Source organism: Glycine max, chromosome 15, assembly GCF_000004515.6.
Source record: "Glycine max cultivar Williams 82 chromosome 15, Glycine_max_v4.0, whole genome shotgun sequence".
NCBI lineage: Eukaryota > Viridiplantae > Streptophyta > Magnoliopsida > Fabales > Fabaceae > Glycine > Glycine max.
Genome location: NC_038251.2, coordinates 11,013,549 through 11,079,090, shown reverse-complemented (window position 1 = coordinate 11,079,090; position 65,542 = coordinate 11,013,549). Strand labels below are relative to the sequence as shown.

At 34.7% G+C, this 65,542-nt stretch overlaps 2 protein-coding genes across 4 annotated transcripts; both read left to right on the top strand.

The window, feature by feature from the left end:
• Nucleotides 1-17,093: 17,093 nt before the first annotated feature.
• Nucleotides 17,094-52,841, top strand: LOC100787467 (E3 ubiquitin-protein ligase UPL6). Of its 2 annotated transcripts, none has more exons than XM_006597624.4 (26): nucleotides 17,094-17,622; nucleotides 27,974-28,071; nucleotides 28,225-28,352; nucleotides 29,031-29,142; nucleotides 29,737-29,917; nucleotides 35,154-35,336; nucleotides 36,037-36,219; nucleotides 36,590-36,656; nucleotides 42,093-42,211; nucleotides 42,312-42,613; nucleotides 42,964-43,060; nucleotides 43,419-43,559; nucleotides 44,037-44,120; nucleotides 44,197-44,283; nucleotides 44,444-44,584; nucleotides 44,684-44,809; nucleotides 45,610-45,708; nucleotides 46,236-46,303; nucleotides 47,727-47,793; nucleotides 49,269-49,439; nucleotides 49,767-49,856; nucleotides 50,301-50,381; nucleotides 51,348-51,421; nucleotides 51,502-51,573; nucleotides 51,687-51,776; nucleotides 52,536-52,841. In XM_006597624.4, the coding sequence occupies exons 1-26, from the start codon at nucleotides 17,464-17,466 to the stop codon at nucleotides 52,600-52,602; spliced, it is 3,087 nt and encodes a 1,028-aa protein (XP_006597687.1). In that variant the 5' UTR covers nucleotides 17,094-17,463; the 3' UTR covers nucleotides 52,603-52,841. The 2 variants fall into 2 exon arrangements, with proteins under 2 accessions (XP_006597687.1, XP_003546300.1); XM_003546252.5 differs by having other exon boundaries at nucleotides 36,590-36,665.
• Nucleotides 52,842-55,742: 2,901 nt separating this feature from the next.
• LOC100807437 (nuclear export mediator factor NEMF) lies at nucleotides 55,743-65,110 on the top strand. 2 transcript variants are annotated; one of them, XM_006597623.4, is made up of 13 exons: nucleotides 55,743-56,069; nucleotides 56,150-56,359; nucleotides 56,457-56,581; nucleotides 57,046-57,541; nucleotides 57,670-57,855; nucleotides 58,914-59,207; nucleotides 59,868-60,020; nucleotides 60,829-60,983; nucleotides 61,688-61,793; nucleotides 61,899-62,846; nucleotides 63,203-63,281; nucleotides 63,923-64,303; nucleotides 64,607-65,110. In XM_006597623.4, exons 1-13 carry the CDS (start codon nucleotides 55,965-55,967, stop codon nucleotides 64,798-64,800), a joined length of 3,432 nt encoding a protein of 1,143 aa, XP_006597686.1. In that variant the 5' UTR covers nucleotides 55,743-55,964; the 3' UTR covers nucleotides 64,801-65,110. The 2 variants fall into 2 exon arrangements, with proteins under 2 accessions (XP_006597686.1, XP_014623507.1); XM_014768021.3 differs by lacking the exon at nucleotides 55,743-56,069 and having other exon boundaries at nucleotides 56,208-56,349.
• Nucleotides 65,111-65,542: the final 432 nt, after the last annotated feature.

The following is a 65,542-nucleotide window of genomic DNA, read 5'->3' as shown; positions in this document are numbered from 1 at the left end:
GACCACCAATGTCCGGTCCCTTGGACGCACCGCGCACGCCTGAGCTTTGGAACTAAATTATAGGATTAAGAAAATCAATATTATAAGCTTAAGCGTGAATCTATGTTACCCATAGTCTTTGCCATTTTTATAAAAGCATACGTTAACTATGTTTGTCTCGAACTCTACATTTTTGCATCGAATCCTAAATAAAATAATTAGTGCTTCCTCTGTCATTTACAAACAGCCCCCCTCGTGTGGTCTACCACCACCTCGTGTTGTTTTGTTTCATTGCATTGCATCCACTACACTACACCCAATTAATTAAAAGTTCCACCACAATGATATATATAGTAATAATAAGCTTGGTCTTGGTCAATTTAGTATATTATATATGCATAATAATAATACGCCTATATCTCTACGTATTTATAATCTCTTTGATTTTTCAAACGCCTCAAAATTGGAGGGCTTACCATTATCCATTTACCTTTTTCAAGTTAGAGTTCACACTATATGGGGTGGTGGTGGTGGTGATTGGTGTGGCTATGGAAGAGGTTAATTGAATTGAAGTCGATGATGTGCCACATGTTGGGTGCTATATGTTCTATCCGATGACATGTGTCTATAGTGCATCTGGGGGCGATGTGGGGGACCATATTCAACTTTTTATGTTGGTAAACGTTTCATAGAGGAATTGAGTCATGGTGGTTATCATTAAAAATTTGGTTATGGAACTATATAGATAATTGGATATGGTTTTGCATAAAGTAAAAGTTGAAGATCCTTATGCTTAAAACCCTGGAACTGGCTAGAACAAACCTTGTTAGTGAGAGTAGGTACATTGTTTATTTTGTTGGATTCGTAGGTTGGATCAAAGATTGAGAACCTTCTTATTAATAAATTAGATATATATAAAACCGTCCATGGTTACGTTCTTGTGTGGATATTTGCCCACCAGCTGTAGCAGTAACTATCATATATTTGTCATTTTACTTGAATCCGATGCATGGCCAGGTCACCAAAGCCCACATTCTCCCTAGACGATAGATAGATGCTTAAAAGCCATAATTGAAGGATCTTATAATAAGATTAATGATTTAATTCCTTCCCGTGTTTGTGATGGGCATTTCTACGGATAAAATATAATATAGTTAGTAGGTATAGGAAATGGAAGAAAAAAAAATTGGAGTGTGTGCTTTTTCCTAATGGAACTAATATAGTATAATGAAAATGAATATATGTTCTATGTTGAATGACATGGGTCTAGTAGTGCGATGAGTGTACGTCTATAGTCGTGCATCACACGAAAATGCTCAAACATAAAGAGATCTAGAGAGATCGTTTACATTGGTAAACTTTTAAGAAGAGAAAGAAAAACTATTTATTATAGAAAGGGAACTTTTAAAAATGCTGATAAGAAAATGAGGTACATAAATTATGAAATAAGTTTCGGCCATTTCTGGGGAAAAAACATCTCATATCCATGTATAAAAGTTCGTGCCCTTTGTCTTTTTCATTTTAACATCATCCTAATTATATTTTCCTCTTATTTTTGTGCTACCCAATATATTTTTACAATGCAACGAATTTATGATAATTCAAAAGAAAAAAAGTCTACTCATTTTCCCCCTCCCTCCCTCCCTCCTTTTAATTGACACTCATGATTCTCATTTTTTTTATCATGAAATTTTTATTGTGTTATATTTCAATTAAGTAATACTATGTCATTTAAATTATCCTCTTATTAGTTATTTTAATATTTTATAAATAAAATATTAAATTAAAATCAAATATATTTAATATCTCAAAAATACAAAACAGAAATAGAGTCATGGTTATCAAATTATTTAACTCGTAAAATCGTTCGAGTTTATGATATCACATTGCCTCCACGAGTCAAATTGTGAGTAGAATCAAAATTGCATAGAATCGAGCGAGTTTGAGTAGACTTGATGAGTTTGTGTAGATTCACGTGTTTGCAAGTTTAACATAAATAGAAACCATGTTTGTGAGTTCGCGTCGTACTGCTTCCCTGACCTTGCTCGCTGACTCCACGTCTCCATTGATTGGCTAACTATGTTCACATCGTTCCTCCTCACTTTGCATGATGATTTCTCTATGACAACGAAGGCGAGGTGCGCAACAGGTGCGAGTGCGACCACGACGGCAGAGACGAAGGTGAAGTGTGCGGTGGCCGCAGGGAGTTTCTTCCATTTTTGTCTCTGTTCTCTTTTCATCCTCAGCGACGGTGAAGTGCGTGGTTGCGGCAAGGTGTAAAGTGAAAGTACAATGCTGTGAACTCGTGACTAGGTTTTCCTCTTCTGTGTCTTTTTTTTTTCATTTTTCTCTTTTGTTTTTTTTTCATCTTTTTGGAAATTCATAGCTGAGTATATATCGTGGTATTGGTAGTTCAATTTGCAATATGATACAACAATGATGTGCTGATGTACTTATTTGGGAATTTCTCCAATTTAAATTATCATTCTCTGCTCTTTGTTTTCTTTTTTTTTGCTCTTTACTCTCTGTTATTAGTTTGTTATTTTGATTTATTTTAGGATTGAAATATTTAGTTATAATTTTATATATAGGAATTTTAATATATTTTTTATATTGAATAAACTCTTACAAACTTACGAGCTGATTCTATGAGACGAATTTATGAACTTTCCACGAGTTTACTTAGAATTACAAGTTTGACAATAATGAATAGAGTAGACACTTAATTCAATTTGAAGAAAAATCATTTGATCTAACTTGGTCTCGAAAAAATAAAGTTACCATATAATTTATCAATAACTAGTATTTTAATCTATGCAACACACAAAATAAATATTTATTTATATTACTATAATTTTAAATAAATAAACAGTTTTTAATATATAAATAATATATGATAATTGAAATGCATAATAAATAAATATTTTAATATATAGATTATATTTTGGATTTATTATGATAAAAAAAATTATATTGTATTATATTATTTTAACTGTAGATAATGTTTTAAAAAAGTTACTGAAACATAATTTATAAATAAAATAATAATAATATATTAAAGGAGATAAGATGTTAAGAAATATCTCTAAAAACACTCTCAATTACTCATTTACTATCTATAGTTTTTAAACTTATCCATTTTAGTCTCTATAGTTAATAAATGATTTTTTTAGTCCTTATAATTTATCATTTAATTCCCAACAATTGTTTAACACCATCAAATTATTGTTGTCAGTCGTCCTTTCCCGAAGCTCCCTCTCTTCTAGGAGGCCCCCGCCTTCCGCAATAGCGAGGACGGCGGCTCCTCTCCCTCCGCCACCATTAACGTAACCATGACCCTCAACACCAACTACCTTCGCAACACCATGGCCGCGGTGCTCTCCATGCTTCAACATTCAACGTGCCTCGAGAACCTAGCCTTCCACTTCCTCTCCACCCATGACGACGCTCTCGAACTCTTCTCCAGCATCAAGTCCACCTTCCCTTACCTCAAGATGAAGATTTATCGGTTTGACTCCAACAGGGTTCACGGCAAGATATCCAAGTCCATTCGACAGGCCTTGGACCAACCCCTGAATTACGCTAGAATATACCTAGCCGATACCATACCAGAAGACGTGAAACACGTGATATATTTGGACTCTGACCTGGTGGTGGTTGACGACATAGCCTAGCATTATGGTGTTGATATGAAGAGCCAAGGTGCGATGCGAGGTGTGGAGCGAAAACACACCGGTCATCAGTGCGGTCCTGTCAACAATAATATGCTATGGTGAAGCATGGTGCCGCGGAGGTAGTTGATGTCGAGGGTTATGGCTACGTTAATGGTGACAGAGGGAGAAGAGCTGTAGTCCTCATCGTTGCGGAAGGCGAGGGCCTCCCGGAAGAGAGGGAGTTTCGGGAAAGGACAGCTAGCAACAATAATTTAATTATGTTAAACAATTTTAACGGTATGGACCTATTGAACATTAAATGGTAAATTACATGGACTAAAAAAGTCACTTATTAACTATATGGACTAAAATGGATAAGTTTAGAAACTATAAAGACTAAATGAGTAATTAAACCTTAAAAAAAACTTTAAAAATATTACCGTTGAAGGATAACTTTTAAAATCAGTCTTATTCAATATAGTTATAGTTATTCTAATTTATATACAAAGATAACTAATCCCAAAATAAATAGATTGTATACATATTTAATCTCTAATTAAATCATTAGTGACCTAAATTAGTCCCTAAAAATATTAACTTAAATAACTAAAGTCTCTCATTTTTTTAATTATGAATAATTATTTAATATTTTTCTTCATAGATTGAATTATATTGACTATTGAGTATTTTTTTTATGAATCGAATTACGTGTAAACTGATATAAAAAAATTCAACACTTAATTTCTCTATTTTTCAAGTTGGAAATAAATACATAAAAATGTAGGTAGATTTAGATATATTCATTTTATTTCTATCCTTTGTTTATCTATCTATATAATTAAGGAATAATCTTAATAAATAACAAGATATGGATACAAAATGTGAAAAAAAAAATGCGTGTGGTTCTGAATTATAGATAAGACTATATATATCAAGATGACGATAAAAAAAATGAAGATGATGACGAACAGGATATGTAACAAAACAGGTAGCGATATGAAATTTTTTTGAGAGAAAGTGATGTGTGAGACTTCAAATTTATGAAGAGAAATATGACTGAGATTTGAAGAAAGATAAGTCACTTAGTCTAGATACAAGGCACCAATGGAATAAAGTCTTCATTTAAAAACGACAGGTCTTTAATTAGAAACTTTTCCTATTTTTAGACCACGTTATTACGGGTTTATTCAATTCACTTTGCTTTCTTGTAATGTTAATATATTCCCGCATTATCCCATGATGAACCACCTTTTTGTTTTCTCTTATTTTCTTGGCTCCTGGAAGAAGTTCAATATATTTTTCTCATCAAATCAGGTCTTCTTTTATAGTAAACAAAAATCCGTACCCTTCACACACACAAAAATCCTTCAATATATTTGTCCTCTTGCATGATGTTACATTTCAGAGTGTCTCCTTTAAAAAAATAAAAATAATAGCGTGCATTTTCGATCAATTTGGATCAAATTGGTAAGTGGACTCTAATCTAGTTGTAACTAGTATTAAATCTTAATATGGAGGCTAACTAACCTATACACTTATTGTAATATTGTTTATATTCTTGTTGACGAAAATTTTTGGTGGCTACCAACTGCTTAATAATTAACAGCTAATTAGGAAAGAAAACAAGAAGAAAAGACACCATTATGTTAGGACTCCTTTGAGGTAATTCCAAAATCTTGATTTTTAATTTTCAAAACAAAAAAAAAACATTTCAAAATAATAGCTAAATAATTTTTTATAAGCACTTTCAAATCCTTTTTGTCCCCGTCATTATACAAACTTTGCATTTTAGTCCTTAAAATTTTGTAGTGATGGAACCAAAAGTGTATGTATATATAGGAACTAAAAAGAATGATTTTTAAGTTAAAAACTAAAAAATAAAGTTAGGTTTATACACAAATGAATAATTTTAGTTATTTATACTAATGAATATCTTGGGACATATTTTCACTGAATGAAACATTTAACCAAAATGATGATAAATTCCAACTAAAAAATTGATGTAAATTATTTAAGTTTTAATTATTGGCCCCAATTTTGTGAGTGAAATAGATTAAATTAAACAAGATTTTGCTAAAACAGATGTCCCATATTTTTAAAAAATTAATACCCTTATCAATATTTTAAAAAAAGTTTTGACTTGACTTTTTTTAAAGCTTTATTAACTTATCTAAAGATTTATTTTATATTAAATTTTTAGATAAGTTTGACATATCTCTAAATAAGTTAATAGACAAATAGGTCAATGAAAATAAATTTATATAAAGCAAATTACAAACTATGAAAATTAAAAAAAATTAAAACTACTAGTACTTAAGGCAAGGATAAAAATAGATAAGTTAGATTTTATAAGAGTCAAGTCTAACACTCTAAAGTCTAACACTCTAATTTATTTATATGATTCAAGTTTAATTTTGGCCTAATTAAGCTTTCTACTAAGTAGTTTGCAATCGTCTTTACGTAAGGTGTAAATTTATCCTTTAATACGGTTATAGGTTTGACTTTTTTTTATAGGTCAACATGCTTAATATTTTTAAAAATAATTTTTTTTAATATATTATAAAAAAATAGTATCATAAAAATACTAACAAAAAAATATTATTTATATTTCTTAAATAAGTCAACTTATTTGATATAAAAGGCTTTTTGAATTACTTGAGATTTATATTTTTAATCAACCAGATTTATACAAACGTTGTAACATATATTTCATAAAAATGTTTAGCTTAGTTTAAACCTGATGTAGCAGCCTAGCAGGTTAGATAATAAGTCTCAACCAAAGGGTCTAATGTATGCTCACTTCTATGTCCCTTTATGATAATTTATTATATTGTTTTTTTTAAATGTTGTCTTTATTAAGTATTTTATGTAATTTTTATACAATAACCGTACTAAAAATTTAAACATATGATCATATATATATATATATATATATATATATATATATATATATATATTATAGGAGAAAAAAATATATTATATGAGAATGAAATAATTAAATTTAAATTTATAACTAAACATGGATAGTTAAGATTTAACGTTATGTTACCATTTAAAAAACACTATTAGAATGAGTGTTTTTATGACAATCATTTTATGACAATTCTTTTAGAATCGTCTTAGAAAATGAACCGGTGGTATTTTTGTAATTATTTACTGAAAAAAGCCTTGTACGACACACATTCTAAGACGGTTATTAAAAATCATTTTAGAATGTGTGTTGGTCATAAAGATTACGACGGGTTTTATTAAAACACTGTTGTTATCTCACTCGTCTTATCCACTCTTAGTCATAAAGGTTGTGGTGTCCCTTGGCATTCAAAAGCGCTAAAAGAATGAAACCTAGCTAACAATGCCATAGCATTCTCTAACCCATCGTGTGAGGTCCTTCGCACCGCCGCCTCTATTCCTGCAATAGCGCTCGCCGCTTCTACTGTCGGCTTCGTCGCTCTTCAAGCAACGGTCGTGGTCGTCGTACACCTTTCGCAACGAGGCGTGGCTCCGCCACAAGGGGAACTGGAAGAACCGTTGCAGTAAAAGCGTCACCGATGAGGACGTGGACGAGCTCAAGGCCTGCAACTTGGTCGTCGTCTCCCTCGGGTCCCACCTCTACGTCCTCAATGGGTCCTTCTTTGACACGTGCTCCTTCCCCATCGATCGCCCCTCGCCGTCCTCCGCCATGTTCTGCTTCAGCTTCCACGACTTTTCGTTGGAACCACACGCCCAGATGTTGTCTCCGAGGGGGAGCTTCGCCTGCGCGATGGTGCCGGCCCGCGGGAGCATTTATGTGGCCGGTGGGGGCTCAAGGCATACGATGTTTGGGCCAGCGGGGTCGAGGATTCGGTCGGTGGAGCAGTACGAGGTAGGGAGGGACCGGTGGGTGCTGATGGAGAATCTCCCCGGGTGCGTGGGGTTTGTCGGAGAAGAAGGAAGGGAGTTGTGGGTGATAGGAGGGTATGGCGTGTTCGAGGACCATATCGGGGGTGTTTCCAGTGGATGAGTATTATAGGGATGCGATAGTGATGGGAGTGGAGAGTGGCACTTGGAGAGAGTTGGGGATATGTCGGGGAATAGGGAGAGGGTCGGGGTTGGGAAGATTGTGGTGGTTGAATATAATGGATGTCCCATGCTTTTCATGCTTGATAGAAATGAGATTTTGAGGTACTTTCTCTAATTTTGTTTCTTTCTTCAATTATACCAATTTCCTGCTTAATTAATTAGTTTCTATTAATAATTGGTAGCTCTCGAGTTTGTGCTTATGCTTGTGCATTACATTATTCTATATGTTATTGTTGAATTTTGATTTTATGAAAAAAAAGGAGGTTGGTTGACTTACTATTGGCAATTGGGAGATCATTCTTTTTGTTGTTTTGTGTTATGGTTTTGCTAGTTAGGATTGGAGCAAGTGTGTTAGTTATTTAGAATGTTCTTTTCAATGAAAAAAGGTTTGTAAGGGGAGTGGTATAATCATCTTGGCTTGTGATTTAAACTAGTTCTTAATGTGCGTTTCAAGTTTTATTCATGAATAGTGATTTTACTATGTAAGTGTGCTTTGTTGTGTTGTTTGTTGGACAAGTTTGTTCTTGGTATGGGTGCTTCTACCATTTTTTGTCAAGTTTGAGCTATTAATTATACGTTAGTTGTAGATTTTCTTCCAAGAAATTTGTTTTAGGCACTTGTTTGGTGCATGGTAGTTAAAGTCTTACTCCATGTCGTCAGATTCTGTGATCCTATGCACAGGTGAGAACACATTTTTTTGAAATTGGAGATGAATTATGTTCTTACCTGTAAAAGATCTTTGAATCTACATTTCTAGTTACTCTTAAATTTGCACCAAAGTCTTGTTAGTGGATTGGGCAGAACAAAATAATACCATTTCCAACTCACTGAAACTCACACCTTGACTTAAACCACCCAGTTTAGCATATTGAATTGAATTTCACCTTTTCCTTTCAAAATCATCTCTCTTTCAACAACTCTGAGACTGCAATTGTGTGTGTCTTTGTGTAGACTATGGTGCCATGTTACTTCAGCTCAACAATGGAGTGTAATTGGGAATTTGAGATGGCTGATGATGTAACTTTGATAAAGATTTTGGGATGTCAAACTTCTACTTAAACTTCATTCTCGTATATATGTGTTCGCCCCCCTTTATTTCAAGTCTAGTTCAGCCTCGTAATATGGCTAATCTATGCTCCTTTCATTTGCATCATCAATAGGCAATTGTAAGACGGTTGTTTGTTAAGAACCATCACAGAAAAGTTAGACTTTTCTATGACGGTTGTTTTATAATCATCGTTAAAAGTTTCAAGTTTTAATGACATTAGATATAAAGACGGTTTAAAACTGTTGTTGAATATCTCTATTAACCGTCGTTAAATGCCTTTTTTACAATAATAAAATCATTTGAGTTTTTTTTATATCGTGTGATTTTTGACATTAAATCTTAATCATTTATGTATAATTATATGGCTTAGGTTTAATTCTCTCACACTCATATAAAATATTTTTTCTCATGTGATATATATATATATACAGACACACACCTCAACTCTATAGCACTTTGTTGAACCTAGTGGATAATGATTTATAATATTGATAATTCTACAGTTAATTTAATTACTAAAAGGAGACTCTCAAATGATAATACTACGCACATAAAAAAACTACATATGCATAGAATAGACTAACATGTGTATGGAGAAATTATATATGTAGTGGCAAAATTATCTATTAATAACATGGCTTATTTTAGTTCCGCGGCTAAACAATAATTGATCTATATTTTATCTCATTAAAGCTCTTTAATTTTCATTGTTCTCGATCAGAATTTATTTGATATATATCCTGTTTAAATCAGACTTGTGGCTGAAGACATTTTTTCCTTCCGTTTTTTTTTTCATTCTACTTTTTTGTTTCATTCATTTTGAGAGGACTCTTTTAGTATATATACAACATGCTTGATTTCACGCTTAAGTCTATTTGACGTGCATCAAGTAGACGCTATAATTTGTCTAAATCCTTTAACCATATTTAAAATGATCTCAAGAAATAATGTGATAAGTGAAGGTAAAACAAACACTCGGATAGTATTTTTCGGAGTAGTTAGCACGATGTGAATCTTGATATAACATTTATGCATATTTTGTAGAAAGTAGAAACTCAAGAATTAATGAATTAATTTATGGATTTATGATATAGATATAAATTTCCTGATTGATTAAATTGAGTTCCGATCCAAACATAATGTAATTATTACTTTTGGAATTTCGTCCCCCACACATATAGCTGCAATCTATTGAGCTTATTTCTTCCTTTTCTTGGCACGTCAACTTTATCTTTCTTTTGAGCTTAATCAACTTTCCTCATCGATCATAATGAACACCATGTGTATGTTGTTGTAGACATCCTTTCATTCACCTTTTTAAGGAACATTATCACATATTCCATATGTACTACACTATAATGCATGGTGAAAATTTTGGCTTTTTGGTCTATATGCTCTGAAAAGACACGGCACATAACGCGTAACATGGACCAAAATGTTTGGGACAGTCTATAATTAATAGGCCGAACTATTGTGCACTATATATACATACATATATATATATATATATATATATGAACCCAAAGTGTTCACTTTAATTAATTACATATGTAGGAACATAGAACCTAGCTCAAGTCACAACCTAGCTTTGAAGTTCGAATCAGCAACATTTTCTCCCAAGTGGAAGGCAAAACCAAAAAGCACCTTGTTCACTATGTTAGGAGATTAATCATTTTATGAACGAAGAAACCTCCCTCACAACGTAAGGCCTTTGGAGTTTGAACTCCGCAGCAATGTTCCTTCAAAGTGAAAAGCAAAACCAAGTACTAGAAACTAGAAAGTATAAACTTACCTTTCTTGTGGAAAGCCTTAGGCATAGGGAACATGTGGTTTGGTTAAAGCCCAACATCATTATTCGTTTAGTCGAATCAAAATTGCATACGGCCATGGCTTCAATATTGTTATTTATTAATATTAATATTATAAACTTGAAACACCCATGCAGCAAGTTTTGAAAACGCACAATTCTTGTTTTTTTCTTTTTTGTTAATGAAAATCTTTAACTATTCAAGCCTTGTGGCACACGCACCGTGCTATGAAGCTCTAGAAGCCTTTAAAAACCATTTTTTTTTTTAAAAAAAGAAAAGAATAACTCTTTATTTGGCAACTACGATTCATGATTGCTTGTCTGTTTGTTTTAATTCTTTAATTAAAGCTTAAGACCCGAAGAGGACAAATACTTTATACTATAATATGAAGCCAATTAAATGTTATATGGCTTTCACACCAATGTAGCAAAGTCCATGAAGACAAAGCACACCGTTCGTGCGCTTGCTTAGTGCATGTCAACAAAAGGGAGCATAATCAATTATCTTAGTAAGATATCATTATTATACCCCAAAGAGGAAGATATCGGTCAAACTAAGAACGTGTATTTCATTGTGATGGTAACATAAATTAAAATTACACAAGCCAATTTACTAGTAAATAATTGCTTAGAAGACAAATTGGATTTATTTTGATCTTTTGGGCAGAGTTATATGCAATCATTTCATTTTATAGGTCTCCCTCTGGAAGGTATCTTAAACCTGCCACTTGATTCACATTCAACGTTGCCTCCCCTAACAAATCAGCAAGCTTAGCTAGTCAAAAACAATGTTAAATACCTACCCAAAAGGAAGGGGATAAAAAAATAAGGGTCTAAGAGTCGAAACTAATTAGGTCAACAATGAAAATATCTTCTTACATATTTATTTAAGGATACTCCTGATTTAAGTGGGTGAGTTAGTGAGTCAGCTAGGTAAGCATTGTGGCTAAAACTAAATTTTCTGTTAATGTTTTCTTGGTCATTGAATTAGAATGAAGCACTCAAGCCTTAATTGATTTGCAACTGATATTTTGCCGCAACACCTAATACCATTTGACATTATAAAAACAATAACTTTGTATTCAATTTTTGGGAGGGAGTCTGGTCAGGTCAACTGCTACCACTTCTTGTGCCGTATAGATATCATGTTCCAGTTAGAAAAACAAATTGTCATTGACTTTTCTTTTGGTCAACAAGTACAAAATTTTATGAATTGGAAATTTTCTAGGATTTCTTTGTTAGGTGTTTTCTTTTGGGTCTATTTTTGTCAATGGTGAAGTTGGTATCATGAAAGGCCAGCCTATTTATAATCAGAGTTGGGCCGGGCATTCATGAACTGGGCTGTTGTTCCTGCACCCTATTTTGGTTTCCGGAATTGTCAATCTAAAATGTAAAATTACATTTCAAAAAATACTCTGTTTTTTACTTCTGAATGACCAATTCAAATGGTAAAACAAAATTCTGAAAAGGATGCAGAAAGCAACTTAGAGGTGCAGGAACCAACAACCCAAGATGTTGAGTTGAAATTTTGTAGCCAGATCTTACTGGATCATATAGAAGAAGTGTAGGAGGTTGCTACTGGCATCCCCCACATTTGCTCCTGACATATCCCACCCCTAAGAAATTTATTTTATAGACACTAGTTTCTATAAAAAAATAAATTTTTTTATGAAAACTAGTTTCTATTAAAAAAATAAACAATACAAAAACTAATTTTTGTAGTGTAAATTTTTATATTACAAAAATTAATTTTCACAACATATAATAAAAATTGCATTATTAAATAATTCCTGTTGTGTAATTTTACCTTATAAAACTAGTTTTCGTGATATATGTGAAAGAAAAATAAAATAAAATATGTAAAAGGCTCAAAATGACTTTAAAGAAAGAGAAACAGAGATAAGAGGGACGCAAAAGGGGCAGGGGCCGGGTGAAGGTGAGAGAAAGAAGGGGAAGGGTACGGAAAGGAGGCTGAGATAGAATCATAGAAAGTGGGAGTAGTTGGTATATTTCTAAAAAACAATAGAGTGGAAGTAGTAAAAAGAGGGAGGTGCGCCCTTATTAAAATTTACAGGCCCAAAAATATAATTGGGCAACGTTATTCTTTTTTTTTTTTTTTCGTAATGAGAAAACATTATTTTAAACGCATAGATTTTTTTTAAGAAAAAAAAAATAAATACATGTTTATTTTTGTTGTTCTCAAACTTAAGATATTGCAAATTATAAATATTTTCATTAATTTTGATTTTTGATTATCTTACACTTTTTAAAATAATTTTATGCTTTTCTTGTTTCTTCAAATAAATAAGAAAACACATACTTATAATGTATGCATAGTAGCTCTATTTTTTTAGCGAGACTTTCTTTTTACACAGATGATAAATATTAATATTATATTTTTATTGTATTATTCTTAATAATCTCTTATTAAATAACAGTAGTCCACTTACTTGTATGTTGATGATTATGTCAAAAAATTGTTTGTCAATATCTTTTAAGGTTGTTGTTATTTTGTTTAACCTCTAATTATGTCAAAAAAATTGCTATTTATTTCTATAATATTGCTATTTATAAGAAAGTGGATGTTGCTCTTTTTCTTTGATCTTTTTCATTTTACATGTGATGTTTAAAATTTGGATATTAAATAAATCACTCGTTAACTTAAATAAATACTAGTTTCTATACGAAAAAAATTGTGAAACTATACTAAAAATAATATTAGTTTGAAATTCTACATTAAAACATTTTTATTCTTTTACTTAACACTATTTATCTATCATGAACATGTAAGAGTCATTTTTTAAACTCACGAGCCAAACAATTTACTTGTAACAGTGTTGATAACATACAACATGTTATTATTTACTTATTTTTTGGGTTAAATTAATTTATTCATCCTCTAATTTATTTTTAAAATTGATTCAATTTAGTTTAGTTTTTTTAAATTAATTTAATTTGATTTGTTGTCTAAAATAGACTAATGATATTAAAAAATCATACTTTGTGATTATTTAAACGGTCACAAAACACACATTTAAATTAGAGAACCATTCAAATTAATTTAGACAATTAGATCAAGTTAAACAAATTTTAAAAATTAAAGGATCAAATTGAATTAAAAAAATTAAAGAACTAAATCAAATAAATTTTTAAAATTAGAAAATTAAATTAAAAAAAATAAAAAACCAAATGGAACGAAAAAAATAAATTAGATCATCAATAAACTAATTTAACTTTAACATGTTTTTTTCCCACCAACTACACTCTAGCTGAGGTTTGGAAGCAAAATATTCCAAGAAAAATGGCGTTTCTGTTGTGGAGAGCATTGAGTGATCGACTTCCAACAAAAGAGAACTTATTGAAGAGGGGAATTATTGTGGAAGAAGTTGATCATTTATGGCCTCTGTGTAACCAACATCTTGAAACTTCATATCACATTTTCTTAAATTATGATTTTGTTCAAAAGGTGTGGTTGGAGTGTTATAGTTGGATTGCGCAGGATTTTGCTATAGTTCTCCCTGAATCTATTTAAAGTCATTTTTGGTTACACTCGGGGATTGGAAGGACCAAAGGTGATCGACAAATATGGAAGATTGTTTGGTGTGTTGTTGTGTATTGTGTTTGGAAGAAGAGGAACAATGTTATCTTCAATATGGATTCCATGGAAAGCTCCACTGTGGTTTAGGATATTAAATTTCAAGTATTCATTTCTGTAGTGGACTAGCAATATTTCTGCTTGTCTCTTGAGCCCTTAGCTGGGTTTTTGTTTGGCCTTGGGTGCGATATGTTCAATCTGGAATTCTCAGGAAGGATATATAGTTATATATGTTTGTGTTGATTGGTAAATAGTAAAGTCAAAGGTATAGAGGGATCTTATAGGTGGGATGGGATACTGAATTTAATATACTTTGATAGGAAATTATTTTCTGATTTCGAAGGGTTGTGTTGGATGGTAGCTGTGGGGTTAATGGGTTTAATACCTTTTAACCTTTTGCTTACATATTGAACTTTTTTCTCTTGTAATGCGGTTCCAATGGTGTCACGGGTACCTGTTGGAATGATATTTTTTTTCTGATTTTAGAAAAAAAAAACCGTAATACTTGTATCAAGGCTTATCAAATTCTAATTGTTTATGTAGGATAGATTCGTGAATTCTATAGACTTGATTCGTAGACTCGTAAGAGTCTACTTCATATAAAAATAATAATAAAATATATATAAATAACATACCAATTAAATATTTCAACAACATAATAAAGCAAAATAATAAATTATAAATTTCACAATACTTAAATAATCAAGTCTAATAATACATCATTATTAGATAATAATTTACAAATGTTATAGTCGTGGTAAAATATTCTCATCGACGGTTTGATGTTATTAGAGAATAAGAGTTTAATGTTATTAGAGATAAGAATTTTTTATTTGGGAACAACACATCAAATGAAAGTATGTTAACACTGAACAGACAGAAAATAATCCAAAATGATTTGCGTTTTGATCTAATTTTTTTAATTTGCTGACTTGATGACTCAGTGATAAACTCGAGAGTCTATAGAGTTTACTCAGAGTTTATCAAGCCTACCCAAAGTTTATTATAAAGAGAATTTACACACGAGTCAACTCACAAAATATAAATAGAATTGTAAGAGTTAGCGAATTAACTCGAGCTTGATAATCATGCTTGTAATAGTGTTGGTAACATACAATACGCTAATAAAGAGTTTTCTTTTCCGTCTCTTCTCATTCTAATCGTGTTAGTCTAAATTGATGAAAAAAACAATATTCATGTATTTTAAAAATTTTGAGAACCTAATTAAAGTTTTTAAAGATACGAGGATCCAATTGAACATCATTAGTATTCTGGGGTATTATCCTATCAGTAGGATAACTATCCTTCGGCCTTTGAGATGAACTTGGTAGATTTGAATCTACAGTTCTATATGAGTAATCATTATATGAGGACTAGGAGTAAGAGAACCTCTTTAAAAATGGTAGAACTCTCTGAAAAGCAACCTATTTTGTTAAAATCTACTCTTTCCCTACCCAGAAATATATCCAAAACCCTTTCAGAAAAAATAAAAAATCTTGTGGAATATTCATATATTCAAGAAGACGCCCAGATATCTCAGTCCCTAAATCCCTTTTTAAGTTCATACAATATTTTCAAAAGACATCGTTACTCGTTAAGATCTATCACCAGTTTGATCACTACTAGAAGACCTCATATGAAAGAATATGTCCAACCTTCAAGAATGGACCAGTGCTCGTTAACTCTACTCCTGAAGAACAATATGTCAATATTGAGATCCCTGAACAACTTATCAGAGGATGGCAACAACAGGGATGCACCCATCTTCATTATGGAGCAATAAGGTTAGTGTTATCCTTACATGGCAGAAGAGGACAATAGCAGACAGAGATTTAAACAAACTGACAGATAGGTGCATGTCAAATGCTAATGGATGAAGGTCGTGAGATCTTTCTTTTTTTTTTTTTTAAGAAACCAATGACATGTCATGAGATCTTGCAAGAGTTGTTGTGGGATTTTTTTTTTATAGAAAAATCCTTCCCTGAAATTGTTTGATAGGCCAAAGTAATTGGATTCTTAGCTACGAGATAAAGAAAGATATTTGTAGGAAAAATTGTCTCCAAGTTTAAACTTCTCACAAATTTCCCCATATATTACCACATTCAACTTGATGAATGAAAGTGTTGCAAGTTTGAAGGCACATTAGGGTATGAGATGAAAAAAGCTATGCTATCATTTGAGATCAAGTTGTTTTCTAAATTAGTGAATTCTTTAGTTTACTTAATGAAGGAGAAAGGTCCTAAGAAGAAAGGCTGAATAACTTCAGCCTTTTTTTTTTCTTAAGGGTAAAAGAAGCATATTTCAGTAGAAGTAGAAATCATGTAAAAGGCATGTTGATTTATTAATTCAAACTAATTTAATATTTTTTTTTTCTGATAAAGAAAAATTGAGATAAGTTAGATTCTAGGATTCGTCAATTTTCTCTTGGGATATGAATTCTTTTCTTATGGATTAGACTAATCTTTATACAATCATTTAATATTATTGCAACAAAAAATTAACTCGTAATAAATATAAAAAATTAACATCTTATAAATTAATCTTCTCAACACTAAAATACAATTCAATATTTATTGTAATTTAAGTGTGAGAAAATATTTCTTTATTCCTAACAACTTCTAATGGTAAAGAAGTTGTATTATATTAACTTTTAAAGATTTTTAAGCTTTTCACTAGTTAAAAATAATTTAAAATATTATTTTAAAATAATTATTGTAAAAGTTAATAATTTTATCATTTGTGATATTCCATAATGAAAGTATATAAAATTTTTGTACTGTCAATATATTTATATTATATTAAACTTAAAATATAATATAAATAGGTAATAAATTAAGAATTGTAATATTTTAATTTTATCAACCTAACATTATATTTATTAAAAATTAAAATTAAAATTATTATTATTATGCAATACAAAATGAAGTATCTCTGTCGCAACTTGCTAGTGCTCTTTTGCTACCATACTTTCGCACTTGCACCGGTTTTCTGCTTTTTTTCTTCCCATCAGAACCTTCCCCCCAAGTTAACATACTTCACCCAGAAAGTTAAGGAAGATTCCCGTTTTCCTTATTTTTCTTTTCATTCGTGGCATTTTCTGCTTACAAATACAGAATTGTTTATATCACATTATTTCCACTTCCCCATTATTGAAATCTGTAATTCACATTTCTCTTTCTACCTACTACCTCCTCTGTCGTCTCGATTTCTAGGGCTATTTCCTCGTCAAAACCCCTCTCATTGCAGATTAAACTCCGCTTCGCGTGCTGCGATCGTTCTCTCTGTGTTTTTGGTGCGCAGAAATCGAATAAGCAAATTGAACATGTTCTTCAGCGGCGATTCCTCCACTCGTAAGCGCGTTGATTTAGGTGGCCGCAGCTCGAAGGAACGGGACAGGAATAATCTCCTGGAGCAGACGCGGTTGGAGCGGAACCGGCGCATGTGGTTGCGCCAGCAGAACTCTGCTGCCCTCAGGATTCAGGTTTTGCTTTTCTTTGCTTCTGAATGCATTTGGATTCCATTGGTTTTGAATCACTGTGAAAATAACTCTAATTCAATAGTTTAGTGTGCTGTTAAGAGTAATAACCTCAAGTGGATCTGTTTTGCTTGTTCATTTTGCATCTGTGGTTGCATTTTAATGCCTCGATGTTTGATAGTGCGAAATTGATGTCATATCGAAATGTTGTGTTGAGGATGCTGTGGCAATTTGGATTGCTTTTTTGATTTTTGAAGTCTTAGGTTTATGTATGTATGCTGTTAAGTGTTCCAGAATATTGGGGGGTGATTTTAAGATGTGATGATTAGTGCTCTGGCTCTAAGCAGCCTAGGTATATAAACATCATAATCATTAGGAATCGAAGAAATAGGGGCTTGAGTTGTTGTGAGTGATCATACCAAGCCTACTGCTGATTAAATATCATTATTTTGATAAAAGAAGAAGAATATTAGGAAGATAGGAGATAAAATACATCAGAAGGGGAGGATAGGATAGGAAGTCTACCTAAAAAATAATAGAAAGCTAAAAGGGCTAAAAATTGTATCTAAGTTCTTCAAACTCCTTGCATATCAATGATAAATATTCCCTTGCCATAAACACAATCCCATTCCATAATGGATTTCATGGGAATGGGAGTGGACTACAATTTGGACATTCTTCTTTGTTAGAGAGTTTAACTTATAAAAGTATTCATGAATCATGAGCCTCCGCCTAACAACGTAACACACTCCAACCACGTTCACTATAGAGGTACAAAACATCACACTGCCATAAAATCATATCATTCTTATTCTTCCCAAAACTTTTGAAACCTATCGTAAAATGTTGGTCCCAATTCCCAATAGTTCTAAATTTTTTTTGCCTTACATTGCATAAACAAATGGGCAAATAGAGAAAAATATGATTTTATAACTATCTGTTTTCATATTTAATATTTTAGAAATGTTGTGGCAAATATACTTTGTAATATTTAATATATATGATTTTATTCATAAAATAAAAAATAAAACTAGTAAACATACTAAATTTTAAATAAAAAGAATTTAAATATCAATCAAAAGCATATTTTTTTATTGTCTCAATTCATTTAGTGGTTTGTAATAAATTAATTACATACCTATTTTTTATTATTTTATGTGGTATTTTTTTATTTTAAATTTATTGAATAAATTATATATATTGTTTTATTGCATGGTTTTAATATAAATTTATTTTATATTAATTAAAAATTAAGTAATAATAGATATAGTTAGTAATAAAGTCACTTTCTCGGTCTACATTTAAAATAGAATAGAAGTATTTTTTTCTTAATTTATACAAAACTTTATTGTTTGTTTTCTTTGTTAAATGAGTAAAAGTGTAAACAACTAAAATTTCAAATAAGTGTAATTTATTTTTAATAAGTTGCCAATGGTACATTTGATTGATAAAATTCACTTATAATACTTTTTCTAGTCAAGAATCATGGTGTTGGAGCTGGAAGCTACATGCTCCTGAGGAAGTTAAATATTTTGTGGTTAGTAGTGCATGATGCTATTGGGCACGAGGAGAGCATAATTCACTCTAAGATTGTGGTCATTCTAAGGAAGTTTGCATGATAACAACAACAACAACTAAGTCTTGTCCTACTAGGTGAGGTCGGTTACATGGATCACACCGTTTGGCAAGGTTGAAACCCAAAGTTTTAGGGATATTATTTACCATGAGATTTCTCTTGATGACTTTATATAGTGTCCTTTTTTATTTCATTCTCTTGTACGTAATCATTCTGTATCTTGTCCTATCTTGTGTGGCCACACATCTATTTTAACATTTTCTTGTTACTCCCACCTTTCTCTCATGTTGTTCCTTTAGGGGGCGTTTGGGAAATTTTTAGTTTCGCGGGAATCTTAAGTTGGGAATGTTAGTTTCCCATGTTTGGTTTGATTTTAAAAAAATAACATTCCCAGGAAACAATGTTTCTTGGGAATTCTTTTGGCCAAGTTTCCCATGGGGGGAGTTGGGAATCTAAGTTTCCCAAGTTAAAAAACAAGTTCAACTACGGTAATATTGATACAAAAGAGGAAACAGCTAGCAGAGGCAACAGAGTTCATCAAGCAAAGGTGCAGACACAGGACAAAGGGGTGCAGATAGCAGCAAAGGCAAAGAAGACCATCACAAGGCCCTCTTACCTTAGTGACTACGTATAGAGAAGCATTGAGAGGAAGCTGACCTGGTTTGGATGGTGGAATTGCTAGATAAGGAATTGTTGGTAGTGGGGGGACAGCATAACCGAATTTGATTACCAATGATTGCCTCAGGATATTCCTTGGCACAAAATGACAAAAGCTGTTAGTAGGAAACACTAGTATAAATAAAGCAATTGTAATCCAAGCAAAGATATGAAATATCAAAAGCTTCCTTTCCTTTCCTTTTCTTGCTTTCTGGAGGTGCTGGCCTCGAATCCAGTCTTCTTTCTCTAACAAATATACTATCTTACTTTTATAATTCCAGGAAACTTATATGATAATATTTCAGAGAAATTGAGAGAGAGAGAGAGAATTGGCTAACAATTAACTAACTACTTACAACTGACTAGCTTCTACTAGAAGTAACTAACCAGCTTCCACTAGAAGCTAGAGGAGAGTGCAGTTGAATAACTGCAGCTCCTTATAACACTCTAATACCCCCCTCAAACTCAATGAGGTTGAGACTTTGGAGGAGGCTCAAGGACATTGAGTTTGGATCTCAAGAAAAGAAATCTGGTGGGAGAGATAGAGCTTTGGTCAAGGCATCTGCCCACTGATCAATGGCAGGAATGTGGTAGACTAGCAGCTTCTTAGCTAGAACTTTCTCCCGAACAAAGAAAATATCGATTTCCATGTGCTTTGTCATGGAGTGAAGAACGGGGCTATGAGTGATGGCTACTGCACTTTGATTGTCTCAGAAGATTGCTGGAGCAGTGAAAGGAACAGATAGTTCAGTCAACAGAATTTGAATCCACACTACTTTAGCTGTGGCTTGTGCTAGGCTTCGATACTCAGCCTCAGTACTTGATCTTGCAACAATCTGTTGTTTCTTAGACCACCAAGATATAAGATTAGGGCTGAAATAAATTGCAGCTCCTGAAGTAGATCTGTGATCATCAGGGTCAGAAGCCTAGTCTGCATCACAAAGGGCCTTAATGGGAATGGGAATTCCAGGAGTAGCAGCTTTGAGATACCTGAGAATTCTATTCACTGCTGTCCAGTGAGATTCAAGAGGGTTGGCCATGAATTGACAAACTTTGTTTACAGCAAAACTTAGTTCAAGTCTGGTTATAGTAGAGTATTGAAGAGCTCCAACTACTGATCTTTAAAGAGTAGGATTTGAGAAGAGGTCTGCTCCTGTTTTAGTAAGCTTGCATCCTGAATAGAGCCATCAGTTAGGGTCTTGACTTCAATTCCCAAAAAATAATCCAGTTTCCCATGTTGTTTAAGGGAAAATTAGAGTGAACTTTGACAGTGAACTGCTGGACTAAATTGACAGAACTGCCTGTGATTATAATATCATCAACATACACCAAAAGATAGACAATATGAGAGGTATCTTTTACGACAAAAGAGATGGATCACACCTGCTTGCAGAAAAGCCAAGATGCAAGAGTGTAGATTTTAGTCTATCAAACTACTGTCTTGGTGCTTGTTTAAGCCCATATAGAGCCTTATTCAATTTACAAACAAGAGAAAGATCAGGATTTTCAAATCCTGGGGGCTGCTGCATATAGATAGTTTCCTCTAGAAAGCCATTTTAGAAGGCGTTGTTAACATCAAGTTGAAAAAGTTCCCACTTATTGGTTAGGGCCAACGTGAGAATCAACCTCACTGTAACAGGTTTGATAACAGGGGAAAAGGTTTCATTGAAATCAGAACCAGCCACTTGATGAAATCCTTTTGCTACCAGTCTAGCTTTGTATTTAGTAACAGTCCCATCTGCATTTTCTTTGACCCTGAACACCCATTTGCAACCCACTGCTTTCCTATTGGGTGGAAGAGAAACCAAATCCCAGGTCTTGTTATTCATCAGTGCCTCATATTCTTGTTTCATTGCATTAAACCATTTTGAATCAGCCAAAGCCTGCTTCACAGATTTGGGTTCACAGTGAGCAAGTAACAAGGTTGGATTAAATCTTGGTAAATGAATTCCAGACTTTGATCTGGTCTGCATAGGATGAGAATTAACTGTAGGAACAGTCTCCAATGCTGCACTGTGAGATACTTCAGAGGGAGACAAATTTGATGACTGAGGAGAATTGTCTTGCTCAGAAGTGGATCCAGCATCAATAGTAGGACTAGGAACCTCAGATGCAACAGTAGGACTAGACTCAGCATGGACAGGAGTAGGGATGGAATTTTAATCAGCTGTAGGATTAACAGAAGTAGGACTAGCAACAGAATTGCTAGAGGGGGAAAGAGAAGAAATAGGTTGAGGAACAATAGGGATGGAGGGAATAAAAGAGATGGGGTTATTAGGATGTGAATCAGACTTAGAGGAAGAAAAAAACAGATCTGAATAAGGAAATTTGACTTCATCAAAAACAACATCCTTAGAGACAAATAGTTTGCCAGTAGGAGAAAGACATTTGTAACCCTTATGAGATGTGGAATACCCAAGAAAAACATACTCTTGAGACCTAAATTCAAGCTTGTGACGATTGTAAGGTCTAAGGAAAGGGAAACAGGAGCAACCAAGGGCTTTAAGAAGTTATAATCTGGATTTTTGTTGAACAAGATGGTATAGGGGACATTAAAATGCAAAGAAGCAGTAGGCAATCTATTTATCAAGTATACTGCTCTAGTGAAGGTAAAAGAACTTGAGAGGCAGGGAGGCTTGTTTAAGAAGAGTGAGTCCTAATTCCACAATATGTCTGTGTTTCCTTTCCACTACACCATTTTGGTGATGAGTGTGAGGACTGATCCATCTATGAGTGATACCTTGGCTTGCTAAAAAATTAGTGAGAGGTCTGAACTCCCCTCCCCGGTCTGTTTGAACATTCTTAATTTTGGAGTCAAACTGAAATTCAGCCATTAGCTTGAACTGTTGAAAAATGGTGAAGGTTTCTGATTTATGTTTAAGCAAATAGATCCAGGTGAACCTAGAATAGGCATCAACAAAGGTTATGTAATAGTAAACCATTTTTGGAAGGAATGTGGGCAGGACCCCATAGATCACTGTATATTAGTTCCAAAGGTTATTATAAACTATTTCAGACAATGAGGCAGGTAATCTGTGAGATTTACCAACTCAGCAAGCAGTACAAAATTCAAAGACTTTTTTATTAGAGATTGGTATCTTACAATGCTTGAGAACAAGCCTCAAAACATTAGAATTAGGATGGCCCAGTCTAAGGTGCCAAAGATTTTGAGAGCCGGTGGTAGTACATGCACTATCAACAGAAGTGGTTTTTACAGTAGAGTTGAGAGTATTTACATCAAAACAAACATTGGTTACAGAATTTGAAACAAAGCAAGAGGCTGAACTGGCAGGAATTGAGCCTTGGAGATGAAGATTTGGGAAGACATATAAACCATCAGGTCCAAGTGAACCTTTAAGCAATATCTCATTGGCTCCCTGTGATTTGACAAGACAATAATTAAGATGAAATTCAAAATATGCACCATTGTCTAGAGCAAATTTACTAACCCTGATAAGATTTTTTGTTATAGTAGGCACAAGAAGCAGTTGGTTCAAGGACAGAGACACATTAGAATTAATAGGAGAAATGAAAGTGGAAGAACCTGTGGAATGAATGGGCAAAACCTTGTCCATTACCAATATAAATTTGGTCTGGACCTTCAAAGGGACTGAGTTGCTGTATGTTCTGTGATTCCCCTGTCACGTGAAATGAGGCACCTGAATCTGGTATTCAAGTTGTAGGAGTATTGGTCTGAAAATTAGAATTGGAGTTTGTAATCATTGCCCTTGGAGACTGTTGATTCTGATTGTTTTGCATTGATCTGTTCTGATTGGTACCTTGACCCCACGAATTTGATATCTGAATCCATTGTTCTGTCCATAGTTATTTTGACCAGAACCATTTCCTTGACCCGAATACTGATTTTGACTAAAATTGTTAGTCTGAATATTTCCTTGATTTCAAGGATCATGGAGAGTGAGTGAAGGATTAGGTTGATAGCCCTGATCAAACCTATAGTGACAAACAGATGCAGTATGACCATACTTGTAACTGGAAATTTGCAAAGTGCCCTCCCCCACGGCCACGACCGCCGCCACCACCACCACCACCACCACCACGATGGCCGCCACAATTAAAATTTCCATGACCAGACGAATCATACTGTTGTGAAGACTTGTTCAGCGCTGCAAAAGAGTCAGAACCAAATGATGAAGAGGAGTTAGGGTTCGCCTAAGTAAGGTTGATCGAAGGCAATTGAGCCTTGTGAGCTAGCAAATAGCAATAATGCTTCAACTTCTTCAATAGGTATCGATTGAAATTTACTCTCTATAACTGAGATTACTGAATGATAGTCTTGCGGAAGTCCTTCAAGAATAGCATCAATGTGTTCTTGAAGAGAAACTGGACTTCCAATAGACGCAAGTGCATTGGAAATGGCTTTGATCCTAAGCAGAAACTCGTGCATGGACTTATCTTAAAGAATCTATGCGTGCGACTCAGTTCGACGTTGCCTTGCTCTGGCTCGCGTCTTTTTGTGGAAATAATCATGGATCTGTTCCCAAACCTTGTAAGAATGAACACATCCAAGAATCCGAGATAAGATTGATGTGGACAGAGTTGATTGCAAACAGGCAAGAAGAACCTGGTCTTGTTCCCATGCCTCGTATGCAGGATTCTCAATTCCTGCATCACTATCTGCTTCTGTAAGGAATCGTAAGGGAATTTGTGGATTCGCGACAAACCTTTGAAGTTTGTGCGACTTGATGACAGGTTCAATTTACTGTTGCCAAAGAAGAAAATTTGAATCATCAAGCTTCTGTGAGATCGAGTTCAGAAAAGCGGAAGCCAAAGAAGAAGAGATAGAGTTTGTCGCCATTGATTATCGACTAAGCTCTAGATACTATCATAGAATTTCTAGACTGAGAATTGAGAGAGAGAGAGAGAAAATGAAGAAGTAAAATATCATTTATTGACTCAATGAACTTCAGGTTTACAAACAGTATATGTAGACAATTCTGTTAGTCTCTAACAGAATTGGCTAACAACTAACTAACTAACTACTTGCAACTGGCTAGCTTCTATTAGAAGTAACTAACAACTTCCACTAGAAGCTAGAGGAGACTGGAGTTGAATAACTGCAGCTCCTTATAGTACTCTAATAATATTTATGATCAACCAAACAAATTTAGTCATTCCTAGGAATCATGATTCCCAGTAATGGTGATTCCCAAGCACGAAAAAATTTCCCTTGTACCAAACGCCCCCTTAAAGTCTAACCTTCACCACTATATAACATAGCTACATGTAGAGCAGTACGATAAAACTTGCCTTTGAGTTTGGTAGGTATTTTGCAATCACAAACTATCCTTTCTCCATTTTAGCCATCTTACTTGTATCCTATTGTGACATCTTCATTAAATTCTCCTCCATGTTGTATAATTGATCTCAGATATTTAAACTTTGAAACCTTTGGTATGACATCTCCCATTTTTACTTCCTAGTCATATTCCTCTTGTCTCTTGCTAAAAATGCAATCCATATACTTTATCTTATTCCTACTAAAGCAGAAACACAAAGTTCAAGTTTAACTTTAATTGCTTCCCTTGATTCTTTCATCAAAACTATATCATCAACAAAAAAGCATGCAATTAGGGATAATCTTGTGTATGTTCTCGTTAAACATGTTCAAGACTAGATTAAACAAGTAGACTTAAGGCTGAACCTTGATTTGATCCTATCCAATAGGAAAGTCCTAGTCTTGCTTCTTGGAGTTCTTACACTAGTAGTCACTATTCCTTGCAGCAGTGTGGTGGCTTTGGAAATGGATAAATAGCTGGGCTTTCTTGGATAAGAAATGGAGAATGGATGTAGTGAAAAGAAAAATGAAGCATACACATTATTGGAAAGTGCCTTGATTGTGACTTATCTAAGTTAGTTGCTAGTGTCTCAAAAAGGACTTCCCACAAAGGGGTTGGCCAGAAAGGTTGAGTGAAGTGTCATAGTGTGTGACCACTGAGAATTATGGCCAATGTAGTCCTTATAAAGCTTGGACACTCCTCACCTTATCAGTTGGTTTTGTGGGGTTGTGTCAGGTTCAAAGATCAAATTCTTAGATGATACCAAAGCCTATCTTAGATCGATTGTTGGGTCACTTGTATTGGCATGCTTTGGGTGGACTGTACCCATAGCCCTGGGTGTGAGGGGTGTGTTGGAAAGCTGCCTTAATTGTCGTCGCATGTGTCTTGAAAAGGGCTACCTATAGAGGAGCTGAGCGGAAAGGCCGAGTGAAGCGTGGTAGTGTGCAACGGCTAGGATGTCATCTCTCAGCAGGTTGAGATCCCACATTGATGATATGGCTAATGTAGTCCTTATAAAGCTTGGACAATCCTCACCTTACAAGCCAATTTTGTAGAATTGAGTTAGATCCTAAGCCCAAATACTAAGATACACCATAACTAACAACTGTTCTTTGATGAAAAATATCATAATGTTCACACACATCTCTTAGATGGTCCATGCCTCATAATGATGTAGTCAAATTAAATGTAGATGACAGCTGCATTAATGGGGGAAAGCTTGGAAGAGATGTAATTAGATCAAGTAATGGTGATTGGTTTGATGACTTCACAGCTTTCTATGACCAAGGTGACATTCTTTTAGCAGAATTTCTTGCTACAAGAGACAGGCTCAATATTTGCTTGGATAATGGGTTGCAAGGTGTTGATATGCGAGTTGGATTCTTTGGATGCCGTCAAACTCAAATTTATGACTTTGGCAGTACAATAGACCTACATCAATAGGACCCACATCATTACGCTGAAGTTCTTTACGACATCAGCAGTATCATTCCTAATCGATGGAAAGTGTTCATCATGCAAATGTTCATCATGCATACCCCTTAGGAGATTAATAATTGTGCTCGACTACATGGCTAAACTTGGAGTCAAGGATGAAGTGGCAAACAAGTTTTGGATGAAACACCCTTTGTTGCACTCACAGATGGGCTGTTAGTTTTCTTTTCTAGATTTTGTCCAAAACAAATGCGGACAGTGGTAACTTCCGCATGATGGTTTGGAGGCTAGTAATCCCCATATTGTATGTATATATGTTGAGGGGGTGGTGGCGGTTAAGATTACGTGTAGAAGAGAGATAATGGAGGCAAGGGTTAAGGGTTAGCCTTTAAGATTAAAAATAGGATGTCTATTCTACCAACCAATCATACTCCCCAAATTGATATGATAATAGTTAGCCAAACCCAAAGAAATTGGTATTAAAGAAGCATATTCTTCTGTAATATACTTGTAGGGATTTGCATGGGTCATAGTGATCTTGGGGGTTACTATGCCCAACCTAAGGCAGTCTAAACTGCAACTTTAAGTTACTTGGCACCATCATGAAATGAAATAGTCTATAATGATAAATGCCATTGCTTACAACAATGTTTTTAAACAACTAATTCCCTCCACATGATTGATCACCTTTCTCCTTTGACCTACAGCTAATCAAATTTACGATTTGTATTATTTTCCATTCATGTCCAAAGATAGGAGCATGATTTCTTATTTATATGGCCTACAGAAAATATTATACTGATGATCCTGGCTTTATCATACCTATCCTCGCTTAAATTTCAAATATTGATTATTTCTTGTTCTCCCTTACCTTCCAAGTTCCAACAACCATTGGGGAAATGATGTAAAGTTGTTTTGCAGTTACAATATTATGGCATATAAACGGACTGAATCCATTAAAGATTTTCTGTCCAATAATTTACCAAGATATTTAACATTTTTCACCTCTACAATCAAAATTTATAATTAAATTGACTTTATGAATTGGGGTAAATGCCTGTTGATTGATGCCATCCCATGCATTTTGCCGTAAGAAAAAAAAAGGTATGCGCAATCCAAGATGCATTATTTATTTTAATATCTTTATTTTGGTCAGTGCCCATCCTTTTTATGGTTCCATGAAATTTGTGTTGCTAAATTATAAAATAACTTTTAAAGTTCATGTCTATGTGAAATCAACATTTGACATTTCCTAACTCTAAAGTTTAGCCACCTACATTATGGTTTGGTATGTGCTATACATGCCTATTACTGGGAAGATACATTTATGATGAGTGGTAATCTATCTTTCATGAGTGTCTTGCAAATTGTTGACTGGTTCTTGCTACAGAAATGCTTCAGAGGGAGAAAAGTTGTCAGAACAGAACAATCTAAACTACGAGAGAAATTCCTTAGTATCTATGGCAAAAACTGCCAGAATTTAGACAGGTGAAATTTGATTGTTATGCCTGCATTGTTGCATGAAAGTTATTTACTTCCTTTCACTCACTTTCTCTAAAAATTATTGATTTATGTTTAGTATGGTCTTACCTGAACATTGCACTGTTATAACTCAAGTTAATACATTTTATTTGCATTCAGGAATGCTTATGCTCCAGGTTCTGATTTCCTCCGTCAGTTCCTCTATTTCTTTAATGCAGAAAATATTGATGATTTTTTAATTCTTGTGCAAATTTGCCGAATGCTTCAACGGTTTGTTCAAGACAGTGGTAATTTTTAATCATTCCTTATGTCATGGTTTTTGTTGTTTATTTCATAATGTACATGAGTTGTTAGTTTTTTAGCAAGATTTTGCAAACTGGAACGTATATTTCTTTTACATTTAATCCTTCAACCCACCAAAAAAAGATTGGTTTAACTGAACAATGGAAACCAAGCTACATTTATTATTAGTCATGTAAGAATATTATTAGTACCATGAACTGTACCTTCTGTTCTTGAAAGTACTTGAATATAAGATTTTAAATATTGTCGAAATGACTTGTGCTAAAGATGTTAAAGGATGTATTTTTTCCTTGCTCTCATTGTCTGTCCTCTTTTTCCTAATAAAGTCTGGTTTTTATATGAAAATGTGGTATATTTGAGACAGCGTAGTGAGGAGAATACAATTGATGACTTAGTCCTGTTTTTTTTTGTTCTTAAATGTCTTGAGTAAGCCTTATCATGACTCATGATAGTTTGACCAAGTATGTAGACTTGTAGACAAAGAGACCCGAGTATGTAATTCGTTATTTTTTCACTGTGCTACTGATGCTAATATGCCCTGGTTCTTGTTACAACAAAAGTGGTTTGGAATTTTATAGATATCTGCCTGCATCCTTGCTGTTTCTGCAAGTTTTACTGTTGTGAATGGAACTTAATGTGTAGGATTAAAATACATGCAACAGGGGATGTTGTGAGACTTTTTGCTGGTGTGGATTACTCATCCACGTGTGCTTTGGTGAACTACCGAGTGAAGCAATTTGTATATACTTGTATTTGTGCTGTACATCAGAATAGGTTGGTTTCATTTGTTTTAAATTCATTACTTGTATTCGAGCTGTACATCTCATGTACTTGTATATACCTGTATTCATGCTGTACATCTCATATACTTGTTAATAGAGTTTGATAAACTCTGATTTCTCATTGATCAAGAATTAGAAAGACAAGTTAGAAAAGGATAGTGTCATCTCTATATATATAGAGAGACTAACTGTTAACTAACCCAATCTGTTACTAACTAACTATAGTTAGAACTGTAACTAATTGACAGCTCACTAACAGCTTACAAACAACAGATAATAGAATAAAAACTTCGTACCCCATTGCCCAGAGGCTCTACAGATAATAGAATACACAAAGTAAAAATACTAGATGGAGTAAGTATACTCTAATACTTGTTGACCATTTGGTCCAATTATATATGCATGGAAAGTTTCAGCTGAGTCTCAAGCTAAGTTTTATCATCTCACACTTCAACTTAATCTTTTTATTTCTACTCGTTCTTTTCTTTTTCTTGGATACATAATATCTTCATATTTATGATATAGATAGATAGGTTGGTAATTGAGTTTTTGTGTTATCTTGCTTATATAGTATTTTACTGGACAGGAATAAGTTGAAGGATCAGCTTTTATTGACTCCAAAGGATTTTAATGCATCAGCTATTCCTTTATTGGAAATCTTAGTATTGTTGATAGATCCCAAACTGCCATGGAGCTGTAAGACAGTAGTATCTCTATCTCAAAACAATGCATTTGGTCTACTTAGAGAGATTATTCTTACAGGAAAGGTAACATTGCATAGCATTTTTTTTTTTTAATTTCTTGGCACCCTACAAAAATAATCCCATCTAATGTATATTTATATTTTACATATGTTGAGAATCAAAATAGGATCTATTTCATATTTTATGTTTGTTATCATATCAGAATAATAGGAACAATATCTTCTATAATTAATTGTAATGAATCTATATAAAGGAGCATCCACTATGTACTCTACACACGGTTTCAGTCTATTATCCCTCTATATTTTTGTCTCATTTTACATGGTATCCAGAGTTGGGTTGAGTGAAAAAAGAAAAATCGTCCTACATTGGGACCCACTGTCCCCAATAAGCCCTTTTGCTCGTGGCCCTTATTCTCCAGTGATTTTTCCTGCTGCTGTCACTTTACTGATGACCCTTTTCTGCATTTCGGTGGAGCTCTCCGCTTGTCGCCCTTCTTCCGGTGTCCTTTTTCCGCATTCTAGTTGACCTTTCTGCTTGCTGTCCTCTTTTCTGCGATTTCCCCCTTTCTCCTGCAGTCACTACCGTTTTCTGTTGTCTGCCACCGGAGCTCCAACGACCTTTCCGGCAGGTGACCCCACCACCAGCATCATTGTCCGCCTATCTACATGATGGTGGTTACGACATCTCGATCGGGCTTGCGACGCTTCCTTAGATACCCATTGTAACATCCTTGATTTTCGACTTCTCAGTGGCTCTCATACTATGGCACTTCATGTGGTGACACTTCACTCAACATATTTGTTGGTTAGAATCCTCCATTGGTTAGAACCCTCCATAGGTAGTCCTTTCTGAGATCTCGAAAATCAGCTATGTTTGCTTCCAGTATCAATGATTGATCCCACAAACCAACACAAGACTTTTCAATGCGCTCTGTCCTCCCTCACACGTTTTTTGGGAAACTTCCCAAAAAGTCACTCGTTCCATAACTACTCCAAGCCAAACATGCTTAATTGTAGAATTTTATGTGATAGGCTACCGAAAAGTATATGCATCTTGTTGATATAGGTAATGCCAATTAATTCATTTAAGTCATCTTCAACTATACAATTCCACACCTGTACAATCTTTGGATCCCTCTCATTCTGGTGTGATTAGTCCGAGGTGTTACATGCCCACCAGCTTCCGCTTGGTTCGTCCTCGAATCACACCGTACTGAGAGAAAGGTTTGCTCTGATACCATTTGTAACATCCCTGATTGTCAATGTCTCAGCGGCTCTAATACTACGATACTTCACACGGTGACACTTCATTCAACTCCTCGTTGGTCAGAACCCTCCACCGGTCAAAACCCTCCGTAGGTAGTCTGTTTCGATACTTCGACAATCAACTTTTCTGCTTCCAGGATCAATGACTGATCCCACAAACCAACACTGGACTTTTAAGTGTGTTTTGTCTTCATTCTCACGCTTTCTGGGAAACGTCTTAGAAGGTCATTCATCCCATAACTACTCCAAGTCAAACATGCTTAACTATGGAATTCTTATGTGATAGGTTACCGAAAAGTAGATGCATTTTATTGATATATGTAATACCAATTAATTCATTTTAGTTATCTTCAACTGTATAGTCCCATATTTGCACAGTCTTTGGATTCTCATTCTGGTGTGATTCATCCGGGGTGTTACACCCACTCTTTTGCGCGTCAGACTTAGCCAAACAATGCACTTCTCTGGTGCATGCAGGCGTGTGGCGCATTGTCTTGGGCTGTGCTTCTACTGCCGAAGTCGCCCTTCTTGTGCGAGCATAACCTCAGAGTTTGCCTCAAATGAAGCATCTTTGAGGCAGAAGGCAGAAGGCGCAGTCAAGATGGATTAAAGAAGGAGATTGCAACTCACGTTTTTTCCACTTGATGATGAATTTGAATCGTAGAAATAATTCTTTGAAAGGAGTGATGATTGACGGATCCTGGGTTGATGAACCGGGAAGAGTGAAAGAGGCAGTTCGGTTGTTTTTCTTGCAAAGATTTGAAGAAATCGAGCGGGTCAGACCCAAGCTGGATGGGGTCAGATTTCAGTGCATTGGACAGCAACAAAATGATATGCTGTCGGGGCGCTTTCATGAGGATGAAATAAAGATGACTGTATGGGATTGCGGGGGCGAGAAAAGTCCTGGTCCAGATGGACTAAACTTTAAGTTCATTAAGGAGTTTTGGCAAGTCATTAATTCCGAGTTGTTCGGTTTTTGGAGGAATTCTATGTTAACGAAATTTTTCCAAAGGGATGCAGTGCCTCCTTTATTGCTCTAATCCCTAAGGTGGTTGACCCACAAAACCTTAACGAATACAAACCTATTTCGCTAATAGGCTGCATGTACAAGATTGTGGCTAAGATATTAGCAAAAAGATTGAAGAAGGTGCTGCCAGCCATTATAGACGAAAGACAGACTGTCTTCATAGGAGGTAGACATTTGCTGCATAGCATGCTTATAGCAAATGAAGCAGTCGAGGAAGCAAAGAGGTGCCAAAAGCCATGCATGGTGTTCAAAGTAGACTATGAAAAGGCATATGATTTAGTTTCGTGAGATTTTCTGATATACATGTTGCGGAGGTTGGGATTCTGCCCCAAGTGGATTAAATGGGTTGAGGGGTGCCTCAAATCTGCTTCTATCTCCGTATTGGTGAATGGAAGCCCCTCGGCTGAATTCATCCCGCAAAGAGGACTCAGACAGGGGGACCCATTAGCGCCCCTCTTGTTTAATATTGTTGCTAAAGGCTTAAATGGATTGATGAGAGAAGCAGTGGAGAAGAACCTATTCAGAGGATTCTTAGTTGGAAGAAACAATGTGGAAATCAGCAGCCGACAATATGTTGACGACACAATATTTTTCGGTGAGACATCAATGGAAAATGTCAAGGCAATCAAAGCCATCCTGAGGAGCTTTGAACTCGTATCAGGGCTTAAAATTAATTTCGCAAAGAGCAGTTTTGGGGCAATTGGAAAGTCGGAACAATGGAAGAAGGATGCTGCAAAATACCTGAACTGCAAATTGTTGTCCGTACCGTTCTCTTACTTGGGTATCCCAATTGGGGCAAACCTAAGGCGTTGCGAGTTGTGGGATCCTATCATCAACAAGTGTGAGAGAAAGCTAGCAAAATGGAAACAAAGACACATTTCATTTGGGGGCAGAGTAACTCTTATAAAGTCAGTCCTAACATCTATTCCTATTTATTTCTTCTCGTTTTTCAGGGTTCCGAACAGAGTAGTTGATAAGCTGGTGAGTATATAACGTCGATTTTTATGGGGAGGTGGACTCGAGCAAAAGAAGATTGCGTGGGTCAAGTGGGATACAATGTGTCTCCCAAAGGAAAAAGGGGGATTAGGAATTAGGGACATCAAGAGATTCAATCTAGCTCTGCTTGGAAAATGGAGATGAAATCTATTTCATCACCAAGGGGAACTCTGGGCCAGGATATTGGATTCAAAATATGGTGGTTGGAGGTGCATGGATGAAGAAAGAAGAGGCAGCAATGAATCTTTGTGGTGGCAGGACTTAAAGTCGGTGTTCCAACAATCGCAAGAGGGCAATTTCTTTCAAAATGGAATAATCTGGAGGGTGGGGTGCAGAGATAGGGTCAGGTTTTGGGAGGATAGATGGAATGATGATGATACTCCACTAATACTAAAATACCCTAGGCTATACCACATTTCCTGCCAGCAAAAACAACTCATTCAGCACATGGGAAGTCACACAGATGCAAGCTGGGAGTGGAATTTTATATAGAGGAGATCTTTGTTTGACAATGAAATTGACATGGCTGCTAGATTCTTGGGGGATATAGAAGGTAGTCTAATCCATTCACATCGGCTAGACAACTGGGTGTGGAAAGCAGATTCAAGTGGTCAATATTCAGCGCGGAGTGCGATAGTGGATAGCAGGATGACTGCTTTCTAATTTTTATTTATTTATATATGTGCTTAATAACAGCAAGAGTCAAGTAATATAAAATTAATAAAGAAAAAAGTAAGTAAGGAGGTTATCTATCTAAAGATGTGAACATAGAGAGACCAGAGGACAATGTTCCGGAGTTCCACATTGTACGGATTGGTCAGAAACTCCACTGGAGTGCCATGGTTTGGCAGGAAACACACCTGGGAGCTCTGGGTCTGATGGTTTGAGTCAAAGAGACAAGTGGCCAGCATCAAAAGGAGTAAGAGTGGGAAAATAAGGTCTGATAAAATAATTAAATAAAAGGGGGGCAAAATCTCAAGATTGCCCCCTCTTAAACAGAACCAGATGTCATCGTTCAAAGGGAGAAGAAAAAGGGGGAAATAAAGGGGGTTCAATGGCCGTGATTCACGCCACTCCAGCCCAACACTAAACTATGTTATGACGGGTTCAATGGAGTGATCCACAGCCGCAATGCCACTATAGTGGTGCTACAGAGCGTGATTGACTACTGTGGTCTAGTGGATCCATTTAAGGGGGAAAAGTTCTTTTGGTGCATATTCTTCCCTTCACATGACTCAAACCTAAAACCATGCATAAGGGGAACTGGGCTCCTTGCCACTTACACCAACAGGCATTGGTGAAATTTAATGTATTATTAAGGGGTGTAAGTGTGTACGGGTCGACATGATTGCATTTCTCCGGTTTGGATTGGATGATTGGTTCAGTTCAGTTTCAATTTGTCCAACCTGATTATGGTTGGTTTTCCAAACTGATAAACCTTAACCGAACCAAAGCATATCACTGATTTTCAAAAATGATTATATGCGAATGCGTGAAAATGTTTGAATTTATGATATATATTTTAATTTTAAACAAATTTCAGAATTCAGTTATTTGCTTTTTTTAATAATTTCTTAGATCGTCACATTTTTTTAGAAATATGGGAATGAGCAAGGGAAATAATAATGTAGTTTAAATTTGGCTTCGTTTCCTTTTTTTTGTTATAAAAAACCAGGGTCACGGGAGAATATGTCCTTCAAAGGACCCTGAAACTCATAACGCGCTTGTATTTAAATCAAATCTTATTTTATATTGATTAATGAAAGTTGTTAATGTGTTTGAAGAAACTTTTATTCAATATACATTTAAGTTATTCTTCAGTGTGTAAAATTAATTGAATTGATGAATTCTTAGGCAGTGGATCAAATATACAATTGAATCTTATATTCCATCCATGTCATAATGCTAATCAGATTGTTTATAGTTTTGTTATTTCATATGATATTCGTTTTATCTATCATATAATGCTTCACTTGAACACACAATCTACCTAAATGGTCTACTGCAGGATAATGCTGAAAATTGTATTTACAGTGAAAAGGGATCATCATTGGAGTGTGTGCTTACTGTTGTAATGTGTCACATCGGTCAGAAGCCATGTATCTGTTCACATACTGATCCACTATATAGCTTCTCATCACAGATTCTTACAATTCCTTTCTTGTGGCATGTTTTTCCAAACTTAAAGCAGGTATATATTGTACTACCTATTTGATATCCTTTTGTGTGATAGGTATTGGTTGAAGAGAGCTATTAATCATCAAAGATGTGTATCTGTTTTGTAAATATTAAGGGGGAACTAAAATCCAGAAAGATAGCATACAGTTCAAAGGATCTATGCATTTAACAGAGAAATATTGCATGATGAAATTCATTGGAAACCACTGAAAGAAAGCTTGCTGGCACCGTATCAACAATTTTACTCAGTGAATTTTAAACTCCTTTAAAATTCCTTCTATTTCTCCCTGTTGAAATACAGAAAATTAAATAATTTAGTGCATACGACCAGACATTATAAACTCTCTTTGCATTGATGGATCTTCAATGTGAAATCTACTGATATAGAATATAACCCAGTAAACCAAAGCTGAAGGAAAAGGTCAATTTGCCATGCATAACTAAAGCAACAGGACAATATGAAAAAAAAAAATCTTTATTGTGTGCTTAGGGACCTATGCATGTTAATTAGAATCTAGGGGATTAGGGGATAACTCGAACTGATTAAAAATGAAGTTATCTTTGCCTTTTTATTGCTTATGTCCATAATATTATTGTCTTTTCATATCGCCAGCCTTCATGCTGGATTTTCCTTTGTGTGCTTGTTAATGTTATAGAACTATTTCAACCTTAACAAGTCTTGTGAAAAAAATGGATTATTTTTTGGTACTCAGGTATTTGCAAAACAGGGCCTGAGCCAACATTACGTTCATCAGATGGCAACATGGGTGCCAAATCTGATTAGTTCTCTACCTAAGGATATATCAGATGAATTTCCTACCTATGCCTGTCTTCTTGGAAATATATTAGAAACTGGTGGATTTGCTTTGTCTCGACCTGACTGTTCCTTTGATATGGTAAGGAGATATTCACTACAATATGCCGTTTGTTATTGTTATTCTAAGTTTAACCTACATATATTTCACTTCATGACTTATCTAGGACTTGGTCAAAGATTGGTGTCTCAATGGATATATATGTTTTTCCCCTTTCATAAAGAATAAATACATCAATATTAAATATAAAATAAGATTGCAGAGAGATTGAAGGGTAAGAAATCCTCCTAAAAGTAGGAAATTCTAATTGAGGAGATAGAAAGCATTGATGAGGCAAAGCTACCCTGCCCCTAAACATGTCTGTGTTGGTGGTTGTTTTAATCTTTGATGTGATTGAAGTTTGAAAATTATGCTTAAAACCTAAGTTAATTTGTGTTTGTTTTTTATTCAGGCCATAGACCTTGCTGCTGTTATTACATTTTTGCTGGAATCACACCCATCTCTAACAAGATCTGATGGTAGAGAGAGTATGCTTTCTATTCACACACTTAAGTTTTCTTGTTAAAGATAATCCTTTTCTTTTTAACCTTATATTGAACAACATCATCTTTCATCTCTCTTATTTTCTTTCTATCTTTCGTTTTTTGGATAAAAGAAGGAAGAATGTATTGTTAGTGTAGTGAGCATATTTCTGAATTTTTTATTGACTATCATGGGGTATAATTATAACTATATATATACACCTAAGGAGACTAATGAGGAAATAATCCCTACAATCAAGGGATAGATAATCATTTCCTGATATAAACAATCCTAATCCTAAATATATACAGATATATGTTAACAGTTAGGAAGGAAGAAGGCAGTTACATTTCAGGCGACAATGGGTAATCCTTGAAGAAGGTAAAAGAGAAAATAAAGAGGCAACCCCAAGTGTCTAAAATTCTTCTAATCTGTTTGCATATTAGTTACAGAAACTAACTTAAATCAAGTAACAACCATAGGCAGAGAATTAATAGAAGCCAAGAATACAATTCTATCGCATAACAAAATTCATGGGGGCTGCACATTGCCATTTGTCATGAACCAACAAACCAAAAGGTTAAGTTATTATTAGTGAAGGAACATGAATGATTTTATATTACTTCTAGCACCATAACATCACAGCCTAGTTTTACCAGCAAACATTTTAATGTGTTTATCTCAAATTTAGAAGGAATAATATTTTATTTTCTCATATAGAATTATGAGGTCATTGGACCTATATGTACATGAGTCTGCTAGCTATTTTAGGAAATATGGACAACTAATTCTAGGGAGACAAATCCCTATAATTATTGGATTTATTCTAAATACATAATCCTAGTATTAATAGCAATATACATTTGTGATAAAGAATAAAAATACAATCAGGGATAAAATACAAACTTTCCTAAAATACACACTAAGTAACACGATTTTGACACTCCCCCTCAAGCTGGTGAATAAATGTTCTCCATTCCCAGCTTAGATATAATTCTTTCAAAGTTGATACAGTTCAGCCCCTTGATGAGTATATCTGCAAGTTGATTTTGGGTGGACACATATGGAGTGCAAATCAAGCCATTGTCTAGCTTTTCTTTGATAAAATGTCTATCCACCTCAATATGTTTGGTTCTATCATGTTGCACTGGATTGTGGGCTATACTAATTGCAGATTTATTGTCACAATATAACCTCATAGGTTCATCCCACCTTATCTTTAAGTCTTCCAATATAATCTTCAGCCATAGAAGTTCACATATTCCTTGGGCCATTGCTCGAAATTCTGCTTCAGATCTTGATCTAGCTACTACACTTTGTTTTTTGCTCTTCCAAGTCACCAAGTTTCCACGAAGGAAAGTGTAGTTTCCAGTAGTTGATCTCCTATCCACAGCTGACCCAGCATAATCTACATCCGTATATGCTTCAAGATTTACACTCTTGTTTCGTTTGAACAAAATCCCTTTTCCTGGAGTCCCTTTTAAATATTGAACAATTCTAAGGGCAGCTTGTAAATGTGCTTCCTTTGGTTGGTGCATAAATTGGCTGACTAAGCTTACAGCAAAAGCAATGTCTGGCCTAGTATGGGATAAGTAAATAAGTTTGCCCACAAGTCTCTGATACATTTCCTTGTCCACGGCAATATCCTCCTCTGCACTTCCTAACTTTATGTTTGGATCAACTAGAGTACTTGCTGGTCTGCAAGTTGTTTTACTTGTTTCTTTAAGCAAGTCAGTGATGTATTTTTGTTGCTCCTCTGCACTTCCTAACTTTATGTTTGGATCAACTGGAGTACTTGCTGATCTGCAAGCTGTTTTACCTGTTTCTTTAAGCAAGCCAGTGATGTATTTTTGTTGAGATATGAAGATTCCTTTCTTAGAATGGGTCACTTTAATTCCCAAAAAATATTTAAGTCTCTCTAATGTCTCTCAAATTCTGTGGCAAGGCATTGACTTAACTCTTACTGCTCCCTTTTGTCATCCCCAGTTACTATAATATCATCTACATACACCAGTAATATTGTTACTTCCCCTGAAACTGAATGTTTGATAAATAAAGTGTGATCACCTTGGCTCTGTTTATAGCCCAAACTTGTCATAACTTTGGTGAATCTTCCAAACCATGCTCTCGGGGATTGTTTCAGCCCATATAGAGCCTTTTTTAGCTTGCAAACAGTTCCAGTAGCAACTTGTCCATCATAACAGGGGGTAACTCCATGTATATTTCTTCTTCAAGATCTCCATGTAGAAATGCATTCTTCACATCAAACTGCTGCAGGTCCCAATCATGATTTGCTGCTAATGACAATATTACTCTGACCGTGTTCATCTTAGCAACTGGGGCAAATGTTTCCAAGTAATCCACTCCATATGTCTGAGTGAATCCTTTGGCCACTAACCTTGCCTTGTAACGTTCAATGGTCCCATCAGCTCGATACTTTATGGTGTATACCCATTTGCACCCAACTGGTTTTTTTCCAGTTGGCAAAGTGGCAAGATCCCAGGTCTTGTTCTTGTTTAATGTCTCCATTTCCTCTTCCATGGCTTGTTTCCATTTCCTGTCAGATAATGCTTTAGATACAGAGGAAGGTATGGGTGTAGTGTTTAGGTTTGTGAGAAAGGTTTTATGGATAGGAGAGAATTTTTTAAAGGATAGGAAACTTGATAGAGAGTAAAGTGGTTGTTGGGTGCATGTTCTAGTTCCTTTTCTAAGGGCAATGGGAAGGTCAAGGTTTTGGTTCACCTGTACTTCTGAAATTTCAGCAACAAACTCATTAGAATTATTTATAGGATTAGAAGATGTTACCTCATGTAATGATGGTGGATCGGATTCTTGGACATAGATAGAATCTGGAATGGCCTTTTGTCTCCTTGAATATACCAGATTTTTCCCAAATTTTTCATCATTAGTCTCAAGTTGAGGTGCAGGTCCTGCGGTTGAATCAGGGGATTGTTCTGCTGAATTTGGACTTCTTTCAGTTTCAGGTACAGCAGCACTAGTTGTCCCAATTTTAGGTCCAAATGTCATATTCGGAAGCATTAGAGGCTCATCTTCCTCTATTACATTCTCCCCCTGAAGATGAGGTTGCTAAAAGTAGCTTTCTTGTTCGTTGAAGGTGACATCCCTTGACACATAGAATCTTCTTGATGGAGGGTGAAAGCATTTGTATCCCTTTTGTGTGGTTGAGTACCCCAAGAATACACACTTGACAGCCCTACGATCCAGTTTTCCCCTTTCATTACTATGAACATGTACAAAGGATACACACCCAAATATTCTAGGTTGGAGTTTATTTGTAGGGTCCAAGTGTGGGTAGAATGAGAATAGGATTTGCATGGGATATTTTTATTCTATGATTTTTGAGGGTAACATATTGATTAGGTAGGTGGCAGTAAGGAGGGCTTCCCCCCAAAATTTTTTAGGGACATGATTTTGAAAAAGCAAGGCTTTGGTTTGGTTTAATAAGTGCCCATTTTTTCTTTCTGCAATCCCATTCTGTTGGGGTGTGTTAACACACGAAGACTCATGAATTATCCCTTCCTTTTGACAAAAAGAGTTGTGCACAAGATTAAAGTAGTCCCTGGCATTGTCTAACCTAATTCTCTTAATGTTGACTCCAAATTGGTTTTTAATCATTGAGACAAACTGAATAAAAACAGAGCTAATTTCAGATTTCTGTTTTAATAAGAAAACCCAAGTCACCCAAGTACAATCATCTATGAAGGTTAAAAACCATTTAGCACCCGAGATATTAGGGACATTAGCAGGACCCATACATCAGTATGAACAAGAGAAAAAGGGAAAGACTCATCTTATTACTAATGGGAAAAGATACATGCTTGTGTTTAGCAAGCTCACACACCTCACAATGCAGGCTCCCCACATTTAAATTCTTAAACAAGAAAGGAAATATCGCTTTTACAACTTGAAATGAAGGATGTCCTATTCGGCAATGGTATAGTTGAATTTTCTCTTTGTTGGTCATGGTGGATTCAGAGATGAGAGAGTGGCTCATGGTAGGCATATTAGGATCCTTTATGTAGTATAGGTCATTCCATTCTCTAGCATGTCCAATCATCCTCCCCGAGTTCTTGTCTTGTAATATACAAGAATTGCTATAAAAAACAACATTACATGAGAGATCTTTTGTGAGATTTTGTATAGAAATCAGATTGGTGGACAACTTAGGAACATGAAGGACATTTTTTAATGTTATGGATGGGCTTATTTGGACCTCTCCTTGTCCTGCTACAGTTATAAGGGTTCCATCTGCTGTAGAAATTTTCTTGTTGCTAGGACATGGAGAATATGTGGAGAAGTATTTGGGTAAAGGGCCCATGTGGTCTGTGGCTCCAGAATCTAATATCCAATAGTAGGTAAATGGGGTATCTGAAACATTAAGTCCAAAAGAAAATGGAAACTTACCAGAATATGTTAAGGAGCACGTACCTGTGGGCTTCTCCAGTTTACTAAGGAAGGGTCATGTTTCCTTTGCTGATTTAAGGAACATACAAGTATCACTGATTTCTGGGACCATTGAATTCCACAGCCATGCCATGATCATGGAGTCTTCTTCATCCCATGATTTGAACTTGGCATCCTTTTCATCAGGGGCATTATCAGTCAGGTGACTGCCCTTTCCTTTTCCCTTCAATATGGTACTAATGAGTTGAGACCATTTAAGATAATTTTTTCCAGTTAACCGATAAGCAGAATGAATATTCTGCAATTCTCCAGCAATCTGGAATTTGTCCCCTATTTCAGGAACATGATTCACAATTTCAGCCATGGGTGAGATCAAGGCTGCGATGAGTAATGAAGGCAGCAATGAAGGCTGCGATAAGTTTCAAGGTTGCGAGCAATGAGGGCTGTGACTTAGGGTTTCAGGCACGGTGATAGGCTCCTAAGGATTAGGAGCTCTGATACCATCTCAAATTTAGAAGGAATAATATTTTATTTTCTATATAGAATTATGAGGTCATTAGACCTATATGTACATGAGTCTGCTGGCTATTTTAGGAAATATGGACAACTAATTCTAGGGAGACAAATCCCTATAATTATGGGATTTTTCTAAATACATAATCCTAGTATTAATAGCAATATACAGCTGTGATAAAGAATAAAAATACAATAAGGGATAAAATATAAACTTTCCTAAAATACACACTAAGTAACACAATTTTGACAGTTTAATTAGAAACTGCTTGAAAGTGTAAGGGCATACTTCCTTGTAGAACCCCAAACACATTAATCTATAATAGAGAAGTCAACTTACAATGCAAAAATAAGTGTGGTTTTGTTTCTTTGTTAGACTTGAACATAGCCTGGTTACTGTACTTAATCATAATTATTAAATTTATAATTCTTTTGGTAAATGTGGTATGATTCTCTCTTTACCATTTTTTTTAAGCTGGGAAGACTAATTTCAGGTTCTTCTATTGCTGAGGATGAAATGACTGGCGAAGATGAAGTCATGGAAGTAGCTTTGGATAGGAAATTGAATCAACAAATTTGCAATGCCATAGATACTCGCTTCCTTTTGCAACTGGTATACCATCTTGCAAATGATTTTTGTATCAAGTGTCATTAAAATTTTCTTTACCATTTATTTTGAAAAATTAATGAATTGTTATTCTTGTCACATGCAGACAAATATATTATTTGGAGATTTTTCATCTGCCAATAGTTCAGATCATGAGCCAGATGACAAGGAGGTTGCAGCTGTTGGTGCAGTTTGTGGGTTTTTATATGTTATCTTCAATACTTTGCCACTCGAAAAGATTATGACTGTGCTTGCCTACCGAACTGAACTTGTTCCTATACTTTGGAATTTTATGAAACGGTGCCATGAGAATGAAAAATGGTCATCTTTGTCTGAACGGTTATCATACCTCTCAGGTGATGCACCTGGTTGGCTGTTGCCTCTTGCTGTATTCTGTCCTGTCTACAAGTAAGAATCTTTTATACTGTTGACTTGTTTAATAAATGCTTGTATTGATGCATGAACTATTCTCTCCGTGCACTAAGAATTTTTTTTTAATTCTAATCATAGTCTAGTAACTCTAGCGTGAGCTTGATGATTGAAGTTGTTGTAAATACCTGATATCATAGATATTTTAAGGGGTCCAAAATGTTTATCTTGATATTTATTTCCTTATTTTTCTTATTTCTGTATTTCCTTTTTAAGCATAGTTGTTTACCCTATAAAAGAAGATTAGAAAATGTATTATACACACAATTAATTATACAGTTCTTTTTCTTTCAACTGAAGTATATCATAACTTGTTTTTCTTTTATCAGGCACATGCTCATGATAGTTGATAATGAAGAATATTATGAGCAGGAGAAACCGCTATCACTGAAGGATATTAGAAGCCTTATCATTCTGTTAAGGCAGGTAATGTTTTGGAATGGAATGCCTATTTTAGTGAGACAAGTTGTTGAAAGTTGAGAGATTGAAATCCGTAGTCCTGAGGGGAAAAAAGTTTTTATTTTTTATCACAAATTGCTAAAATGAGAGAAAAAAATTTCCTTGCACTTTAAGAAAGATCTAAATAAACTGTATCAATTTTTTTCAAGGATGTATATTCATGTGTATATAAGAGTCCAAAGAATTGGACTAAAGTTACGTTTTGGAAAATTGGTGTCTTGACCAATAATAGCACAAGCCTCCCTAAGGTTTTAGTAAAATGCCCCTTATAAATGTATCCCACTTTGCAGTTGCAATTAGTTTTAGAAGTTTGCTGTTTCTGCAGGCTCTGTGGCAGCTAATGTGGGTGAATCATACCACGTCTGCTAATTCAGTAAAATCTGTTCCAGTTAGCCCAGCTATTAAAAAGCAGTCGGAAGCGATTCAACAGAGGGTTAGCATTGTAGTGTCAGAGCTTCTGTCCCAGGTAGAACAGTAGAAACAATCATAGTTGTATATCTAGTTTCATGTTTTCTCTCCTTTGAACTTGGAAGATGTCATGATATTATGATGTTTTGTGTATCTTCAAGGGCATCTCCTAATGCTTTACTTTGGGATGGGTTTATGTTTATTGCTTCTATAGTGCTATGCTATAACTATTTCAAGGGAGTTTCAGAGAGATTGGACAGCCTTACTGCACTTTTATTCTTTTTCCCTTATTGTTTAATTTTTCTTATTCCACTTTGAAGGATATCTTATCCTTTCGGTAGTGGTACTTTCACACTATTAATTAAAAAGGATATTGAGGTTATCCTTACTCTTCTAATATTTATGCAAATTACAAGTTCTTTGGTATTTCTTTTTTGAAAAGGCATCAGTATACATTTGCTACCAATAACCATATGCATCTGAATTTGTTTTCTTTTATCTTCTTCCTAATTTGCTTTTGAATTTCTTCCCCTAGCTGCAAGATTGGAACAACAGACGACAATTTACATCCCCTACTGACTTCCATGCTGATGGGGTGAATGACTTCTTTATCTCACAGGTATTTCCTATACAACTGATATTTAGGGTAATATGAACAGAAATTTAATTGTCAGTTGTGCAAATTATTTCTGCAGGCTGTTATGGAAAATACACAAGCAAATGAAATTTTGAAGCAGGCTGCTTTCTTGATACCATTTACTAGCAGGGTTAAAATTTTGACTGTAAGAATCTCAGTAAATTTTGATTTGATTCAGATATGGGTTATTTTTGTATTACAGATTTAAAGTGGATGGTAATGAGCAACTTTGGAGTTTCAGCATATCATATTATGCCACTGGTGTGTTTCATTAACTAACTATTGTCTATTTATTGTTTTATCAGTCTCAACTAGCTGCTGCAAGGCAAAGACATGGGTCTCAGGCTGTTTATACTAGAAACCGGTTCAGAATACGGCGGAATCATATTTTGGAAGATGCTTATAATCAAATGAGTCAGTTGTCAGAAGATGACCTTCGAGGATTGGTAACGTCCTTTTTTAAGGCCTATGCTCATGTTTACTAACCATTTCCTCCCTGGTCTTCAGAAGGGAACTTGTAAATCATCCTTTAATGCAATTTTCAGATTCGTGTGGCTTTTGTCAATGAATTGGGAGTTGAAGAGGCTGGAATAGATGGAGGTGGAATATTCAAAGATTTCATGGAGAACATCACACGTGCTGCCTTTGATGTGCAGTATGGATTATTTAAGGTCATATGAATATTGTTTATATTTTATGTTTCATGTTTGTTAAGATATAACAACTGTTAGATATAAAACCATTTCACCTAATAGCTTAAGCTTTTGGGAGAGTAGGTTCACGTCTTCATGACATGTTGTCATAGCCTCTATGATCATGTGGTCTAGAGTTTGAATTTTACTACCCTCACTCTTCTAAATAAAAGTTGAATTTGACAACAAAGTAGGCTTGTGCATTGTATTTATCCTTGCTTCTAGTCCAAAGGGTTCTTGTGTAGGAGGGCCTGTTAAATATAAAACTCTTCATGTTCTTTTGCCTGGCAAACCTTTTGGGATAAGTTGATTCATTACAGAACATGACCCTCTACTATATAGCCTAAGCTTTAAGAAGAATTGATCCTTGACAATGTGTTAGTACTTTCATTTCAACACAGTAGCTGAACTTGAGCAGCAAATTGAAGCTTTTTGATATATCCGTGAGTGAAAATATGGTTGCAGTGGGGTGGTTGGTTTGGAATGTTTAACTTTTAAAAGTGAAGTGTGAAAGACAAGAATTCTAGTGAATAAACTGAGCAGTTGTTTGCTAAAGTTTGAATATATAACTATTAAATGCTATTATGCCAGATAACAATGACTAACTGTGTCTGTATTGTGTCACTGAAAATATTACAGAAATAAATAAGCTTTTGAGTTTTGAAATGTCTGCTTGGACATTGCTTCAGCTAATACTCCTTCCTTGATAGTCCTTATATTCATACCTTGTGATTTATTGCTTTATGGCAATCTGAAATTCTGAACATCATTGAATCCAGGAAACAGCAGATTACCTGCTTTATCCCAATCCTGGATCAGGAATGATACATGAACAACATCTCCAATTTTTCCATTTTCTTGGTACTCTTCTTGCAAAGGTATGTTTATGTCCCATTTCCTCCCTGTCTCTTTAATAAGGCGTGTCAAGATGTCCCATATTGGCTTGAAATATGGCCAAAATAATCCTTATAAGATCTAGGCAATCCTCCTCTATTGGACTAGCTTTTTGGGGTTAAGTTTCAGATATGAAATCATAGCCTATGCAGCCTAAATGTTGGGCTACCTGCAGTACAAACCTGCAAACTTCACACAGATGTCTAGTTCTTGGTGCAAGAGGTGTGTGTGTTAAGATGTCCCATAGTGGCTAGGAATAGGGCCAAAATACTCCATATAAGGCTTGACAATTCTCCGCCCTTTATCTAGTTTTGGTGTTGAGTTAGGCCCAAGTGATTTGAAATAAGGTGGGACCTTGGATAGTGGTTGAATCTGCCACCCGATGGCTATTGAATCTTCTTTGTCACGTGGATCATTGGTCTGTATCCCTTATTTATGTATATGCTTTCTTTTCCTATATTTATTTTGCTTGATTAGAACCAAACTTCATGCTTTCGAATTACATTTGCAGGCTATGTTTGAAGGGATTCTGGTTGATTTACCTTTTGCTACATTCTTTTTGAGCAAATTGAAACAAAAGTAAGACTTAGGTGTCTCTGGTTTGTCTTCTTTAGTTAGTTTTTCCCCCCTATTTAAATTTAGATTGTTCCATGCTCAAATCTTGAGTTTCCATCCATCTGTTTACTTGCTTCTTGATGCTTTATGTTGATGTTTGAGATTCACAATTGGTAGCATTCATGCGATGCATAGAAGTCCATCCTGTGTTTGAAAAAGGGGGGAGGGTGTGAATAGTAATTGAGTTTAAAAGAAAATGATAATTAAAGCAATAGGCAAAACTAAAAGATGATTAAGATTCAATGATGAGAAAACTCTAGCCCAAGTTGAAACTTAGCTTTGGTTCTTAGGATTTATCATTGATTTGCATATCTTTTCCTTTTAAACAAATTGATTCGAGTTATTAACAAGCTTTAAAACCTATCTCTTCTTACTTTCTTGATAACCAAGTTTGTTGATTATTTCTCTTACCTATAGGCAAGCCTAAATAAACTCTTAGGATTTAACCTATCAATAGCATTAAGTACTAAAGAGACCCAATTCTAGTCAACAAACATGCAGGCTTGGTTCATTTAGACAAGATTATATTTCTACATTAGTGTTGTTGTTTTACCAACAATTATTAGGACTAATAGACAATTATAGATCTACCGTCTTAATTTGTTTTATACTATCTTATTAATTTGACAAAGGACTGTTTTGCGCAACCAACAAAATAGTAATTCGGTAATAGGTGTTGTAGAAATATAAATGCTCAAAAAAGAAAGAGATAGAGAACGGTTAGACCTCGTCATCCTTCAAGATCTTTGCCTTGATTAACCTTGGACTGTAAAAGGAGTTTAGTTCCTCATGGAATTTATAAGAACTCAAGAACAAAGAGAATATAGAAAGAGAATAGAAAACCTAGCTGTCGAGAGACAAAAGTCTCCTCTAAGAGTTTCTAAGACCTTTTTATATGTAGGGTTTCTAAAGCAGGCCTAGGATATAAAAATTGAAGGACCCTAAAGAATGCCCAAAATATAATAAAGCATAATGGTTCCTGAGTTTGACCCAAAAACATAATTAAATATATCAATTAAGAGGTCCTAATTAATTTTTGGATGTTTCATTTCCACAAGTGTTGTGCTCTCCATTTGGAGGTGTGGTGGTCTCTAACTTCCTATTTTGTTCCTGCATTCATTCCAAATCAGCTTCCATCTTTCTAAAGGTTGAGATTTTTCTTTCCTATATAGAAAATTAGCAAAAAAGAACAATAACATGAAGCAATAATATAAAACTATGCAAATTACTAAAGAAACATGCTTAAATGTCCTAGGCATATGTAGAAAAAGAATGAGAAATTATGACTAATTTGAGATGCATTAATTTGATTAGAGATTAGTGTGCTAATGTTATATGAGGAAGCTATACTTCCTGCTTTCTTATGCTTTTTCTTCCCATGTATCAGGCACAACTATTTGAATGACTTGCCTTCCCTGGACCCAGAATTATATCGTCATCTTATCTTTCTAAAGGTAATATCACTTCTTTGGCTTTCATTTTCTGGCATCTACTTCATTCTTGAGAAAACTATCAACAAAATTACTTTACTTATGCTAGTGACTACTTGACTGAACAAGGTCTCTTGCAAATGAAAAACAGCTCAAGATTGTACTTGCATATGTATAATCTATATAAAAAAAACTATTATAACTATATAGCTTGACATAATATTTTTAATACACACACAGCGAAGAAGGGCTATGATGGCACCATGTTGAATTGTCAAGCCATAGGTTCTTGAATTCATATATAGTATGCACTAAAATTTCAATGGTAAAAACCAAGGTTGTCAAAATCTAGTTTCAATGTTGTAAAATTGTAACAGGAATCTTAAAATTGTAACACAAATTGCCACCATTTATGCCTATGAACATAATATGTATGATCAAACAAATGAAAACTAATCTATAAATTACAGGAAACATGTAACTTAAATTGAAAATTATAAGCTCTTGTACAAGTTCTAAGAGCATGTGGCTAAACAACAAAATGGAGCCATGCACTAAACTTCAGAACCGGAAGAGAGAGTGAACAGAAGAGAGAGCCAGAGAAGATAACCAAAGAGATAGGAGTGAGCCAGAAGAGTGAAGGAAGAAAAAAGAGAGGGTTAATAGTTAGGGAAGAACCAGAACAGAGAGGGTTGAATGATGATTACACAAGAGAGTCAAGGTTCCTGCAACTTGATTAAGGGCATCTACAATATAAGATTGGCTAACTCATTTTTGGAGTAAAATCCATCGTTTCCACAAATTTGAGTGATGATATCTTGGGAAGTGCAGATATCTTGGGAAGCCAAAACACGTTGGATGATATGATCCTATGCATTGGAGCTCAATTTTGTCTTTGCTTAAAAATATTAATTGTTGCATAATTATAAAATATTCTAATTTATATATACATAAAAAAAAAAACAATACATATACTTTTGAAATGTGTTGTGCAAATTATTAGGTTTATTTCTTTCATACCTTTCTTATCTATCTTTAATAGGCTATAGCATGTACCTATGCTTACTACTAAAGCCAGTAAAAATATCTCCTAGAAAAACAACCACTTCCTTGCAGGAGGTCCCACATTGCTATATGTTAGAATATCTTAGATATTTTTTACTTAAGAATTCTAAGAATTATCGGATCAGGGGTGGAATTTTGTCTGGACAGTCCAAACAATTCAATCCTAAATTTCCAATTATGGATATCCAGTCCTGGATTAGTTCTGACTTCTGAACATTCCTCCAAATTGATCCTAGTATCACACCATAATACGTGATATACTACCACAAATATCTAAGATATTCTAACACTATGTTGTCCTCAGATTAGAACTAGGGGTGAGGGGTTTGTAACACAATCACTTTGGGAATTAGTGATAGATTACTTGTAGGGAAGCCTTAATTTTCTCAATGAGTGTTTCAATCTTTTCCCACTGATTCTGTTTTGACTAACAGCATTATGAGCGTGACATTTCGGAGTTGGAACTATATTTTGTTATAGTAAACAACGAATATGGAGAGCAAACAGAAGAGGAGCTGCTTCCAGGGGGAAAGAACCTTCGTGTCACCAATGAGAATGTCATTACTTTTATCCATCTTGTAGCCAATCACCGCTTGAATTTTCAGGTAAAGGTCTAGTTTGGATAAATTTCTAAATAAACACTTATATATAGGAGGGGAAAAAATAAAGAGTTAAAATGAGTCAAACTTCTCTCTTAAACTAAAACCAATTTATGCATGTTAACTTTCTCTTGTCTAGCATCTCCAAAAGTTGAAGTGCATAATTTGATTTTAATTTATGGGAAAATTTTGATTCATTTTACCTCTTTCTTTTCCTGTAAGTGTTGGTGGAGAAGTTTATCCAAACAAGGCTTAAATTTGTTTCAATTTGAATTTCATCTCACTGTGACTGTATTTATGCTTCCATTATACTAAAAATAATTATTTTTTTAGATACGTCAACAAAGTTCTCATTTCCTGAGAGGATTTCAGCAACTTATTCAGAAGGATTGGATTGATATGTTTAATGAGCATGAACTTCAGGTTTTCTTCTATCTTGAGCCACTTTTAGGCCTCTAAAGCTATGCTTTTATCATTTGAACTGCTCTTGCATGGCGGTCTTAAGGGTCTGTTCAACAACCGGATGCTTATCATTTTCTCCTACATATCATAATATACCCTTGCCACTGTGAGAGGGTCGTGTACATAACTATCTTTTGTCTATAGTTGCAAATTATGTTCCGTATGATCCACAATTACGAAGTGAAAAGTATGCCTTGACTTCCTTGTCTTTGCTTCTGTGTTTTTGACCTCTTTTACCTATTTGTTGATGAACTTCATTAGTATGATGACTTTTTTATATATATTTTTTACAGCCAATTTTAATGGATTCAATCTTCAACTAGCTCTTCATTTTTTTTAGAATTTGTAGTTTGTGTCTCAATGTGATCGAGTACTCAACTTGTTTGACACTATTGTTTTCTGCAGCTTCTGATATCAGGTTCACTTGACAGCTTGGATGTTGATGATTTGCGGCAGCATACAAACTATGCAGGAGGTTATCATAGTGTAAGCTTTCTGGTATTTATGTGGGGATTTAGTGAGTAATGGCAAGGCAAGAAACATTCAAATTATACTCTTAAATGAAAAACTTCCCGAGATTGATCTTTTGCTTAGTTTTTTCATATATATAGTTAATTATTAGGTTTTGAAGAGAGATGAGTGAGAATGAGAAACTGAGTTCAGAGAGAGAGAGAAATTAGAGAAATTTTGAGAGAAATGTAAATTGTCTTCTATTGATATCTAAATCAATCAATTAAGTTACTCTTAGCCTAGGAAATAGTGTACCCACTTAATCTATAAATTGAACACACACACACACACATATAGTTGTTGCTAAATTATTCCCTTCTCCACTCAAGTAACTCCATCCTAAATCATCCCCTCTAAATTCAACAAGCTCATAAACAATATGGCATCTATTTTTGCACTGTAACTTTGTAAGGTGACTACTTTCCTTTGGAACAATATATTTGGAGTTCCTGTTGATCACTAGGTTTGCCATTCAACATTGGATCAATTTTGATGCCTCATTCCAAGGGTCCTGGTAAAAATAAGGAGACAATTTTCGTGACAGTGTTTAGTCCTTACAACCCTTTAGACTTCAGAGCATAGCATTTGGTTGGGGCATAGTGATCACATCATTAAGGGGGCCTCTTGCTAAATCTGTTACATGATCTGGTTGTGTTTATATCTTCTGGTTGGTGTTTCACAGAAACTGCATCCAATGTGTTTTTTCTTTCTGCCACACCACATTGGAGGATATCTTGTTCTCTCCCTAATTTTACTTTAATAGAACTTTTCCATATAGAAAACGCATTTGCATATCTTGTATCTTATGCTTTTTAGTTTTGCCATTTATCTAGTAGTCTAAATACCTTTTGAGAAATGTTTTATGTCTTGATGGGAAGGTCAACCATTTTGGTCTTGAACAGTTTTTTTTTTTCTTTTCTGACGTGTGATCTCTTCTGATAGGACCATCATGTTATTGAGATGTTCTGGGAAGTTCTCAAAGGCTTTTCATTAGAAAACAAGAAGAAATTTTTGAAGTAAGATGTATATCGCTATGGGATTTAGTTGCTCTTTTTATGGCATATGTTAGTATGACTTAAATTTATTATCTTTACAGGTTTGTGACAGGTTGCTCGCGGGGACCATTGCTTGGATTCCAATATCTTGAACCTTTGTTTTGCATCCAAAGGTAAATGCTTTGATTGTATTAAAATATTTGCTCCTATTGATTTCTACCAAGACTTGTATATTTTACAGACAAAAGGATCACAGAATGGAATTGTCTGATGTCTCTTCTTGTAGGGCTGGTAGTAATGATCCAGACGAAGCTCTTGATCGATTACCTACATCAGCTACTTGCATGAACTTACTAAAGCTTCCACCTTATAAAAGGTTTGTCATAGTACAACCTTGTCTTTGCAGTTTCCATTGCGTACACGGAAAATTGTTTGTGTCTACTGTTGTAGAGTGGTCAGAATTAAAGCTATTAGAACTAAACTGATAGACTGACATGAGTAAGGAGAAATTCCGTTTGATCAATTAATAGTATATATTATGAAATAATTTGCAAAGATTCGCCAAGACTACATTGGAAACTAAAAATAATCGAGAGAACTGTGACATGGGCTAAGATTCTCTAGATTTGACTTTACAATGTTGTCTTATTGACGCATGAGTGTACAAGATATCACGGAGGATGATCGCTGTGTCGTAGAAATATTGAAATATGATCACAGCAGACTTTAAAAAAATTGAAAACTTTTTTAGCTTATCTGATTTTTATTTTTTTTTATTTTTATGAAAGCTGGTGTGAAACCTTTCTTATATTAACATAGGGCTAAGATATCACTCATTATAGAACAACTTTTCTTTAATATTTCACACTTATTTTAATTCATACATTGTTCACACCCGGTTTACTGCGAATTTTCATGGGAGAACGCGTCTCTGGTTTATGATTTTCGTTTCAACAGTACTATTTTCCCTTGAATTTTCTGTCCTTCATTAGGACTATGAAAACTAAGACAGATTTTGAGCCACAATAACGGAAGCCATTTTTCTTCAGTCGTATTCATGCATCTTCACATGGCCTTGATTGATGCTGTAGGTTGGATTTTATTTTTAACTCTGACAAACTATTCTACAATGCAGTAAAGAGCAGCTGGAAACCAAATTACTCTATGCCATAAACGCTGATGCTGGCTTTGATTTGAGTTAAAAGGAGGTGCAATTTACCGCATGGTTTTGTTTCCATAGCAGTAGAGGATTACTCACTTGTAGACAAGCGTCAGAGTCAGCGGCACAAAGAACAAAAATATCCAATGTAATGAGAAGTGGGGGTGGGGATGGGGATAGAAATGTCATGTACATAATATATTCGTTTTTATCTTGTCTGTCAGTTTGTCTTTAAATGTATATATACCTAAAATATGATCTTTTACAATTCACTTTTTTGCATAATTGGTAATATTAAATTTGTAATTTGTATAGGAGTTAAAATATTCAGGAACTAATAATGTTTTAATCCCTATTTAACTGACACTCGTCCACTTGACGACCATGACAATGCTTTTAATGTTTAGTGTGTTTGATTGAGTTTAAATTGAGAGAGGGGGGGGGGGGGGGGGGGGGTGGTCAACAAATAATGTGTTTTATGTATCTTTTTTTTTACTTTAATTCAAATATTTTTTCGTAATCTTGTATTTTTTGTTCTCTTTCACACAATCAAATCAACTCTTGAGATCATTTGGTTGCACCTAAATATGTAAGAAGAGGAGAAGCTAAATGTATGGACTTCCCTGCACTTCTCCAATTTGTTTGCGTAGAGATAGGCAAGAAATTTTTGAAAATTGCATGGGGTCCATTGCTTTAGACTTCCACTCTCAGATGAGAAGATTTGGGAAGAAATTTGGCCTTTTACTCTATAGCCCTCCTCTCTCATACTTTCCCCCTTCTTTCTTGTTGATGTCTGCTCTTCTCGTCGTTGGAACCACCCTTCCCATTGTTGGATGTCTTTGAGTTGCACAACTCCTCCATGGATTTCATTGAGATCCATGGCGGTGATAGATGTGATGTTGGAGTCCACGCTTGGTGTGCTTGGTATGATCTATTTGTTGGCATATGATGTCGTATTATATCTAATTTGACTTGTTGAGATATGTTTTTTGTGTTAGGTGTTGTGTTTTTTTTACTGAGATCTGCTTTCTTCTTTCCAATGTTGGTTTTTGTTGAGATTTGTTCTCTCCAATGTCATTTTTTAAGAGATATTTCAACCAATGTTTTGTTGAGAGAAGCACCATGCATTTCTTTTTTTTAGTTGGAATGAATTGATGGGATTCACAAATTAAATTGAATTCATAACTGTTCTTAATTATTTGCATTCAATCATGAAAACACAAAATAGAATAATAGTGACCAGTGAGTGACGAAAATGACACATGCTGGAGCAACAATCAAGCAAGTGTAGTGATGTTGTCACATTGCCATCTCTATCTCACTATCAAACAATGGTCTCCTCCACTGAAATTGTCACTCCCACCCTGCTTCATTGAAAGTTCCTAATTGCTAGATGAGATGATGTTGTTGAGATGATATGATGTACAACCTTGGGTATTTCTCTGATAATTGATTGTCTCTACATGTCCACTTATCCTCCCAAAATTTAAACTTATTTCCACACCCAACCTTCCATAATGTCGATCTGTTCAACTGTTGTCCCTGTTGAGGGTGTTGAGATACCATCTTCAGATCCCTCCACCATATGGATTCGATACTATCCCTCGGAGCTCCATCTAGACTCCTTCACCCACCATACTTTGATTCAAGTACCCTTGCCTATGTCTCCCCTTGATTTTGAAACAAATCTCATTTTCACTTTCCTAGCAATGATATATTAAACAAGGTGATGTCCTTGACTCCTAGTCCTCCTTCTTCCTTTGGCAAACATACCGTATTCCATCGGATCCAAGCAATCTTGTTTTGCTCAAACGCACCACCCCATAAAAAATTCCTCTGCAACCTGACTAGCTTGTCGACCACCTGTTTGGGGACCCATTTGGTCTAAACCATGTGAAACTCTTTCACCCAAGGCATTTCTTCTACCTCCATCTCGTCAATCCAATCATTGAACTCCACGAGGCTTCCATCCATCAACCCCCTATGAGAAGATCCTATTCTATCTGCAGATGTTATGATGTTTTTACAACTCAAGAGGGTTAATTACGAAAATGGACTGACTTTAAAAGAAATTATCATAATGGTTTTTTTTAAAAAAAACTTACAAAAATGGATAAATCTTATTTTGATATATGATTTCACATTGAAGAAATCATATATCAAAGTAACATTTCACTTTTTATTTGTTTAAAATATTTTTTTTCTCTAAGAACTTAAATAGTATGTTAAAATACAATTTTTTTTATTTTTTCTAATGAAATTGCATGGTAGGACACAATTTCTATATTTTTTCTTTTTAAAAAATTAAAATTGTATGGTTTATGTTTTTTAAATGAGTTTTATTTTTAGGTTAACATTTGTGATTTTTTAAATTAAAAAAAAACTATTAAAAATGAAGTGGTATATGGATGAAATTTATAAGTTGAACAATATATAGTAATTAATTATGTTTGAAAGATTAAAGATTATAAAATATTTTGCATAGTTTATTGCCTATATGAAGAATTATCACCATGATGACCTTGATTTCAACACACGAAATATTTTTTCAATCTATTTAAAATTGGTTCATTCATTTCATTATGATGGTGACAATCTTGAGATAAGCAATGACGATAACGATATTACAATAAAGAAAGTCTAGCTAGCTCATCGTAGTCGTAAACAGAATCAATTCAACAACAATAACAAGAAGGAAGACTACAACACTACACGGGAAGACCTACATGCGGAGACATCATTCCACAAAATATATTTTTAATATATGTAATATGTATTTTTTTATTTTTATTTTTATGAAATATTTCAAGTATTTTATAGTAGCAACCCAAAAACTTATTAAAAAATTAAGAACAAGTATTACCTGTTTAACACAATTTCTATTAAAAAAATAAAATCATATTCAAATACACGATTTCTATAATAACTAAAAAAACAGGTTGAAATCATATGTGCATATATAATTTCATCTTTTAATAATAAAAAAATTGAAATCGTATGTTGATATACGATTTCATTTCAGTATAACAATTTTCTAAATAATAATATCGTGCTTTGAAACTCAATTTCTTTATGATGAAATCATGCTGTGAAGAAATAGTGCTTCAAAATGCGATGTATTTTTTTTATAATTTTTTTAAAAAATATACCTATTATCATAATCTTTTTAAAAAATTATCCCATTATGGTGCTGGAGCCGAGAAGAGAAGATTGGTCTTCCTTCCTCCTGAAACTAGAATCGTAATACAACTTTTCTCTCTCAACCAAGCTAGTATAAAAACAAATCAAATCAAATCGAAATATTGCATAGAAAGGGGAGAATCCATTTTGTTGTTTCTCTCCTTCATTTCATAGTAATCTCTCAAAGCAAAGAACTGCGGTAATTAACCTAACCCTAACAGAAAAATGGTGAAGGTGCGCATGAACACAGCCGATGTCGCCGCCGAGGTCAAATGCCTCCGCCGCCTCATCGGAATGCGATGCTCCAACGTCTACGATCTCTCTCCCAAGGTACTCCTCATTCTTTTTCTACCATTCATTCTTTCTTGCACTTTCTTTCCCCAATTCAATTCATTTTCCGCTTTGTGCAGACCTACGTGTTCAAGCTGATGAACAGCAGTGGAGTATCGGAATCGGGCGAGAGCGAGAAGGTTCTTCTGCTGATGGAAAGTGGCGTGAGATTGCACACTACTCTCTACATGCGTGACAAGAGCAACACTCCTTCTGGTTTCACTCTCAAATTGAGGAAGCACATTCGGACTCGAAGGCTCGAGGATGTGCGTCAACTTGGGTACGATCGGGTATAGTATAGTATATAGTATATCCATCACCCTTTGTTTATTTCCCAAAAGAAAAAAAAATGAAATTTCTTAATTTTGCTTATGAAAACTGTGACAGATTATTCTCTTTCAATTTGGACTTGGAGAGAATGCAAACTATGTCATATTGGAGCTGTATGCTCAGGGGAACATCCTCCTCACAGATTCTACTTTTACTGTCATGACTCTGCTACGGTCTCACAGGTTCTTATTATGTCTCTCTTCTGCTCTCTAGTTCCTATTTGTGGCCTATATCTACACTGTGGTATAAAATGTGAATGCAAAACTGAAAATTTGCATGCGGGTAGCGAATGTTTTTGGTAGCTTACAATCACATGATCTTTTGTTAAGAGTGAAAATAAGTGTACTTATGGAGAATCAAGAGACTGTTGTCTGTAGCACATTTTTAGATTTGAATTTTTTTTTGTCATTCCTATTCGAGCTAATTGGCTTGGCATATTATGCTGACTGTTTTCTGGACCTTGCTTTTGAAAATGGGACTGATTAATTAACATTGTTTTACTTTATTTTCAGTTTCAGAATGCATTTGCTTGTACTTTTTTTGTTTATGTTCTTCGGGCATGGGCTATCTGCTTATTTAATTTATCTTTTGGGATTTTAAGATTGTCTTTGTGATTAGTGGAATGGTTGCAATTTGTTGATGACAGGGATGATGATAAAGGGCTTGCAATTATGTCACGCCATCGTTATCCTGTGGAAAGTTGCAGAGTTTTTGAACGAACTACTATTGAAAAGTTGCGTACATCCCTAGTGTCTTCCAAGGAAGATGATGCTGATGAGGCTGTTAAGGCCAATGGAAATGGAAGTAATGCTTCCAACGTAGCAAAAGAGAAGCAGGAAACCCGCAAAGGTGGGAAGTCGTCTGCCACATTGAAAATTGTCCTTGGGGAGGCCCTTGGTTATGGACCTGCACTTTCTGAACATATAATATTAGATGCTGGCCTAATCCCTAGTACAAAAGTTCCCAAAGATAGAACGTGGGATGATGCTACTGTTCAAGCGCTGGTCCAAGCTGTTGTGAAGTTTGAGGATTGGATGCAGGATGTTATTTCAGGTGAAATAGTCCCTGAAGGATACATTTTGATGCAGAACAAAAATCTGGGGAAGGATTCATCCATATCTCAACCAGGAAGTGTTAGCCAGGTTATATTTTATTTTTCTATAACTTTAGTGGTATCGTAAATATGGAGGAGAAAATGGAAAAAAACAAACTGCTTACTCAGATGGTTTTGTGGAATTTAGTGTTTACACACCTCTGTCTTTTGATACAGATGTATGATGAGTTCTGCCCCATCTTACTCAACCAGTTTAAGTCAAGGGATTATACAAAGTTTGAGACATTTGATGCAGCCTTGGATGAGTTCTATAGCAAAATTGAGTCTCAAAGGGCTGAACAACAGCAGAAATCCAAAGAAAACTCAGCTGCTCAGAAACTTAATAAGATTCGTCAAGATCAGGTTGGTGCTCTTGCCCTGTTGTCCAAACTAACACACTTCCGGAAAGTCAGCTGAAACCTGTTGCACACTATTGTTTCTGGAATATCTCATTGTGGATCATACTTGGGCAATTTTTATTTTATTTTAATTATTATTAACATGTCACCATGTTATATGCTGTTACACTGAATGTTCAGCCCACTTCCAATAACATCACATTCTTATTTATTTTGTAACAAAGTATGCCTCTGCTTATTTCAAATTAGGCACCTTTCATTATTAAACTTACTAGTCTTAGGATCCTCTCAAGGTTGCAACAGTGGTGTAATTTGTAACCTTCAAATTTGTATGGATTTCAGTTGTCTGTTGCGATGAAACAACAAAGAGCTTGTTTAAATTTGGCATTAATTTGGAGAAGAGAATTAAAGCTCCTGATTTGGGCACTCAAAATATGGTTACTCCCTCCGTCCTTTTTATAAGACTCAAATTAGAAGTGGTGCACAGTCTTTTCTATAAGACCCAATCCATAATGTCTCTTGCGTTTTTTTCACAAAAATACCCATAATTACGAGTCATTTTTCTTAGTTCAATAAATAATAAATGAAACGCGTCAATGTCTCGGGCTCTTTGGAAGTCTAACTTTGTTTCCATGTCTCATGTCACATCCGTGCTTCCTATATTATATCTATCTCTTCCATTTTGCCAAATATAGCAGTTTGGGTTATGCGCTACTCAAAATTATGTTTCTCTTGCTAGATAGCGACAGGAAAATAAGGGTCAGTTTGGTTTCATAAAGGGTTTTCTGTTTTCATATCTTATTTTCATTAATAACATGATGGAAATGAAGATAAACCATGCCTTTTTGAACCAAACAAGCTCTAAATTCCTTATTCTATTTCAGACTCATTGGAGGGGTGAATTTTAACCAGATGTATGTATGTTTTGAGTACTGGCTACAATCTATAAATTAAAACAATCATTTATGATTGAATGTAGGAACACAGGACACAAATATAACTCCCAATAAATATTTAGAACATCTGATACTCAGCATAATTTATCTCATTTCTGCTGTGTAGGAAAATCGAGTACATGTTTTGAGGAAAGAGGCTGATCACTGTGTTAAGATGGCAGAATTGATAGAATACAACTTGGAAGATGTGGATGCTGCTATATTAGCTGTTCGTGTAGCTCTTGCAAAGGGTATGAACTGGGATGACCTTGCTCGGATGGTGAAGGAAGAAAAGAAAGCTGGAAACCCAGTAGCTGGTCTCATTGACAAGCTCCATCTTGAGAGGAACTGCATGAATTTACTGTTAAGCAACAATCTTGATGAAATGGATGATGATGAGAAGACACTCCCTGTGGATAAGGTTTTTATTTATTTATTTAATGGATAAAAGAATAAATTCATTTAAGACTGAAAAAAATTAGAAGAGTAAGGAGGATAATGAATCCTCCTTTAGAAAGAAGTGAACAGAAAAGTCAAGAAAAAAAAAGAAAAGAAAACCAATGAAGCAAAGCTATCCAATCCATTATTACAACCTCCTTAAGAACAAGAGTCATGCTCCAACAAAGTGCACTGAAGTGTAGCATATGCTGCCATTGCCACAAAAATTGACATGGGTTATGTTTAAAACTTTTCTTTTGATCTTCTGTTTTGCTACCTAAAACATTTATAAGTCGTCTGTCTTCAGACTGATTTATTCAGCCTATAAGTTCTTGAAGACATGATCTCGTTGTGCATAAGAAGACTTGTGTATAGTTTTGTGTTTCTTAAACTGTCTGCCATGACATGTTAAGGAAACAAAAAATTTGACTGTAGAAAGATGTCATTGATGTTTACCTTATATCCTTCTCTTATAGGTTGGTCTATGTCAATAAGTCAGTGTTATCAATTTTGCATTAACTTTTTTATCTTGCCATTGTCACTATCATCACTGATTTTCTTCATATTTTTTATACATGTGGATTTTTAATGTTTTCCCCCTTGACTGTTTTACATTAGTAACTATAGTATGTTTATGTTCAAGGTTGAAGTTGATTTAGCTCTCTCAGCACATGCCAATGCTCGGAGGTGGTATGAACAGAAGAAAAAGCAGGAGAGCAAACAGGAAAAAACTGTAACTGCCCATGAAAAGGCTTTTAAAGCTGCAGAGAGAAAGACTCGCCTACAGCTTAATCAGGTGGTTAGAAATTGTATTTGTGAATCTTTAATCTATATTGCAAATTGATATGCAGTTATTAAATTGCTATCTCATAAATAAATTGTAGAGGAAACTTGGAAAAAAGTTAAGGTGTGGTCTGTGATTATGGAAAGAATTAAGAAACAGAATTAGTTTTGCAGACTTTGTCTCATCTCAACTTCTAAGAAGTTTATTGAATCATTACCATTTTATATATCATATGCATTATAAATCGGTTACTTAATTGGGTTTCCATTTGTGGTAGGACATATTTGTGCTCAGGTTTAGAAATATGCCATTACCAGATCATAATACTTATCTTGGAATTCCTCTCATTCTTAATTGCCTGTAAAAAATTTTAACCCTGTATGTTTTTTCTGGATTTTTTATAGGCAAATTTCTTATAATCTGCTTCCACACTTTACTTCTCTGCTCAAACGAAACTATTTTATTTATTATTTTCTTTAAAAAAATGTGATTTTTCTTAAATTTTAATGAAAGGTACCTTATGCTATGGTTTTATGGGAGATAATTGTCATTTTGGCTTCTTTATGATATTTGGCCAAATGTTATTGTCAAGGGGTTGTGGTTTGATTTCTTGTTATTGTTTGAGAATACCTCATTTTAAACCTTAACTTTTTTCTTCTCTCCCAATAAGAAACTAAAAACAGGCATTTCAGCACTTATATAATATAACGCATTGATATGCAAGCTTAGTCTGATTTGTTAATTCTTGATTGCTTTATTTAACTACTAATTAATTGTATGTAATTTTCTCTTTTTTTTTTTTTATCAAATTTGTTTCCAGGAAAAAACTGTTGCCTCAATTTCACATATGCGCAAAGTCCACTGGTTTGAGAAATTTAATTGGTTCATTAGCAGTGAGAACTATTTGGTTATCAGTGGACGTGATGCACAGCAAAATGAGCTGATAGTGAAGCGATATATGTCAAAAGGAGATCTGTGAGTATTTCTTGTTATATTACACTCCTAGATTCCTAGCTCCTTAAGGCTAAAGCTTAGATGTTGATGAAAAAATGTTTGAGTAATAGTGAAAATAATTTTGGTTCAGATGCTATCTTCTTTTGAATGATTCACACTTAACTGTTAACATGTGTCAATATTATTCGAAGAATATGTTAACTTGTATGTCTTTGTGAAAGAACCTTATATTTAACCCAAACTTGCTATATACTTGATTAACAATATTTTGACAAGGTCCCAGATGGCTAGATCACTGTGAATGTTGCAAACAATGGAGAAAATCATGAGAAACTTCCGTTTGTTAGAGTCAGAAACTTCCATTTTTAAATACGTTTTAAAAAAATATACTGGTTTTCGTCATTTGTATCTGCTACATCAGCTCTGTCTCTTACCCCTTTTTCATAGGAGGACACTTTATTCCTTGGTTAGACTTGTTTTCTACATTTCCCTTGATACTACCGGTAGTTATGATATCTTGTTGGTCACGGTTACGTCATTTCTAATAGATGAACTAATATATATTCTCAGCAGCAATTTAAAGCACATGGAACATCTGTGATCACTAACCAGAATTCAGAAATAAAAATGATTATATTCTACTTTAAAATGTGCGAACTTTTTTCTGTTTTTAAGTATGATTTGATTTCTAATTCTCTCATTTTGTTGATTTGTTTATATGATAGATATGTACATGCTGATCTGCACGGAGCTTCTAGTACAGTTATTAAGAATCACAAGCCTGCACAACCAGTTCCACCTCTGACCCTAAACCAAGCAGGATGCTTCACAGTATGTGTTTAACACCTGCCCTACTAGGTTATCTAAATTTACTTTTTGGTCATCAACTAAACCAAATGTTAACCATTACCACTTCCACATCATTTTGGAATGTAGGTCTGCCATAGCCAGGCATGGGATTCGAAAATTGTTACTAGTGCCTGGTGGGTTTATCCTCATCAAGTTAGTAAAACTGCTCCTACAGGCGAATATTTGACAGTAGGGAGTTTCATGATCCGTGGAAAGAAAAATTTTCTTCCACCACACCCTCTTATCATGGGTTTTGGCCTACTATTTCGCTTGGATGAGAGTTCCTTGGGATCTCATTTAAATGAAAGAAGAGTAAGAGGAGAGGAGGAAGCAGCAGATGATTATGAAGAAACTGGTCCTCTTGAAGGCAAATCTGATTCAGAGTTTGAGAAGGATGTCACTGATATAAAATCTGCCACTGACTCAGAAAGGAATGATAATTTGTCGGCAGATTCACACAAACCCCTACCAGAAGACTTCCCTGCAGATGCATCTCAAACTAGTTTGGCCACTATCAATGCTGAAACTGCAATTTCACAAGATTTTCCTGCGAAAGAGACAAGTACGTTGAATGTGGTTGATAGGGAGATATTATCAGATGTTAGTGGAAATGGCTTAGCATCTGTGACCCCTCAACTTGAGGAACTTCTTGATCAAGTTCTGGAACTTGGACCCATTGCTAAATCAAATAAAAAATATGGAATTGAGAAGTCTCAAATTGATTTAGACACTGAACAATATCTTGAACAAAGCAAAACTGCAGTAAGGGATAAACCTTATATATCAAAAGCTGAGAGACGAAAGCTTAAAAAAGAACAGAAACATGGAGAAGAAGATTTGAATGTTGAACATGGAAAGTATGAATCAAAGCTAAAAGATATTTCTGCTAATCTACAAGCGAAAGAAGATCAAAATTTGAAAAAAGGTGGTGGTCAAAAAATCAGCCGTGGACAGAAGGGAAAGCTTAAGAAGATAAAGGAGAAGTATGCTGACCAGGACGAGGAAGAAAGGAGCATCCGAATGGCATTGTTAGCTGTGAGTTCAGTAGCTTACATGTCCTTGCATTTCTATCCACAGACCACAGAAATAATTGATGTTTTTGCCTTATGCACGATAGATGCAATATATTTTCTAAATTGAAGGCACCCTGTGTCTGGGATACGTATCACATGCCTTATTAAGATAAGTCCAGAGATGTTAAATTTAATTAATGCTGTAATCTTTTCCTAAAAAATCTTTTTAGTAAATCAGTTTAGGAGAAAGTACACAAGAGATCCCATAATGAAAATGTTCAAGAACATGTTACTACCTCCCATGTAAGTATTGCATATATCTGTTTTCCAGGCCCCACCATGATTTAACACTAAAGCTGGTTTTTTGTGGTATTGTAGTCTTCTGGAAAATCAATCAAGAAGGAAGAGACATCATCTGAAAATGATACATTGGACCAAGGGAAAAAACCTGGCAGTGGTAAGCCTTTCTATGGTTTCATAACCAATGTTGCTAAAATTGAGTTGACCAAGTTTGGTCTCAGCTTGATAACAATTGGATTGCCTTAAAACTCAGCTTGAATTTATGTGAACCAATTTGTTTGGATTGAGGTTGGCTCAAATAGAAATTGTATAACTGTTCTGATTGGCTTAGCTCTAATCATTTATATGAGCCAATTTGAGTTGAGCTGGATCATGCATTTCACTAATAGGTTCTTTAACATACATATTATATAAATTTGTGTATGGTAATATATATTAGTTTGTATAATATATTTTTATCTTTTTTTTATTTTATTTGACAGAGTTTATGAACCAAACAAGTTGACTGTGTCATGAGGCAAGCTTCTAGGAAATTCTTTACCAAGTCTAACTATTTGGTTCATGTACTAGAGTCTTTGGGACTTAAAAGGGTTGAGTAGTGACCCTGCTTGGTTCATTGCCCAGTGGTGGGAATGTTTTGTAATTCTATGTGTCACTTCCTCGTATCTATTACCTGATTACTGAGATCTAAACTTCACTGTAAATTAGACACAACATTTATATGCCAAGTAGTGCAATTGTTTAATTTGTTATCTTGCTTATTGTATTATAATGTTAATATTAATGTTGATTTGGCAGGTCCTTCTGACGCTCCAAAAGTACCTTCTGATGCTCCAAAAATATGTTACAAGTGTAAGAAGGCAGGTCACTTATCTCGGGATTGTAAGGAGCAACCAGATGGTCTTTTGCATAGGAATGCAATTGGTGAAGCTGAAGAAAATCCCAAATCGACTGCTATTGACACTTCCCAAGCAGATAGGGTGGCAATGGAAGAAGATGATATTAATGAAATAGGAGAAGAAGAGAAAGAAAAATTAAATGACGTAGATTACTTGACAGGGAATCCACTTCCTAATGACATTCTCTTATATGCTGTTCCTGTTTGTGGTCCTTATAGTGCAGTTCAGTCTTACAAATATCGGGTGAAGATAATTCCTGGACCGGCGAAGAAAGGGAAAGGTTTTTTTTTTATTATTTAATTATGCCTTGTTTCTTAATTGTTTTAATTGATGACTAGTAGTACCTGGTAGACGAAGTCTTAGAAAACTATTTTTTAGTTTGTATATTTGTTCTTTCATAATTCATAACTAGTATCTTCTTATGGTGCTGTTAGTCTGTCACTGCCGCATTTGATGCATGCATAGTATTTCTTGCCTGGAGTCTAGGATACTCTCTCTAATCTATACTTTAGATGCTCGAGGTATTGATATTTTATTTCAAGACATTACCATAATTTTTACTCTTTTCCATTTATTTGTATAGCTGCAAAAACTGCTATGAACCTATTCAGCCACATGTCAGAAGCAACAACCCGGGAGAAGGAGTTGATGAAAGCCTGTACAGATCCAGAGCTAGTTGCTGCAATTGTTGGTAATGTGAAAATATCAGCAGCTGGCCTTACTCAATTGAAGCAAAAACAAAAGAAAGGCAAGAAGAGCAGCAAACAAGAGAGTTAGCCAACACATGGATCCATCTTAAGACTAACTGCACCTCACACAGTTTTAATCCTATGTCCTCTGCAACTCTAGTTCTATTTTTTTCCTCTCTATTAATAAGCCCTTGGATTAAAACTGCATGTTCCTGCAGTTTTTTTTTCCAATCCTGGAACCTGGATCCTAAATCCCCAACCCCGTGTAGGATTTACTCAGGAGAAGTTTTGTTTTATTTTTTCCTTTCTTTTCTTTAGCTAGAGTTAAGAAATTCGTATGTTGTATATCCTATTATCCTTCTGAGTTCTAACACTGTAGAGAAGTTTTCCTCCGTTCAGTTCTGCTGGCTAGGATATTTTTGGTTTTCTGCTATTTACTGTCAAAGACCAAGTCACTGGATATTTTTTAATCAGAGGATATATCATAAACAATTTGTTTAATTAGCCAAATTTTCTAAAACCGTTTGCTGTTCGATTGTTTTCAGAATAAAATATTTGAAACAATGGAAGGTTGTTTTTGTTCTTGATTTCATTTTATATTCTGAAAACAAGTAAATATACATAGAAGTGTTTTTTTAATGGAATATTTGTTAATACGAGATAATATAGCGTTATAGTTTGAAAGACTAAAAGAGGCCACTGAAGAGAAGTCCTTTTCTAACTAGTAAAATTATTTGTTTTTAGCATGCAATGGTGTAATTTTGGTCTTTCGAGTATTTTTTAGTCAATTAAATTTCTCATTTTCAAAATTGAGAAAATTTTACCTTTCA

Bases quoted from the DNA above. Each gene is read 5' to 3' on its own strand.
- LOC100787467 (XM_003546252.5), top strand. From the start codon at position 17,464: ATGTTCTTCAGCGGCGATTCCTCCACTCGTAAGCGCGTTGATTTAGGT. The intron at 17,623-27,973 runs GTTTTGCTTTTC...TTCTTGCTACAG, and splicing joins CTGCTGCCCTCAGGATTCAG to AAATGCTTCAGAGGGAGAAA. The intron at 42,614-42,963 runs GTAAGAATCTTT...TTCTTTTATCAG, and splicing joins GTATTCTGTCCTGTCTACAA to GCACATGCTCATGATAGTTG.
- LOC100807437 (XM_006597623.4), top strand. From the start codon at position 55,965: ATGGTGAAGGTGCGCATGAACACAGCCGATGTCGCCGCCGAGGTCAAA. The intron at 59,208-59,867 runs GTTTTTATTTAT...TTTATGTTCAAG, and splicing joins AGACACTCCCTGTGGATAAG to GTTGAAGTTGATTTAGCTCT. The intron at 63,282-63,922 runs GTAAGCCTTTCT...TTGATTTGGCAG, and splicing joins AGGGAAAAAACCTGGCAGTG to GTCCTTCTGACGCTCCAAAA.